Source organism: Pseudophryne corroboree, unplaced genomic scaffold (genome assembly GCF_028390025.1).
Source record: "Pseudophryne corroboree isolate aPseCor3 unplaced genomic scaffold, aPseCor3.hap2 scaffold_2039, whole genome shotgun sequence".
NCBI classification, from domain to species: Eukaryota; Metazoa; Chordata; class Amphibia; order Anura; family Myobatrachidae; genus Pseudophryne; species Pseudophryne corroboree.
In genome coordinates, this window is record NW_026968680.1 from 8,176 (window position 1) to 76,917 (window position 68,742).

A 68,742-nucleotide genomic window follows, 5' to 3' on the forward strand; every position below is an offset into this window, starting at 1 on the left:
CATTGGAAAATTCAGGGCTATGCCGTGTAGATGATGGCCTAACAGGAGGCTTTAAAATTTTCTTTCTAGTGTCCTTCGTTTGGGAGAAAAATGCAAAGGTACAAGACAGCTTTTCCTTGCCAATATCTCTCTTTTGCAAAGAGCTGCGCATTGGAAAATTCAGGGCTATGCTGTGTAGATGATGGCCTAACAGGAGGCTTTAAAATTTTCTTTCTAGTGTCCTTCGTTTGGGAGAAAAATGCAAAGGTACAAGACAGCTTTTCCTTGCCAATATCTCTCTTTTGCAAAGAGCTGCGCATTGGAAAATTCAGGGCTATGCCGTGTAGATGATGGCCTAACAGGAGGCTTTAAAATTTTCTTTCTAGTGTCCTTCGTTTGGGAGAAAAATGCAAAGGTACAAGACAGATTTTCCTTGCCAATATCTCTCTTTTGCAAAGAGCTGCGCATTGGAAAATTCAGGGCTATGCCGTGTAGATGATGGCCTAACAGGAGGCTTTAAAATTTTCTTTCTAGTGTCCTTCGTTTGGGAGAAAAATGCAAAGGTACAAGACAGCTTTTCCTTGCCAATATCTCTCTTTTGCAAAGAGCTGCGCATTGGAAAATTCAGGGCTATGCCGTGTAGATGATGGCCTAATAGGAGGCTTTAAAATTTTCTTTCTAGTGTCCTTCGTTTGGGAGAAAAATGCAAAGGTACAAGACAGCTTTTCCTTGGCAATATCTCTCTTTTGCAAAGAGCTGCGCATTGGAAAATTCAGGGCTATGCCGTGTAGATGATGGCCTAACAGGAGGCTTTAAAATTTTCTTTCTAGTGTCCTTCGTTTGGGAGAAAAATGCAAAGGTACAAGACAGCTTTTCCTTGCCAATATCTCTCTTTTGCAAAGAGCTGCGCATTGGAAAATTCAGGGCTATGCTGTGTAGATGATGGCCTAACAGGAGGCTTTAAAATTTTCTTTCTAGTGTCCTTCGTTTGGGAGAAAAATGCAAAGGTACAAGACAGCTTTTCCTTGCCAATATCTCTCTTTTGCAAAGAGCTGCGCATTGGAAAATTCAGGGCTATGCCGTGTAGATGATGGCCTAACAGGAGGCTTTAAAATTTTCTTTCTAGTGTCCTTCGTTTGGGAGAAAAATGCAAAGGTACAAGACAGGTTTTCCTTGCCAATATCTCTCTTTTGCAAAGAGCTGCGCATTGGAAAATTCAGGGCTATGCCGTGTAGATGATGGCCTAACAGGAGGCTTTAAAATTTTCTTTCTAGTGTCCTTTGTTTGGGAGAAAAATGCAAAGGTACAAGACAGCTTTTCCTTGCCAATATCTCTCTTTTGCAAAGAGCTGCGCATTGGAAAATTCAGGGCTATGCCGTGTAGATGATGGCCTAATAGGAGGCTTTAAAATTTTCTTTCTAGTGTCCTTCGTTTGGGAGAAAAATGCAAAGGTACAAGACAGCTTTTCCTTGGCAATATCTCTCTTTTGCAAAGAGCTGCGCATTGGAAAATTCAGGGCTATGCCGTGTAGATGATGGCCTAACAGGAGGCTTTAAAATTTTCTTTCTAGTGTCCTTCGTTTGGGAGAAAAATGCAAAGGTACAAGACAGCTTTTCCTTGCCAATATCTCTCTTTTGCAAAGAGCTGCGCATTGGAAAATTCAGGGCTATGCCGTGTAGATGATGGCCTAACAGGAGGCTTTAAAATTTTCTTTCTAGTGTCCTTCGTTTGGGAGAAAAATGCAAAGGTACAAGACAGCTTTTCCTTGCCAATATCTCTCTTTTGCAAAGAGCTGCGCATTGGAAAATTCAGGGCTATGCCGTGTAGATGATGGCCTAACAGGAGGCTTTAAAATTTTCTTTCTAGTGTCCGTCGTTTGGGAGAAAAATGCAAAGGTACAAGACAGGTTTTCCTTGCCAATATCTCTCTTTTGCAAAGAGCTGCGCATTGGAAAATTCAGGGCTATGCCATGAAGATGATGGCCTAACAGGAGGCTTTAAAATTTTCTTTCTAGTGTCCTTCGTTTGGGAGAAAAATGCAAAGGTACAAGACAGCTTTTCCTTGCCAATATCTCTCTTTTGCAAAGAGCTGCGCATTGGAAAATTCAGGGCTATGCCGTGTAGATGATGGCCTAATAGGAGGCTTTAAAATTTTCTTTCTAGTGTCCTTCGTTTGGGAGAAAAATGCAAAGGTACAAGACAGCTTTTCCTTGGCAATATCTCTCTTTTGCAAAGAGCTGCGCATTGGAAAATTCAGGGCTATGCTGTGTAGATGATGGCCTAACAGGAGGCTTTAAAATTTTCTTTCTAGTGTCCTTCGTTTGGGAGAAAAATGCAAAGGTACAAGACAGCTTTTCCTTGCCAATATCTCTCTTTTGCAAAGAGCTGCGCATTGGAAAATTCAGAGCTATGCCGTGTAGATGATGGCCTAACAGGAGGCTTTAAAATTTTCTTTCAAGTGTCCTTCGTTTGCGAGAAAAATGCAAAGGTACAAGACAGCTTTTCCTTGCCAATATCTCTCTTTTGCAAAGAGCTACGCATTGGAAAATTCAGGGCTATACCGTGTAGATATAGCACTAACAGGAGGCTTTAAAATTTTCATTCTAGTGTCCTTCGTTTGGGAGAAAAATCCAATGGTACAAGACAGCTTTTCCTTGCCAATATCTCTCTTTTGCAAAGAGCTGCGCATTGGAAAATTCAGGGCTATGCCGTGTAGATGATGGCCTAACAGGAGGCTTTAAAATTTTCATTCTAGTGTCCTGCTGCTTTCTCATGTGGAAGTCTGTTTAATGTGAAAACAAGGTGATATCTAATTAGCACACAGGTAAGGAATTAAGAAAATCTTTATTTAAGGGTGAAGATGTTTCTCACAAAATCGTTGCCCCAATGCATCATTGAAATTCAAGCTGGAAAGATGATTTTAATATATTACTTGTACATTTTGTATTGCTCTTCTGGTGACAATGTAGTTTGTTTTTGTCAATTACCCTTTTAATAATAGGGTAAAGAAAATTAAGTGGATTTTTTAAAGAAAACTATACTATCAATATACTATTAAAACAAATTAAAATGGTAAAAGTTATTGTACTTTAAGTAAAAATAAAAGAGCAAAAATATCAATCCCAGTTTTGATTACTTAAATTAACAAAAAAAAATGCATATAGCAAAGGATAGTTTCAATCTGCCTACCTCTGGGTTATGGGCCCAGCATGCTTCCATTGCAGTACTCTGCAGCACATGTAAGTGGAAGAGATCCTGAAGCACTCACTCATCATGGGAAAGTACCAATGTGTTTCTTCGTTGGTTGATGGAAGAAACATTTTACAAAAACTCTCCAGATTATTGACTTTTTAAAGTTTTTCTAGGAAACGTTCTAGATGTATGCTTATTAGCCTTTGTCAGTATGTAGTTTTTGCGAAGTGTCTCTGTGGCGCAATCGGTTAGTGTGTCCGGCTACTAACCAAAAGGTTGGTGGTTCAATCCCACCCAGGGACGTAATTGACCTTGTTATCAGATTTTGGTGATCTTTAAGTGGACAAGTCAAAATTTCAAGCCCCCTGTTATGGTGTAGGGTACCTGGCCTTCTCTGATGTAATCAGAGTTAGATTTGATTCAGTGATTTTATAAAAACAGATAGGAAGCACAATTTAGCAGTGGGTTGCAGAGAAAAAGAAATATGCTGCCAAAAAAAATCCAATTGAGTGATTAAACAGCTCTTCATTTTCTGGCTTTATTTTTATGCTAACAAATTTGTTCTCTGAAAAGTGTCCACAAAGCCAAGTCTCTGATTAACACCTTTGTAGGGATGGTTTTTCACCTATTACTAAATTAAACTTGCTTCATTGGAAAGGCAGCAAGATGCATCCTCATTTCAATTTCTACTGAAATAATACAGGTTGACACCAGGAAACATTAACGCCACTGCATCCTTGCTGCTTTCTCATGTGGAAGTCTGTTTAATGTGAAAACAAGGTGATATCTAATTAGCACACAGGTAAGGAATTAAGAAAATCTTTATTTAAGGGTGAAGATGTTTCTCACAAAATCGTTGCCCCAATGCATCATTGAAATTCAAGCTGGAAAGATGATTTTAATATATCACTTGTACATTTTGTATTGCTCTTCTGGTGACAATGTAGTTTGTTTTTGTCAATTACCCTTTTAATAATAGGGTAAAGAAAATTAAGTGGATTTTTTAAAGAAAACTATACTGTCAATATACTATTAAAACAAATTAAAATGGTAAAAGTTATTGTACTTTAAGTAAAAATAAAAGAGCAAAAATATCAATCCCAGTTTTGATTACTTAAATTAACAAAAAAAAATGCATATAGCAAAGGATAGTTTCAATCTGCCTACCTCTGGGTTATGGGCCCAGCATGCTTCCATTGAAGTACTCTGCTGCACATGTAAGTGCAAGAGATCCTGAAGCACTCACTCATCATGGGAAAGTACCAATGTGTTTCTTCATTGGTTGATGGAAGAAACATCTTACAAAAACTCTCCAGATTATTGACTTTTTAAAGATTTTCTAGGAAACGTTCTAGATGTATGCTTATTAGACTTTGTCAGTATGTACTTTTTGCAAAGTGGCTCTGTGGCGCAATCGGTTAGTGTGTCCGGCTACTAACCAAAAGGTTGGTGGTTCAATCCCAACCAGGGACGTAATTGACCTTTTTATCAGATTTTGGTGATCTTTAAGTAGACAAGTCAAAATGTCAAACCCCTTGTTATGGTGTAGGGTACCTGGCCTTCTCTGATGTAATCAGAGTAAGATTTGATTCAGTGATTTTATAAAAACAGCTAGGAAGCACAATTTAGCAGTGGGTTGCAGAGAAAAAGAAATATGCTGCCAAAAAAAATCCAATTGAGTGATTAAACAGCTCTTCATTTTCTGTCTTTATTTTTATGCTAACAAATTTGTTCTTTGAAAAGTGTCCACAAAGCCAAGTCTCTGATTAACAGCTTTGTAGGGATGGTTTTTCACCTATTACTAATTTAAACTTGCTTCATTGGAAAGGCAGCAAGATGCATCCTCATTTCAATGTCTACTGAAATAATACAGGTTGACACCAGGAAACATTAACGCCACTGTATCCTTGCTGCTTTCTCATGTGGAAGTCTGTTTAATGTGAAAACAAGGTGATATCTAATTAGCACACAGGTAAGGAATTAAGAAAATCTTTATTTAAGGGTGAAGATGTTTCTCACAAAATCGTTGCCCCAATGCATCATTGAAATTCAAGCTGGAAAGATGATTTTAATATATCACTTGTACATTTTGTATTGCTCTTCTGGTGACAATGTAGTTTGTTTTTGTCAATTACCATTTTAATAATAGGGTAAAGAAAATTAAGTGGATTTTTGAAAGAAAACAATACTGTCAATATACTATTAAAACAAATTAAAATGGTAAAAGTTATTGTACTTTAAGTAAAAATAAAAGAGCCAAAATATCAATCCCAGTTTTGGATTACTTTAATTAACAAAAAAAAAATGCATATAGCAAAGGATAGTTTCAATCTGCCTACCGCTGGGTTATGGGCCCAGCATGCTTCCATTGCTGTACTCTGCTGCACATGTAAGTGCAAGAGATCCTGAAGCACTCACTCATCATGGGAAAGTACCAATGTGTTTCTTCGTTGGTTGATGGAAGAAACATCTTACAAAAACTCTCCAGATTATTGACTTTTTAAAGTTTTTCAAGGAAACGTTTTAGATGAATGCTTATTAGCCTTTGTCAGTATGGACTTTTGCAAAGTGTCTCTGTGGCGCAATCAGTTAGTGTGCACGGCTATTAACCAAAAGGTTGGTGGTTCAATCCCACCCAGGGGCGTAATTGACCTTGTTATCAGATTTTGGTGATCTTTAAGTAGACAAGTCAAAATTTCAAACCCCCTGTTCTGGTGTAGGGTACCTGGCCTTCTCTGATGTAATCAGAGTTAGATTTGATTCAGTGATTTTATAAAAACAGCTAGGAAGCACAATTTAGCAGTGGGTTGCAGAGAAAAAGAAATATGCTGGCAAAAAAAATCCAATTGAGTGATTAAACAGCTCTTAATTTTCTGGCTTTATTTTTATGCTAACAAATTTGTTCTCTGAAAAGTGTCCACAAAGCCAAGTCTCTGATTAACACCTTTGTAAGGATGGTTTTTAACCTATTACTAAATTAAACTTGCTTCATTGGAAAGGCAGCAAGATGCATCCTCATTTCAATGTCTACTGAAATAATACAGGTTGACACCAGGAAACATTAACGCCACTGCATCCTTGCTGCTTTCTCATGTGGAAGTCTGTTTAATGTGAAAACAAGGTGATATCTAATTAGCACACAGGTAAGGAATTAAAAAAATCTTTATTTAAGGGTGAAAATGTTTCTCACAAAATCGTTGCCCCAATGCATCATTGAAATTCAAGCTGGAAAGATGATTTTAATATATCACTTGTACATTTTGTATTGCTCTTCTGGTGACAATGTAGTTTGTTTTTGTCAATTACCATTTTAATAATAGGGTAAAGAAAATTAAGTGGATTTTTGAAAGAAAACAATACTGTCAATATACTATTAAAACAAATTAAAATGGTAAAAGTTATTGTACTGTAAGTAAAAATAAAAGAGCCAACATATCAATCCCAGTTTTGGATTACTTTAATTAACAAAAAAAAAAAAGCATATAGCAGAGGATAGTTTCAATCTGCCTACCTCTGGGTTATGTGCCCAGCATGCTTCCATTGCTGTACTCTGCTGCACATGTAAGTGCAATAGATCCTGAAGCACTCACTCATCATGGGAAAGTACCAATGTGTTTCTTCGTTGGTTGATGGAAGAAACATCTTACAAAAACTCTCCAGATTATTGACTTTTTAAAGTTTTTCTAGGAAACGTTCTAGATAAATGCTTATTAGCCTTTGTCAGTATGTACTTTTTGCAAAGTGTCTCTGTGGCGCAATCGGTTAGTGTGTTCGGCTATTAACCAAAAGGTTGGTGGTTCAATCCCACCCAGGGACGTAATTGACCTTGTGATCAGATTTTCCAGCGTGTTTTGTTTGCGCCTTTGCAAATGTCTTACATCGACAAACTTATTTAGTACTATTTTGCAAATAGGGTTACATTGTTGCAACATTGTGTTCCCTAATTGCTTGATTTTTTAAATGCAACAATTGATAAAGACACCTGATAACTGCTCTGTGGAGTCTTATTTTGCGTCTACTTCTTATCTACATTTAATTCCCTACCTCTAATCAAGGCATTTTTAAATGCTGGGGTCTGCCAGGACGTGAGGCCTACCTAGACTTTAGATCTGAATTTGAATGTACTTGTGAACTAACTTAATTTCCTACTTCTAAATTCATTCCTAAATTCACTACTTACATGAATCCTGTAGTTGGGCATTTTGGGACTTCGATTGTGGGCATTGTTTTGTGTCCAGACCAGCAGCAGGTGGTGTGCATTTGCTGGAAAGGCATCGAAGACCTCCGATATGCTGCATCTCCTGATGTGTGTCTACCTCAAGTGTCTGTCAGCAAATGCCTGCTAGATACCCCATTCCAAGCTGATTGTGACATCACGGAACATGCATCATAGAACAGGCATGCTAGAACATGGGTCTTCAACCTGCGACCCTCCAGCTGCTGTGGAACTACACATCCCAGCATGCCCTGCCTCAGTTTTAGCATACCTTAATAGCAAAACTGTGGCAGGGCATGCTGGGATGTGTAGTTTCACAGCAGCTGGAGGGCCACAGGATGAAGACCCATGTGCTAGAGCCAAGCCGCAGGTACATTGAATGCTAGCAAGCTGAATGTTTAAATCCTTTTTGTTCCGCAGCATTCCAATGCGGAAGATTCCATGGAACCAGAGATTATTCCATTGAGAAGGACATGCTGCCTGGATGACTGCACTGTGCAAATTAAGTCACGGAGCCAGTTGGCTTGTGGGTGGCTCTGGTGACTGGGTGGTTGGGTGGGCGGTGTGTCGGAGGTGGAGCACATGCAAATGAATGTGTATCATCCAGCTAGTGAGAGTGAAAACTCATGCAGGAGTGTGCCTGCTTGTCAGTGGGTTATGCACCTTGCCAGACGTCAAATCTACATGGAGCAGCTGGAGGGGACAAGAGCAGGTTTGCAAAATATAGATAAAAGAGCATATATGCTGGCGCATTCTCCATGATTGTGTCAGCTTATGTTTTGGTGCACTGCACTTTCCTCCACTAAGTTTTAGCTATTTTGGTTAAACGCAAGTGTAGTTGCTTCTCGCCCTTTTGGCTGTGATCTTGTATCGTGGTTGAAGAGTCTGCTGGAGGGATTGTTTTCTTCATTGGTGAGAGACTGAAGATATTCCAGGATGGAAGGCTTGGGAACACTATCCGTTTTTAAGTTGTGGAAGAGTTGAAAGACCGGATTGGACTACATTCTATAGTAAAGGATATCTTTGTATTTATTAATCCTCCCTTTATATGTGTCTGTCTTTCAATAAAGCTTCGGGCTTGTGATTCCCTCACCCTCTTACACTCCACACCCATAGCCTTATTAACTGTTGTATTATTGTATTCCATTGAGAAGGACATGCTGCCTGGATGACTACACTGTGCAAATTAAATCACGGAGCCAGTTGGCTTGTGGGTGGCTCTGGTCACTGGGTGGTTGGGTGGGTGGTGTGTCGGAGGTGGAGCACATGCAAATGATTGTGTATCATCCAGCTAGTGAGAGAGAAAACTCATGCAGGAGTGTGCCTGCTTGTCAGTGGGTTATGCACCTTTCCAGACGTCAAATCTACATGGAGCAGCTGGAGAGTACAAGAGCAGGTTTGCAAAATATAGACAGAAGAGCTCTCCAGCCTAGTTTGCTGTCTGTTTCCACTTCTCTTTTCTTGAGCCGCTCCCTTCTATGCCCTTGCGCACTATCCTGACTTCTCCCATCTGCTTACTTTGTGCCTTCCAACGCACAATGCGAACTACAGGTAGTGCTGCAGGGCCCACACCCTTTTACTTGCCATACAGAGCAGCTCTGGAGCTGTTACAGTGCCCAGCTTCTGCAAGAAATCAGCTTGAATGCTTCAGGGGCTGGGGCATAGCCAACATGAGCCCCACACCGAAGGAGGGTGGAGGTGTTTAATGCGAACTAGGGGTCATCCAAGCGCCACAAAAGGCCGCCATGCCCTGCATGCCCCTTTTCTCTTTTCATATGCAGACGAGGGTTGAAGCCAACTTTGACCCACTGCTTGGATGACATCACCATATGCAAATCCATCTGCTGCAGGCCTTCCCCCAGGAATGCTTGCACTAGTTGTTGCATTTGGTTTGTTGTTTGGGGGTGCTTCAGTATTAGGCAGCCTTCTGCCCTCCCATGTTCATCTGAAAATATGTGTTCTCCCTGCAGTTGTTGTCCCCAGATGAGAGTTCCCTTGTGCTGCCTCAGTTGAATCTTCTTTACTTGACAGAGATGTGCCTGAGCAGCGGCCCTCCCTAGCCCTATCCCAAATCATACTTATTTTGCATAGGAGATATCATGGTAATGAAGACTGTTATCCCAGGGTGAGGTTCATTCATTGCATTCTGGGTATGCTGACCCCTGTGATTTCCCCAAATGTGGGAAACTCGACTTCATTATTTGTGGTAGTGGGGGACTGTGTTTGTGCTTTCCTCTGGTCAGCTCTGGTAAAAGTCAGATTTATTTGTCTCAGATCTTCCTCTAGCCTTGTTCTTCTTTCGAGAGTTCCCTTGTGCTGACTCAGTTGGATCTCCTTCACTTGACAGGGAAGTGCCCGAGCAGCGACCCTCCCCAGCTCTAGCCCAACTCCTACTTACCTGCCAGGTGAGATACTATGATCATGAAGGTGCTTCTCCCAGGGCAAGGTTCACCCATTGCACTCTGGGTGTGCTGCTCTTGTGATTTCCCCAAATGTGGGAAACTTGACTGCATAATTTGTGTTTCCCCTGGTCGGCTCTCGTATAATTCAGATCTCTTTGTCTCAGGTCTCTCTCCAGCCTAGTTTGCTGTCTGTTTCCACTTCTCTTTTCTTGAGCCGCTCCCTTCTATGCCCTTGTGCACTATCCCAGGATAATTATTGTAGCTGGTCTGCGGGTAACAGCTCTCATATCCACTTCTAGAAAAAATGCAACAATGTAATTTGAGTGACAAACTGCAGAGATGAACCCTTTCTGTGACTGCTGCACAGGGATCACACAAACTCTATTCATAGGGCTGACTTCACTTAGGGGAGATGTTCTCGCCCCGCAAAGAAGTGCGAGTATATACCGCACTTACGGTACCATTGGATTTACAGATATTTTCTTGCAATACACTATGGGGGTCATTCTGAGTTGATTGCTCGCTAGCAGTTTTTAGCAGCCTTAAAACGGTGGAGTTAACATATCTCACGTGGAAGGTGGTCATGTTATTAGCCTTGGCTTCGGCTAGGCGAGTGTCGGAATTAGCGGCTTTGTCACATAAAAGCCCATATTTGGTGTTCCATGTGGATAGAGCGGAATTGCGGACCCATCCTCAATTCCTACCAAAAGTGGTCTCATCTTTTCATATGAACCAACCTATTGTGGTGCCTTTGGCTACGCGTGACTTGGAGGATTCCGAGTTACTTGATGTGGTCAGGGCTTTGAAAATTTACGTGGCCAGGACGGCTAGAGTCAGGAAAACTGAAGCGCTGTTTGTCCTGTATGCAACCAACAAGATTGGTGCCCCTGCTTCAAAGCAGGCTATTGCTCGCTGGATTTGTAACACGATTCAGCAAGCGCATTCTATGGCTGGATTGCAGTTACCGAAATCGGTCTAGGCCCATTCCACGAGGAAAGTGGGCTCTTCTTGGGCGGCTGCCCGAGGGGTCTCGGCACTACAGCTGTGTCGAGCTGCTACTTGGTCAGGTTCAAACACCTTTTCAAAATACTATAAGTTTGATACCCTGGCTGAGGAGGAACTCATGTTTGCTCAATCGGTGCTGCAGAGTCATCCGCACTCTCCCGCCCGTTTTGGAGCTTTGGTATAATCCCCATGCTCCTTACGGAGTCCCCAGCATCCTCTAGGACGTTAGAGAAAATAAGATTTTAAACCTACCGGTAAATCTTTTTCTCGTAGTCCGTAGAGGATGCTGGGCGCCCGTCCCAACTGCGGACTACTTCTGCAATACTTGTATATAGTTATTGCTTCAATAAGGGTTATGTTATACAGGTTGAGTCTCCGTTATCCAAAATGCTTGGGACCAGAGGTATTTTGGATATGGGATTTTTCCGTATTTTGGAATAATTGCATACCATAATGAGATATCATGGTGATGGGACCTAAATCTAAGCACAGAATGCATTTATGTTTCATATACACCTTATACACACAGCCTGAAGGTAATTTTAGCCAATATTTTTTATAACTTTGTGCATTAAACAAAGTGTGTCTACATTCACACAATTCATTTATGTTTCATATACACCTTATACACACAGCCTGAAGGTCATTTAATACAAATTTTTAATAACTTTGTGTATTAAACAAAGTTTGTGTACATTGAGCCATCAAAAAACAAAGGTTTCACTATCTCAGTCTCACTCAAAAAAGTCCGTATTTCGGAATATTCCGTATTTCGGAATATTTGGATATGGGATACTCAACCTGTAGTTGCATCGGTCCTGCACTGATGCTACAGTATGTTGTTTTTTCGTACTTATAACTGGGTAGTTTATCACAAGTTATACGGTGTGATTGGTGTGGCTGGTATGAATCTTGCCCTGGATTAACAAAATCCTTTCCTCATACTGTCAGTCTCCTCTGGGCACAGTTTCTCTAACTGTGGCATAGAGGCGCATAGAGGGAGGAGCCAGTGCACACCCAGAACTAAAGTCTTTCTTAAAGTGCCCATGTCTCCTGCGGAGCCCGTCTATCCCCATGGTCCTTACGGAGTCCCCAGCACCCTCTACGGACTACGAGAAAAAGATTTACCGGTAGGTTTAAAATCTTATTTTCTACTTTATTCTTTTCTATCCTAGTTTATTACGACCAACTCTCATCCAAGGAGTTTGATATTCTACTACCTGCATGCAATTTAAATTGCTTAAATTGTTTATATGGTTGATTTGTCCTTCAGAACCCATAATCTGCAACTTAGATGTACTTGTGTCATTGAAAATCTTATAATAAAAATGTTTATATATTGAAAAAAAAAGTTATAAGACATATGCATTCAATATTTGAAGAAACAAAATAAAATAAAGCTATGTATTGGGTTTCACTAACAAGCACATTGGAAGACTTGACTACTGTTAAAAGACATGCATTACATGGTATAGAGCCACAAACCACAATGTAGTAAAATAAAAACAAACTTACATGTGTATCAAACCTATGTGAGGCTTACATTGATAGTGCAAGATCAACACTCTATCAACTGTGCAAACTAGACTGCACATAAATGCAATAAAATTTATCTGAGATTTTAGTAAATAAGGCCCGTTGCTGTCCGGGTCACACAGCCGTCACGCCCCGCCCCCATACGGTCCGGTCATGTCTGCGTTGTCCTGACTGTGCCCCCAAAATGGCGGCACAACGCCGCTGGCCCGACTCCTCCTGTCCAGTGACCGCCTCTGCCTGTCAATCAGGCAGAGGCGCTCACAGGGCAGAGATGCTGATCGCATCTCTGGCATGTGCCGGTGCACTGTGGCACCAGCACACACGCACTTCAGACCTGATCTCCTGTTGTGTGAATATGCACAGCAGGGATCAGGTCTTAATTAGGCCCTATATACAGCTGTCAGTGAAGCAGTGATGTGCTGATGTCAGTGAAGCAGTGATGTGCTGCTGTCAGCGAGGCAGTGATGTGCTGCTGTCAGCGAGGCAGGGATGTGCTGCTATAAGTGAGGCAGGGATGTGCTGCCGTCAATGAGGCAGGGATGTGCTGCCGTCAATGTTGCAGGGATGTGTTGCTGTCAACGTTGCAGGGATGTGCTGCTGTCAGTGAAGCAGGAATGTGCTGCTGCAGTGAGGCAGAGATATGCTGCCCACTATCTCCCTATCACCCCTGCCTGAGTCACACACTTTCCCTGTCACCCCTGCCTCAGTTACCCACTATCTCCCAGTCACCGCTGCCTCAGTCAACCACTATACCTGCGACCCCTGCCTCAGTCACCCACTATCCCTGTCATCCCTGCCTCAGTCACCCACTGTCACCCTATCACCCCTGCTTCAGTCACCCACTATCCCTGTCAACCCTGCCTCAGTCTCTTACTGTCCCTGTCACCCCTGCCACAGTCATCCAATATCTCCCTATCATCCCTGCCTTATTCATTTATTATCCCTGTCACCCACTTTCTTCCCATACTTACCCAACCCCTTCCTATCACCCCTCCCTCAGTAACCCACTATCTCCATGTCACCCCTGCCTCAGTCAACCACTATCACTGTCACCCCTGCATCAGTCACCCACTATCTCCCAGTCACCCCGGCTTCAGTCACCCACTATCTCCCACTCATACATGCTTCAGTCACCCACTATCTCCCAGTCATCCCTGCCTCAGTCACCTACTGACACCAGTGCAGATATTTCTGCTGCAGCCTCTCCACTCTCCAGCGTGAACGTCCTGACGACTGAGGAAATCCGCTTCCCAGTTGAGGACTCCGGGAATGAACACTGCCGATATTGCTGGCAGATGACGTTCTACCCAACTGAGGATTTTTGATACTTCCAGCTTTGCCATGCAGTTTCGAGTGCCGACTTGTTGATTTGTGTACACTACCGTGGTGGCGTTGTCCGATTGTACTTGAACAGGCCTGTTCTGTACTGGAGGCAGGGCCAGTATCAATGAATTGAACACTGCCCACAATTCCAGAATGTTTATCGGGAGGAGAGATTCCTCCCTGGTCCACCGATGGTGAAGGGTCGTCATCACGGCCATGACCTTGGTGAATTTCTGAGGTGCCGTGGCCAAACCAGAAGGCAGGACCTGAAATCCAAAAACTAACCAGGCACAACACTGCTTAGCTTCCAACATCAGATGAGATTGGACATATCCAGTGTGATGCGGCTGTAGATGATTTTTGCTGTTTCTAACTTCTACATCAATGAATAAGTTTCAAAATAGAATGCATCAAGAGAACGGTGTTGGTAGTATAAAACTACCTACAGCACCTGGTATTCCCAGGTGGTCTCACATCCAAGAACAAACCAGGCCTAAGATCAGGTGATATTGGGCATATACAGTGTGGTGTGGCTGTAGATGAGCTTAGTGGTTTCTGTTAGAGTTCTTCTACTTCTAACTACTAGTACATAAATGAATAAGCGGCCGATTTATTAAACCCGGTGAAATTATAATTTGCATGGTGATAAAGTACCAGCCAATCAGCTCCTAATTGCCATGTCACAGGCTGGGTTTGAAAAATGACAGTTAGGAGCTGACTGGCTGGTACTTTATCACCTTGCACTTTATCAGTTCACCAGGCTTAATAGATCTGCCCCAATGTTTCAAAATGGAATGCATCAAGAGAACGGTGTTGGTATTGTAAAAATACACACAGCTCCTGGTATTTCCTGGTGGTCTCCCATCCAAGTACTAAAACCAGGACCAATACTGCTCAGCTTCCATGATCAGGAGAGATTGGGCAAATCCAGTGTGCTGTGGCTGTAGATTAGCTGGTGGTTTCTGTTAGAGCTTTTCTACTTCTAACTTCTGGTACATAAAAGAATACGTGTAAAAATTAAATGTACCAAGAAAAGGGTGTTGGTAGTTTAAAAACACCTAAAGAATCTGATAATACATGGATGGGAGACTGCTTGGTAGTAACAAAGTCCAATACTGCTTTGCTTCAAAGATCAAATGAGATTGGGCATATCCAGTGTGGTGTGGCTTTAGATAAGCTTTGTGGTTTCTGTTAGAGCTCTTCTACTTCTAACTACTGGTACATGGGCCCTCATTCCGAGTTGATCGCTCGGTAATTTTCATCGCATCGCAGTGAAATTCCGCTTAGTACGCATGCGCAATATTCGCACTGCGACTGCGCCAAGTAATTTAACAATGAAGATAGTATTTTTACTCACGGCTTTTTCTTCGCTCCGGCGATCGTAGTGTGATTGACAGGAAATGGGTGTTACTGGGCGGAAACACGGCGTTTTATGGGCGTGTGGATCAAAACGCTACCATTTCCGGAAAAAACGCAGGAGTGGCCGGAGAAACGGGGGAGTGTCTGGGCGAACGCTGGGTGTGTTTGTGACGTCAAACCAGGAACGACAAGCACTGAACTGATCGCAGATGCCGAGTAAGTCTGAAGCTACTCTGAAACTGCTAAGTAGTTTGTAATCGCAATATTGCGAATACATCGTTCGCAATTTTAAGAAGCTAAGATTCACTCCCAGTAGGCGGCGGCTTAGCGTGTGTAACTCTGCTAAAATCGCCTTGCGAGCGATCAACTCGGAATGAGGGCCATTAATGAATATGTATAAGGTTGTAGTTTATCCAATATGCCTTTACTACCTTACCTTACCTCCCCCCCCCCTCCCCTCCCCTCCTTATTGCTTCCTTTGTTCTCTCCTCCTCGTGTGTGCGTTATTTGTTTTCTCATACGTCCTAGAGGATGCTGGGATCACATTAAGAACCATGGGGTATAGACGGGATCCGCAGGAGACATGGGCACTTTAAGACTTTCAAAGGGTGTGAACTGTCTCCTCCCTCTATGCCCCTCCTCCAGACTCCAGTTTTAGAATTGTGCCCAGTGAGACTGGATGCACTACAGGGGAGCTCTACTGAGTTTCTCTGAAAAGACTTATGTTAGTTTTTCTTATTTTCAGGGAGGCTGCTGGCAACAGTCTCCCTGCTTCGTGGGACTTAGGGGAGAGAAGTATGACCAACTTCTAGTGAGTTCAATGGCTCTACTTCTGGCTGACAGGACACCATTAGCTCCTGAGGGTGCTGATCGCTGGGTACGCCTAGATGCCCACTCCCGTAGCCTGCCGTCACCCCCTTACAGAGCCAGAAGTCAGAAGACAGGCGAGTAGCAGAAGAACAGATGGCATTCTGAGGTACCACGCAGCGAGCGGAATGCTGTGCGCCATGCTCCCACACAAACACAGGCACTGCAGGGTGCAGGGCGTGGGGGGGGGGGGGCACCCTGGGCAGCATAAATTCCTCACAAAAGGCTGGCAAAAGTGGACATTAGTACCTGAGCACTGTCCTTACCCCACCAGCGTAATTAATTATTTGTTTCTGAGCGGGACAGAAGCGTGCCATTACAGCGGCGGGGCTTCTTCCTCACCTCACCAGCACATCTATAGAGCGTTACAAGTCTATCACTATAGAGTTTATTATTTCCCAGACTGTGTACTTTTGACGCTGGGTTGTGAGCTGAAAAATCCCATTTGTCCCTCTGACAGATTTACTGTAGGTCTATCCCCCATAAGCCGATGTGTCTGTGGGTACTTGGTACATGTGTGTCAACATGTCGGTGGCTGAATGTTTTTCCCAAGAGGAAACTATATTAGGAATGCAGACATATGATGGTGGCCCTGTTGGCACCACCAATAACTGACTGGGTGAAAGTTTCAGTAATATCAGAGTGAGGTTGGATAAATCTGTGTCCCAGACACAGACGTAGAGAAAAGATGTGATGTTCATGGCTATGCTTCTTTTCCCTCAGGCCCAGCAAAAATGTTATTTTGCCCAGTTACTACACACTGATACTGACTCGGATACTGATTCCTATGTCGACCATAATATTTCCTGATTAGATCCAATATTGGCAAGGAGCATTCAGTACATGATTGTGGATATTAAGGACATATTAACATCACCGAGGACCCTGCTGTTCCTGACAAAGGGGTCTATATGTATGTATATATAGATATATAATGAAAGCTGATGTAACGTTCCTCCATCTCTGTTTGAGAAAGTCTGGGCCAGCTCGACAAGATGGTTTCAAATCCCCAAAAGGTTTCCGGTTGTTTATTCATTTCCTGCCGCGGACAGAATAAAGTGGGAGTCACCCCCTGTTCTGCACGGGGCCCTGTCACAAATCCAGCGGATCGTATGCAGGAAGCTACATTATTTCTAGTTATGTAACCACGGGTACATTACTTAGACCTGCCATTACATGCGCATGGGTGAGTAGTAGTATTCAAGAATTGGTCGAATACCTTGTCATCCGATATAGATATCCTGGAGACATGGGATGCTCCTTACGTTGGATCATATCAAGGACACTGCAGCATACTTACGACTGCAAGGGATATAGGACTCTTGAGTTCACGGGCCAATTTCATGGCAGTCTCGGATAGGAGGGCATTGTGGATTCACCAAGGGAATGCTGATGCTGACTCCAAGAAGAAAGGGAGTCTCTTCCCTATGAAGGTGAAGCCTTGTTTGGCGACGGCCTAGTTAATTTGATCTCGGCAGCTCCCGCAGGTAAGTCAACCTTCTTGCCCTATGTTCCCTCTCAACGGATGAAGACGCATCATTATCTAACGCAGTCATTTTGGCCCAATAGATATGCAAGAAGTTAAGATTCTCCTTTCTTTGCAGGTAGAGGAAGGAGAAGAGGGAAGAGGTCTGTAGCCTCTTCAAGATCGCAGGAGCAGAGATCGTCCTCTGCTTCTGCCAAATCCACTGCATGACGCTGGGGCTCTCTTGCAGGAGCCCGCACCAGTGGGGGCACGTCTAAAACACTTCAGTCAGTTCTGGATTAATTTGGACCTGGACTCGTGGGTTTTACAAATAGTGTCCCAAGGGTACAAACTGGGGATTCAAGACGTTCCCCCTCACCGATTGTTCAAATCGGCCTTAGTCAGCAGGGAGAAGGCTTTTATTCAAGCCTCTTCGCGGTCCCGAAGCCGGACGGCTCAGTCAGACCAATCTTAAATCTGAAATCCCTCAATTTCTACCTAAAGAAATTCAATTTCAAGATGGAATCTCTCAGGGTAGGGATCTCCAGTCCGGAGGAAGGAGATTTCATGGTTTTGGTAAACATAAGGATGCCTACTTACATGTTCCCGTTTAGCCACTGCATCAAGCTACCTGAGGTTTGCAATTCAGGATTGTCATTACCAATTTCAGACGTTGCCGTTTGGTCTGTCCACGGCTCCGAGGATTTTCACCAGGGTGATGGCGGAAATGATGGTTCTCCTTCGCAAGCAAGGAGTCACATTTATCCCGTACTTGGATGATCTCTTGATAAAGGCGAGATCCAGGGACCAGTTGTTGCAAAACATTGCACTCTCCCTGACAGTTCTTCAACAACATGGTTGGCTCCTAAACTTGCCAAAATTGCAGTTGGTCCCAATGACGCGGTTGTTGTTTTTGGGAGTGATACTGGACACAGAAGAGGTTTTCTTCCAGTGGAAAGGCTATGGAGATCCAGAGTCTGGTCAAACAAATTCTGAAACCAGCAAGAGTGTTAATCCATCAATGCATTCGGTTGCTGGGGAAGATGGTTGCGGCCTACGAGGCCATTCAGTTTGGCAGGTTCCATGCTAGAGTGTTCCAGTGGGACCTGTTGGACAAGTGGTCCGGATCCCACCTACACATGCACCGGAGGATAATCCTGTCTTCCAAGACCAGAATATCACTCCATTGGCGGCTGCACAGTTCTCACCTCCTAGAGGGGCGATGGTTCGGGATCCTGGACTGGATCCTAGGGACCACGGATGCAACCCTCCGAGGCTGGGGAGCAGTCACAAAGGGGGAAAACATCCAAGGAAGAATGTCAAGTCGGGAAAGTTGTCTTCACATAAATGTTCTGGAGTTAAGGGCCATTTAACAACTGCAGACACAGTACGCACTGGGACGGGTGCCCAGCATCTTCTACGGACTAAGAGAAAAGGATTTACCGGTAGGTATTAAAATCCTATTTTCTCTAACGTCCTAGAGGATGCTGGGGACTCCGTAAGGACCATGGGGATAGACGGGCTCCGCAGGAGACATGGGCACTTTAAGAAAGACTTTAGTTCTGGGTGTGCAGTGGCTCCTCCCTCTATGCCCCTTCTCCATACCTCAGTTTGATACTGTGCCCAGTGGAAACTGGGTGCTTTTCAGGAGCTCTCCTGAGCTTTCTGACAGAAAGTATTTTGTTAGGTTTTTAATTTTCAGGGAGCACTGCTGGCAACAGACTCCCTGCATCAAGGGACTGAGGGGAGAGAAGCAGCCCTACTCTCTGAGTTGCAAGGTCCTGCTTCTTAGGCTACTGGACACCATTAGCTCCAGAGGGATTGGTACGCAGGATCTCACCCTCGCCGTCCGTCCCAGAGCCGCGCTGCCGTCCCCCTCGCAGAGCCGGAAGATAGAAGCCGGGTGAGTATGAGAAGAAAAGAAAGACTTCAGCGGCGGCAGAAGATTTCATGATCTTCACTGAAGTAACGCACAGCACTGCAGCTGTGCGCCATTGCTCCCATACACCTCATATACTCTGGTCACTGTAAGGGTGCAGGGCGCAGGGGGGGCGCCCTGGGCAGCAATATAAACCTCTTTTTGCCAAAAATATAACACATATACAGCTGGGCACTGTATATATGTATGAGCCCCCGACAATTTTACAGTTTAAGCGGGACAGAAGGCCGCCGCCGAGGGGGCGGGGCTTCTCCCTCAGTACTCACCAGCGCCATTTTTTCTCCACAGTACCGCTGAGGAAGCTCCCCAGACTCTCCCCTGCTGAAACCACGGTAGACAAGAGGGTTGAAAAGAGGGGGGGGGGGCACATAATTCGGCGCAAATTACATACAGCAGCACTACTGAGCAAACATTAAGTTACTGTGTTATTCCTGGGTTATATAGCGCTGGGGTGTGTGCTCATGTGCTGGCATACTCTCTCTCTCTGTCTCTCCAAAGGGCCTTGTGGGGAAACTGTCTTCAGAAAAAGCATTCCCTGTGTGTGTGGTGTGTCGGTACACGTGTGTCGACATGTCTGAGGAAGAAGGCTATATTAGAGAGGAGCGGGAGCAAATTAATGTGGTGTCTCCGCCGACAGCTGATTGGATGGATATGTGGAATGTTTTAAATGCTAGTGTAAACTAGTGATGAGCGGGTTCGGTTTCTCGGAATCCGAACCCGCCAAACTTCAGCTTTTTTTACACGGGGCCGAGCAGGCTCGGATCCTCCCGCCTTGCTCGGTTAACCCGAGCGCGCCCGAACGTCATCATCCCGCTGTCGGATTCTCGCGAGCCTCGGAATCTATCGCAAGACTCGGATTCTATATAAGGAGCCGCACGTCGCCGCCATTTTCACACGTGCATTGAGATTGATAGGGAGAGGACGTGGCTGGCGTCCTCTCCGTTTATAGAGAAGAGAGTAGAGAGTTAGAGACACTATTTAGTATTTACTAATTTTGGGGAGCATATTAGGACTGGAGTACTACTACTTGCTGATAGTGTGACCAGTGACCATTGACCACCAGTTTAATTAATCCGTTCTCTGCCTGAAAAAAAACGATACACAGTGTGACACAGTCACATACCATATCTGTGCTCAGCCTCAGTGTGCTGCATCATCATATGTAATACAGGTTAAGTATCCCTTATCCAAAATGCTTGGGACCAGAGGTATTTTGGATATCGGATTTTTCCGTATTTTGGAATAATTAGATACCATAATGAGATATCATGGTGATGGGACCTAAATCTAAGCACAGAATGCATTTATGTATCATATACACCTTATACAAACAGCCTGAAGGTAATTTTAGCCAATATTTTTTATAACTTTGTGCATTAAACAAAGTTTGTGTACATACACACAATTCATTTATGTTTCATATACACCTTATATACACAGCCTGAAGGTCATTTAATACAATATTATTAATAACTTTGTGTATTAAACAAAGTTTGTGTACATTGAGCCATCAAAAAACAAAGATTTCACTATCTCAGTCTCACTCAAAAAAGTCCGTATTTCGGAATAATCCGTATTTCGGAATATATGGATATGGGATACTCAACCTGTACTGTATATCTGACTGTGCTGAGTGCTCACTGCTCACACAGCTTAATTGTGGGGGAGACTGGGGAGCAGTTAGAGCAGGAGTACATAAATAATATATTTTAAGTACAGTGCACACTTTTGCTGCCAGAGTGCCACACTGCCAGTGTGACTGACCAGTGACCACACTGACCACCAGTATATTGTGATTGCCTGCTTAGGACGGAGTACTACTTGCTGATAGTGTGACCAGTGACCAGTGACCACCACCAGTTTAATTAATCCGTTCTCTGCCTGAAAAAAAACGATACACAGTGTGACACAGTCACATACCATATCTGTGCTCAGCCCAGTGTGCTGCATCATATGTAATACTGTATATCATTATCTGACTGTGCTGAGTGCTCACTGCTCACACAGCTTAATTGTGGGGGAGACTGGCGAGAAGTTATAGCAGGAGTACATATTTTAAGTACAGTGCACACTTTTGCTGCCAGAGTGCCACTGCCAGTGTGACTGACCAGTGACCACTGACCACCAGTATATTGTGATTGTCTGCTGACCACCAGTATATTGTGATTGTCTGCCTGAAAAAGTTAAACACTCGTCGTGTGGTGTTTTTATAAACGCATTCTGCAGACAGTGTCCAGCAGGTCCGTCATTACATAATATATACCTGTCCGGCTGCAGTACTAGTGTGATATATATATATATATTTTAATTTTATCTCATTATCATCCAGTCTATATTAGCAGCAGACACAGTACGGTAGTCCACGGCTGTAGCTACCTCTGTGTCGGCAGTCGCTCGTCCATCCATAATTGTATACCACCTACCCGTGGTTTTTTTTTTTCTATCTTCTTGATACTAGTAGCTTACTTTAGGAGTCTGCAGTGCTGACAGACAGTGTCCAGCAGGTCCGTCATTACATAATATATACCTGTCCGGCTGCAGTACTAGTGTGATATATATATATATATATATTTTAATTTTATCTCATTATCATCCAGTCTATATTAGCAGCAGACACAGTACGGTAGTCCACGGCTGTAGCTACCTCTGTGTCGGCAGTCGCTCGTCCATCCATAATTGTATACCACCTACCCGTGGTTTTTTTTTTCCTATCTTCTTGATACTAGTAGCTTACTTTAGGAGTCTGCAGTGCTGACAGACAGTGTCCAGCAGGTCCGTCATTACATAATATATACCTGTCCGGCTGCAGTACTAGTCTGATATATATATATATTTTAATTTTATCTCATTATCATCCAGTCTATATTAGCAGCAGACACAGTACGGTAGTCCACGGCTGTAGCTACCTCTGTGTCGGCAGTCGCTCGTCATCCATAAGTATACTAGTATCCATCCATCTCCATTGTTTACCTGAGGTGCCTTTTAGTTGTGCCTATTAAAATATGGAGAACAAAAATGTTGAGGTTCCAAAAATAGGGAAAGATCAAGATCGACTTCCACCTCGTGCTGAAGCTGCTGCCACTAGTCATGGCCGAGACGATGAAATTCCATCGACGTCGTCTGCCAAGGCCGATGCCCAATGTCATAGTACAGAGCATGTAAAATCCAAAACACCAAATATCAGTAAAAAAAGGACTCAAAAATCTAAAATAAAATTGTCGGAGGAGAAGCGTAAACTTGCCAATATGCCATTTACCACACGGAGTGGCAAGGAACGGCTGAGGCCCTGGCCTATGTTCATGGCTAGTGGTTCAGCTTCACATGAGGATGGAAGCACTCAGCCTCTCGCTAGAAAAATTAAAAGACTCAAGCTGGCAAAAGCACAGCAAAGAACTGTGCGTTCTTCGAAATCCCAAATCCACAAGGAGAGTCCAATTGTGTCGGTTGCGATGCCTGACCTTCCCAACACTGGACGTGAAGAGCATGTGCCTTCCACCATTTGCACGCCCCCTGCAAGTGCTGGAAGGAGCACCCGCAGTCCAGTTCCTGATAGTCAGATTGAAGATGTCAGTGTTGAAGTACACCAGGATGAGGAGGATATGGGTGTTGCTGGCGCTGGGGAGGAAATTGACAAGGAGGATTCTGAAGGTGAGGTGGTTTGTTTAAGTCAGGCACCAGGGGAGACACCTGTTGTCCGTGGGAGGAATATGGCCATTGACATGCCTTGTGAAAATACCAAAAAAATCAGCTCTTCGGTGTGGAAGTATTTCAACAGAAATGCGGACAACATTTGTCAAGCCGTGTGTTGCCTTTGTCAAGTTGTAATAAGTAGGGGTAAGGACGTTAACCACCTCGGAACATCCTCCCTTATACGTCACCTGCAGCGCATTCATAATAAGTCAGTGACAAGTTCAAAAACTTTGGGCGACAGCGGAAGCAGTCCACTGACCAGTAAATCCCTTCCTCTTGTAACCAAGCTCACGCAAACCACCCCACCAACTCCCTCAGTGTCAATTTCCTCCTTCCCCAGGAATGCCAATAGTCCTGCAGGCCATGTCACTGGCAATTCTGATGAGTCCTCTCCTGCCTGGGATTCCTCCGATGCATCCTTGCGTGTAACGCCTACTGCTGCTGGCGCTGCTGTTGTTGCTGCTGGGAGTCGATGGTCATCCCAGAGGGGAAGTCGTAAGACCACTTTTACTACTTCCACCAAGCAATTGACTGTCCAACAGTCCTTTGCGAGGAAGATGAAATATCACAGCAGTCATCCTGCTGCAAAGCGGATAACTGAGGCCTTGGCATCCTGGGTGGTGAGAAACGTGGTTCCGGTATCCATCATTACTGCAGAGCCAACTAGAGACTTGTTGGAGGTACTGTGTCCCCGGTACCAAATACCATCTAGGTTCCATTTCTCTAGGCAGGCGATACCGAAAATGTACACAGACCTCAGAAAAAGAGTCACCAGTGTCCTAAAAAATGCAGCTGTACCCAATGTCCACTTAACCACGGACATGTGGACAAGTGGAGCAGGGCAGGGTCAGGACTATATGACTGTGACAGCCCACTGGGTAGATGTATGGACTCCCGCCGCAAGAACAGCAGCGGCGGCACCAGTAGCAGCATCTCGCAAACGCCAACTCTTTCCTAGGCAGGCTACGCTTTGTATCACCGGTTTCCAGAATACGCACACAGCTGAAAACCTCTTACGGCAACTGAGGAAGATCATCGCGGAATGGCTTACCCCAATTGGACTCTCCTGTGGATTTGTGGCATCGGACAATGCCAGCAATATTGTGTGTGCATTAAATCTGGGCAAATTCCAGCACGTCCCATGTTTTGCACATACCTTGAATTTGGTGGTGCAGAATTATTTAAAAAACGACAGGGGCGTGCAAGAGATGCTGTCGGTGGCCAGAAGAATTGCGGGACACTTTCGGCGTACAGGCACCACGTACAGAAGACTGGAGCACCACCAAAAACGCCTGAACCTGCCCTGCCATCATCTGAAGCAAGAAGTGGTAACGAGGTGGAATTCAACCCTCTATATGCTTCAGAGGTTGGAGGAGCAGCAAAAGGCCATTCAAGCCTATACAATTGAGCACGATATAGGAGGTGGAATGCACCTGTCTCAAGCGCAGTGGAGAATGATTTCAACGTTGTGCAAGGTTCTGCTGCCCTTTGAACTTGCCACACGTGAAGTAAGTTCAGACACTGCCAGCCTGAGTCAGGTCATTCCCCTCATCAGGCTTTTGCAGAAGAAGCTGGAGACATTGAAGGAGGAGCTAAGACAGAGCGATTCCACTAGGCATGTGGGACTTATGGATGGAGCCCTTAATTCGCTTAACAAGGATTCACGGGTGGTCAATCTGTTGAAATCAGAGCACTACATTTTGGCCACCGTGCTCGATCCTAGATTTAAAACCTACCTTGGATCTCTCTTTCCGGCAGACACAAGTCTGCTGGGGTTCAAAGACCTGCTGGTGAGAAAATTGTCAAGTCAAGCGGAATGCGACCTGTCAACATCTCCTCCTTCACATTCTCCCGCAACTGGGGGTGCGAGGAAAAGGCTCAGAATTCCGAGCCCACCTGCTGGCGGTGATGCAGGGCAGTCTGGAGCGACTGCTGATGCTGACATCTGGTCCGAACTGAAGGACCTGCCAACGATTACGGACATGTCGTCTACTGGCACTGCATATGATTCTCTCCCCATTGAAAGAATGGTGGAGGATTATATGAGTGACCGCATCCAAGTAGGCACGTCAGACAGTCCGTACTTATACTGGCAAGAAAAAGAGGCAATTTGGAGGCCCTTGCACAAACTGGCTTTATTCTACCTGTCACGATCCGGGTATCTGGACGCCATTACTTACCCTTCAGATGCCTCCTAAGGCGGGCTCAGCGTTCCAGGACCAGATTCCGCTGTTCCTGAGTTTCCACATGCAGAGTGTCAGAGTGGTGTTTTCATCAGCCGCGGCCTCCGCTGTGCCCGCGTGGTTAAATGTGCATCTATCAGCCTGGCGTCTCCTGTCTCCGGTGGCCGGCGCCGCCATTACTGTTTCCCAGACCACATGGATTACAAACCAAACTTCCCTCCAAGTGTCTGCATGGGCGCAGCCATCTTGGATTCTGTCATCTGATCATTTCCTCCAATCTGCTGTTTGTATTGTTGATTTGCATAATTGCCTAGCCAACCCCTTCCTTGCTGCAGGTATAAGTAAGCTGTGCCTGAGCAAGGAAGACGTCAGTGCTTTGGTTGTCAAACCTAGTTCCTGTTTGTCTCTCTTCTATGATTGTCTTCCAGGTTCCAGCTCCTGTCTCAAGACTTCCACCATAGAGACCCGCACCAGCATTCCACCTGCGGTGTAGCCTGACTCTCCAATCCATTGTGGATTCATCTGTTTCCAGCTACAACACTACCTGCTTCCAGCCTCAGCTTCCAGCAGAATACAGCTTCCCTTAAAGGGCCGGTGTCCTTTCTACACTTTACCACTCTCCACCGGAATTATTATTTCTCCGCTCTCAAGTTCTACATTTCAGTTCACATTTCATCGCTCCCAAAGTTCATTTATTATTTAACTGGTTCCAGCCAGTATCCACTCCGTGCTAACAACAGTCTGGTTCCAGCCAGTATCCACAGCAGCTGTTTTACCTTCAGCAACCCAGCTCTTCCTGGAACACCAGCTGGTACAATCCTGGGTTATCTCCATTGCTACAGCCGGGCCTGGTAAGGACTTTCCATCTAGAAGATCATAAGAACTATCTCACACTACCAGTGCCCTGTGGCTCCTGCCATGCTGTAGTACTCAGGAACTGTATTTATTCTTTGCTGACTTTTACGTTTTCCTTTATTGCTGCTGTGATGCGGAGTTGTCATAATAAACATCATTGACTTTTATCTAAGTTGTCGTGGTCACGCCTTCGGGCAGTTATTATGTTACTTACATGTCCAGGGGTCTGATACAACCTCCCAGGTTCCGGTACATCTCAGCCCCTACAACTGAGGCTGCCTCCCGTCAGCTCAGGCCCTCAGTTGTGACAGTAAGCACTGACCTAATGAATCCAGCCGGAGACCAGGATCAAGCGGCCAGGCCGATGCAAGAACTGGCAGCCCGACTAGAACATCAGGAGGCTGCACAGGGCCACATCATCCGCTGTCTCCAGGATCTCTCTACTCGGCTGGATGGGATTCAGACCACTCTCCGTGGATCAGGCGCGTCTGGTGCGTCAACCACAGTGACTCCAGCTATAACCCCACCCACCTTACCCATTCCTGCTCCACGTCTTCATCTTCCAACGCCAGCAAAATTTGACGGATCTCCAAGATTCTGCAGGGGATTTCTCAACCAGTGTGAGATTCAGTTTGAGCTACAACCTGGCAATTTCCCCAGTGACCGTACAAAAATTGCCTACATTATTTCTCTTCTCAGTGGCTCAGCCCTCGATTGGGCATCACCGTTATGGGAGAGGTCCGACACCCTGCTATCTTCTTACACTGCATTCGTGTCAACATTCAGGCGCATCTTCGACGAGCCAGGCCGGGTAACTTCAGCTTCGTCTGAGATTCTCCGTTTACGCCAGGGATCACGTACTGTAGGACAATATCTTATACAGTTCCAGATCCTGGCATCCGAACTGGCATGGAACGACGAGGCCCTGTATGCTGCATTCTGGCATGGTTTATCCGAGCGTATTAAAGATGAGTTAGCTACCAGAGACTTACCCTCCAAGTTAGATGAGTTAATCTCACTTTGTACGAAAGTTGACTTACGTTTCAGAGAGAGAGCAACTGAGCGTGGAAGATCATCTGCTCCAAAATCTTCTGCTCCTCCTCCTCGCCAACTGTCACCAACTAAAGATGAACCCATGCAAATTGGCCGTTCCCGTTTAACTCCTGCTGAGCGCCGAAGACGTCTCTCCGAGTTTCTCTGTTTGTACTGTGCAGCTCCGTCTCACACCATTAATGCCTGTCCCAAACGTCCGGGAAACTCCAAATCCTAGCTCGCCAAGGAGAGGGCCGGCTAGGAGTAATGATCTCCTCTCCATCTCCTCAAGATTGTAACCTCCCAGTCTCGCTTCAAGTTGCTCAACGTTATCAGAACGTCATTGCCCTCCTGGATTCCGGAGCAGCTGGGAACTTTATTACCGAAGCCTATGTTAAACGGTGGTCCCTACCCACCGAGAGACTTCCTTCGTCCTTTTCCTTAACTGCTGTGGATGGCAGTAAAATTTTTGATACAGTTATTTCTCTAAGGACTCTACCAGTTCGTCTGAGAGTGGGAGTTCTTCATTCCGAACTTATTTCACTTTTAGTGATTCCAAGAGCCACACATCCTGTGGTCCTGGGCCTTCCATGGCTCCGTCTTCACAATCCTACAATTGATTGGACGACTACGCAAATCCTGGCATGGGGTTCCTCCTGTACTAAGACATGTTTGTTTAAAGTGTTGCCTGTCTGTTCCTCTTCCCCCAGGTCGTCTGATGTTCCACCTCCTCCATATCAAGATTTCACGGATGTGTTCAGTAAAGCTTCTGCTGATATCCTTCCCCCTCATAGAGAATGGGACTGCCCGATTGATCTCGTTCCAGGGAAGGTTCCACCTCGAGGCCGAACTTATCCGTTGTCTCTCCCCGAGACGCATTCTATGGAGGAATACATAAAAGAGAACCTAGCAAAGGGGTTCATTCGACCTTCTTCTTCTCCAGCCGGCGCAGGCTTCTTTTTTGTAAAGAAGAAAGATGGTGGTCTGCGGCCGTGCATCGACTACAGAGGTTTGAACGACATTACCATCAAGAACCGCTATCCTTTACCCCTGATTACTGAGCTCTTTGACAGAGTTAGCGGAGCTACCATCTTTACAAAGCTGGACCTGAGAGGTGCATACAATCTCATCCGGATCCGTGAGGGTGACGAGTGGAAGACCGCATTTAACACCCGTGACGGACATTATGAGTACCTCGTCATGCCCTTCGGATTGAGCAATGCTCCAGCTGTCTTCCAGCATTTCGTCAATGAGATCTTCAGAGACATTCTATACCGTCATGTCGTGGTCTATCTAGATGATATCCTCATTTTTGCCAACAATTTAGAGGAACATCGTTTCTGGGTAAAGGAGGTTCTGTCCCGTCTCCGTGTCAATCATCTCTACTGCAAATTAGAGAAATGCGTCTTTGAAGTCAAGTCCATTCCGTTTCTAGGGTACATTGTGTCCGGTTCCGGACTAGAGATGGATCCTGAGAAACTACAAGCAATCCAGAATTGGCCAGTACCCTTAACCCTCAAAGGGGTCCAGAGGTTCTTAGGGTTCGCCAATTATTACCGAAAGTTTATACGAGACTTTTCCACCATTGTGGCGCCTATTACTGCTTTCACCAAGAAGGGTGCTAACCCGTCCAAGTGGTCTGAAGAAGCCATGCAAGCTTTTCATCTTTTAAAACAGAGGTTCATCTCTGCACCTGTCCTGAAACAGCCTGACGTCGACTCTCCTTTCATCTTAGAGGTGGATGCCTCCTCCGTTGGAGTAGGAGCGGTGTTATCTCAGAGGGCTAAAGATGGTCATTTACATCCTTGCAGTTTCTTCTCACGGAAGTTCTCCCCAGCGGAGCGCAACTATGCCATTGGCGACCAGGAGTTGCTAGCCATCAAGCTCGCTCTAGAGGAGTGGAGATATCTGTTGGAGGGAGCTTCTCATTCAATCACCATCCTTACAGACCACAAGAACCTTCTATATCTAAAAGGCGCACAATGTCTCAACCCTCGTCAGGCCAGATGGGCACTTTTCTTTTCCAGGTTCGACTTTAAACTCCAGTTCTGTCCGGGCTCTCAGAATCGCAAGGCCGATGCCCTTTCCCGCTCATGGGAGCAAGAAAATGAGTCAGAGTCTTCAGACAAGCATCCTATTATAAATCCGTTGGCATTCTCCACGGTAGGGATGGACTCTACGCCCCCATCAGGGAAAAGTTTTGTGAAGCCGACACTAAGGAAGAAGCTCATGCATTGGGCCCATGCTTCCCGTTTTGCCGGACATACAGGTATCCAAAAAACCCTGGAGTTTATCTCTAGGTCCTATTGGTGGCCAACTCTGAAAAAGGACGTTTTGGAGTTTATTGCATCTTGCCCAAAGTGTGCTCAACATAAAGTATCCCGCCAGTCGCCTGCGGGGCAACTGGTTCCACTATCTGTTCCCCGTCGACCATGGACCCATTTGTCGATGGATTTTATTACAGATTTGCCCATGTGCAACAAGTTCAATACCATCTGGGTGGTAGTTGACCGGTTCACCAAGATGGCACACTTCATTCCTCTCACCGGTCTTCCGTCAGCTTCCAAGTTGGCTCAAGTATTCATACAAGAGATCTTCCGACTCCACGGTCTTCCAGAAGAAATTATCTCAGATCGAGGAGTTCAATTCACAGCCAAATTCTGGCGAAGTTTATGTCAAGTCCTCCAAGTCAAGTTAAAGTTTTCCACGGCTTACCATCCTCAGACCAATGGTCAAACTGAGAGGGTGAATCAGGACTTGGAGGCCTTCCTCCGCATCTATGTGTCCTCCTCTCAAGATGACTGGGTTCAATTACTTCCCTGGGCCGAGTTCTGTCATAACAACCAGTATCATTCTTCATCTTCTTCAACACCATTCTTCACCAACTTTGGATTCCACCCTAAAGTCCCTGAGTTCCAACCGCTTCCAGCAACTTCTGTTCCCGCAGTGGATATCACCTTGCATCAGTTTGCCAATATCTGGAAGAGCGTACGATCAGCTCTGCTCAAGGCATCGTTCAGGTACAAGAAGTTTGCGGATAAGAAGCGTCGAGCAGTTCCTGCTCTCAAGGTGGGTGATCGGGTATGGTTATCCACGAAGAATTTGAGGTTAAGAGTTCCCAGTATGAAGTTTGCACCTCGCTACATCGGTCCTTTTAAAATTGATCAAGTCATCAATCCTGTTGCTTACAGACTCCAGTTACCTCCCTTCTTAAAAATACCCAGGACATTCCATGTTTCCCTGTTGAAACCGCTAATCTTGAATCGGTTTCATTCCTCACTTCCACCAACTCCGAAAGTCCAAACTCAACGAGGCGTTGAGTATGAAGTGGCCAAGATCCTGGACTCACGTCACCGTTACGGTCAACTTCAGTATCTCATTGACTGGAAGGGCTATGGTCCTGAAGAACGCTCTTGGACCAATGCCTCTGACGTCCATGCTCCTGCCTTGGTCCGAAATTTCCACGCAAAGTTTCCTTTAAAGCCTAAGAAGTGTCCTGGGGCCACTCCTAAAGGGGGGGGTGCTGTCACGATCCGGGTATCTGGACGCCATTACTTACCCTTCAGATGCCTCCTAAGGCGGGCTCAGCGTTCCAGGACCAGATTCCGCTGTTCCTGAGTTTCCACATGCAGAGTGTCAGAGTGGTGTTTTCATCAGCCGCGGCCTCCGCTGTGCCCGCGTGGTTAAATGTGCATCTATCAGCCTGGCGTCTCCTGTCTCCGGTGGCCGGCGCCGCCATTACTGTTTCCCAGACCACATGGATTACAAACCAAACTTCCCTCCAAGTGTCTGCATGGGCGCAGCCATCTTGGATTCTGTCATCTGATCATTTCCACCAATCTGCTGTTTGTATTGTTGATTTGCATAATTGCCTAGCCAACCCCTTCCTTGCTGCAGGTATAAGTAAGCTGTGCCTGAGCAAGGAAGACGTCAGTGCTTTGGTTGTCAAACCTAGTTCCTGTTTGTCTCTCTTCTATGATTGTCTTCCAGGTTCCAGCTCCTGTCTCAAGACTTCCACCATAGAGACCCGCACCAGCATTCCACCTGCGGTGTAGCCTGACTCTCCAATCCATTGTGGATTCATCTGTTTCCAGCTACAACACTACCTGCTTCCAGCCTCAGCTTCCAGCAGAATACAGCTTCCCTTAAAGGGCCGGTGTCCTTTCTACACTTTACCACTCTCCACCGGAATTATTATTTCTCCGCTCTCAAGTTCTACATTTCAGTTCACATTTCATCGCTCCCAAAGTTCATTTATTATTTAACTGGTTCCAGCCAGTATCCACTCCGTGCTAACAACAGTCTGGTTCCAGCCAGTATCCACAGCAGCTGTTTTACCTTCAGCAACCCAGCTCTTCCTGGAACACCAGCTGGTACAATCCTGGGTTATCTCCATTGCTACAGCCGGGCCTGGTAAGGACTTTCCATCTAGAAGATCATAAGAACTATCTCACACTACCAGTGCCCTGTGGCTCCTGCCATGCTGTAGTACTCAGGAACTGTATTTATTCTTTGCTGACTTTTACGTTTTCCTTTATTGCTGCTGTGATGCGGAGTTGTCATAATAAACATCATTGACTTTTATCTAAGTTGTCGTGGTCACGCCTTCGGGCAGTTATTATGTTACTTACATGTCCAGGGGTCTGATACAACCTCCCAGGTTCCGGTACATCTCAGCCCCTACAACTGAGGCTGCCTCCCGTCAGCTCAGGCCCTCAGTTGTGACACTACCTAAGTTGCCCTCCCACAAGTGTGTACTCCGAAAGAGTGTTTAGTGCCGCCGCTCACCTTGTCAGCAATCGGCGTACGAGGTTACTTCCAGAAAATGTGGAGAAGATGATGTTCATTAAAATGAATTATAATCAATTCCTCCGTGGAGACATTGACCAGCAGCAATTGCCTCCACAAAGTACACAGGGAGCTGAGATGGTGGATTCCAGTGGGGACGAATTGATAATCTGTGAGGAGGGGGATGTACACGGTGATATATCGGAGGATGATGATGAGGTGGACATCTTGCCTCTGTAGAGCCAGTTTGTGCAAGGAGAGATTAATTGCTTCTTTTTTGGTGGGGGTCCAAACCAACCCGTCATTTCAGTCACAGTCGTGTGGCAGACCCTGTCACTGAAATGATGGGTTGGTTAAAGTGTGCATGTCCTGTTTATACAACATAAGGGTGGGTGGGAGGGCCCCAAGGACAATTCCATCTTGCACCTCTTTTTTCTTTAATTTTTCTTTGCGTCATGTGCTGTTTGGGGAGTATTGTTTTGAAGGGCCATCATGCGTGACACTGCAGTGCCACTCCTAGATGGGCCAGGTTTTTGTGTTGGTCACTAGGGTCGCTTAGCTTACTCACACAGCTACCTCATTGCGCCTCTTTTTTTTCTTCTTTGCGTCATGTGCTGTTTGGGGAGTGTTTTTTGAAGGGCCATCCTGCGTGACACTGCAGTGCCACTCCTAGATGGGCCAGGTGTTTGTGTCGGCCACTAGGGTCGCTTAGCTTACTCACACAGCTACCTCATTGCGCCTCTTTTTTTCTTTGCGTCATGTGCTGTTTGGGGAGTAGTTTTTTGAAGGGCCAGCCTGCGTGACACTGCAGTGCCACTCCTAGATGGGCCAGGTGTTTGTGTCGGCCACTAGGGTCGCTTAGCTTACTCACACAGCTACCTCATTGCGCCTCTTTTTTTCTTTGCGTCATGTGCTGTTTGGGGGGTGTTTTTTGGAAGGGCCATCCTGCGTGACACTGCAGTGCCACTCCTAGATGGGCCAGGTGTTTGTGTCGGCCACTTGGGTCGTTGAGCTTAGTCACACAGCTACCTCATTGCGCCTCTTTTTTTCTTTGCATCATGTGCTGTTTGGGGAGTGTTTTTTAGAAGGGCCATCCTGCGTGACACTGCAGTGCCACTCCTAGATGGGCCAGGTGTTTGTGTCGGCCACTTGGGTCGCTGAGCTTAGTCACACAGCTACCTCATTGCGCCTCTTTTTTTCTTTGCGTCATGTGCTGTTTGGGGAGTGTTTTTTGGAAGGGCCATCCTGCGTGACACTGCAGTGCCACTCCTAGATGGGCCAGGCGTTTGTGTCGGCCACTTGGGTCGTTGAGCTTAGTCACACAGCTACCTCATTGCGCCTCTTTTTTTCTTTGCGTCATGTGCTGTTTGGGGAGTGTTTTTTGGAAGGGCCATCCTGCGTGACACTGCAGTGCCACTCCTAGATGGGCCAGGTGTTTGTGTCGGCCACTTGGGTCGCTTAGCTTTGTCATCCAGCGACCTCGGTGCAAATTTTAGGACTAAAAATAATATTGTGAGGTGTGAGGTGTTCAGAATAGACTGAAAATGAGTGGAAATTATGGTTTTTGAGGTTAATAAGACTTTGGGATCAAAATGACCCCCAAATTCTATGATTTAAGCTGTTTTTTAGGGTTTTTTGAAAAAAACACCGAATCCAAAACACACCCGAATCCGACAAAAAAAATTCGGTGAGGTTTTGCCAAAACGTGTTCGAACCCAAAACACGGCCGCGGAACCGAACCCAAAACCAAAACACAAAATCCGAAAAATTTCAAGTGCACATCCCTAGTGTAAACTCATTGCACAAAAGATTAGACAAGGCTGAAGCTTCGGGACAGTCAGGGTCTCAACCCATGCCTGATCCTATGTCGCAGGGACTGTCAGGGTCTCATAAGCGCCCACTATCCCAGATTGTTGACACAGATACTGACACGGATTCTGACTCCAGTGTCGATTACGATGATGCAAAGTTACAGCCAAAATTGGCAAAATCCATTCGATATATGATTATGGCAATGAAAGATGTTTTGCACATCACAGAGGAACCCCCTGTCCCTGACAAGAGGGTACATATGTACAAGGGAAAGAAGCCTGAGGTAACCATTCCCCCCTCACACGAGCTGAACGAGTTATGTGAAAAAGCTTGGGAATCTCCAGATAAAAGACTGCAGATTTCCAAAAGGATTCTTATGGCGTATCCTTTCCCATCAATGGATAGGTTAAGATGGGAATCCTCCCCTAGGGTGGACAAAGCATTAACACGCTTATCCAAGAAGGTAGCCCTCCCGTCCCAGGATACGGCTACCCTCAAAGAGTCTGCTGACCGCAAACAGGAGATAACCCTGAAGTCCATTTATACACATTTGGGTACCTTACTCAGACCGGCAATTGCGTCGGCCTGGGTGTGTAGTGCTGTAGCAGCATGGACGGATACCTTATCTGAGGGGATTGATACCCTAGATAAGGATACTATTTTATTGACCCTGGGGCATATAAGAGATGCTGTCCTATATATGTGTGTATGCAAAGTACAGGTGGTGCTGCAGGGCTCACACCCTTTTACTTGTCTTGTAGAGCAACTCTGGAGCTGTTACTGGATCCATCTGCTGCAGGCCTTCCCCCAGGAATGCTTGCACTAGTTGTTGCATTTGGTTTGTTGTTTGGGGGTGCTTCAGTATTAGGCAGCCTTCTGCCCTCCCACATTCATCTGAAAATGTGTTCTCCCTGCAGTTGTTGTCCCCAGATGAGAGTTCCCTTGTGCTTCCTCAGTTGAATCTCCTTTACTTGACAGAGATGTGCCTGAGCAGCGGCCCTCCCCAGCCCTATCCCAAATCATACTTATTTTGCATAGGAGATACCATGGTCATGAAGATTGTTCTCCCAGGGTGAGGTTCATTCATTGCATTCTGGGTATGCTGACCCCTGTGATTTCCCCAAATGTGGGAAACTCGACTGCATTATTTGTGGTAGTGGGGGACTGTGTTTGTGCTTTCCTCTGGTCAGCTCTGGTAAAAGTCAGATTTCTTTGTCTCAGATCTTCCTCTAGCCTTGTTCTTCTTTCAAGAGTTCCCTTGCGCTGCCTCAGTTGGATCTCCTTCACTTGACATGGGGGTGCCCGAGCAGCGACCCTCCCCAGCTCTAGCCCAACTCCTACTTACCTGCCAGGTGAGATACTATGATCATGAAGGTGCTTCTCCCAGGGCAAGGCTCACCCATTGCACTCTGGGTGTGCTGCTCCTGCGATTTCCCCAAATGTGGGAAACATGACTGCATAATTTTTGTTTCCCTTGGTCGGCTCTTGTATAATTCAGATCTCTTTGTCTCAGGTCTCTCTCCAGCCTAGTTTGCTGTCTGTTTCCACTTCTCTTTTCTTGAGCCGCTCCCTTCTATGCCCTTGCGCACTATCCTGACTTCTCCCGTCTGCTTACTTTGTGCCTTCCAATGCACAATGCAAACTACAGGTAGTGCTGCAGGGCCCACACCCTTTTACTTGCCTTACAAAGCAGCTCTGGAGCTGTTACAGTGCCCAGCTGCTGCAAGAAATCAGCTTGAATGCTTAAGGGGCTGGGGCATAGCCAACATGAGCCCCACACCGAAGGAGGGTGGGGGTGTTTAATGCGAACTAAGGGTCATCCAAGCGCCGCAAAAGGCCGCCATGCCCTGCATACCCCTTTTCTCTTTTCATATGCAGATGAGGGTTCCAGCCAACTTTGGCCCACTGCTTGGATGACATCACTGTATGCAAATGCGTCTTCTGCAGACCTTCCCCCAGGAATGCTTGTACTAGTTGTTGCATTTGGTTTGTTGTTTGGGGGTGCTTCAGTATTAGGCAGCCTTCTGCCCTCCCATGTTCATCTGAAAATATGTGTTCTCCCTGCAGTTGTTGTCCCCAGATGAGAGTTCCCTTGTGCTGCCTCAGTTGAATCTCCTTTACTTGACAGAGATGTGCCTGAGCAGCGGCCCTCCCCAGCCCTATACCAAATCATACTTATTTTGCATAGGAGATACCATGGTCATGAAGATTGTTCTCCCAGGGTGAGGTTCATTCATTGCATTCTGGGTATGCTGACCCCTGTGATTTCCCCAAATGTGGGAAACTCGACTGCATTATTTGTGGTAGTGGGGGACTGTGTTTGTGCTTTCCTCTGGTCAGCTCTGGTAAAAGTCAGATTTCTTTGTCTCAGATATTCCTCTAGCCTTGTTCTTCTTTTGAGAGTTCTCTTGTGCTGTCTCAGTTGGATCTCCTTCACTTGACAGGGGGGTGCCCGAGCAGCGACCCTCCCCAGCTCTAGCCCAACTCCTTCTTACTTGCCAGGTTAAATACTATGATCATGAAGGTGCTTCTCCCAGGGCAAGGCTCACCCATTGCTCTCTGGGTGTGTTGCTCCTGCGATTTCCCCAAATGTGGGACACTTGACTGCATAATTTGTGTTTCCCCTGGTCGGCTCTCGTATAAATCAGATCTCTTTGTCTCAGGTCTCTCTCCAGCCTAGTTTGCTGTCTGTTTCCACTTCTCTTTTCTTGAGCCGCTCCCTTCTATGCCCTTGCGCACTATCCTGACTTCTCCCGTCTGCTTACTTTGTGCATTCCAACGCACAATGCGAACTACAGGTAGTGCTGCAGGGCCCACACCCTTTTACTTGCCTTACAGAGCAGCTCTGGAGCTGTTACAGTGCCCAGCTGCTGCAAGAAATCAGCTTGAATGCTTAAGGGGCTGGGGCATAGCCAACATGAGCCCCACACCGAAGGAGGGTGGAGGTGTTTAATGCGAACTAGGGGTCATCCAAGCGCCGCAAAAGGCCGCCATGCCCTGCACGCCCCTTTTCTCTTTTCATATGCAGACGAGGGTTGAAGCCAACTTTGACCCACTGCTTGGATGACATAACCATATGCAAATCCATCTGCTGCAGGCCTTCCCCCAGGAATGCTTGCACTAGTTGTTGCATTTGGTTTGTTGTTTGGGGGTGCTTCAGTATTAGGCAGCCTTCTGCCCTCCCATGTTCATCTGAAAATATGTGTTCTCCCTGCAGTTGTTTTCCCCAGATGAGAGTTCCCTTGTGCTGCCTCAGTTGAATCTCCTTTACTTGACAGAGATGTGCCTGAGCAGCGGCCCTCCCCAGCCCTATCCCAAATCATACTTATTTTGCATAGGAGATACCATGGTCATGAAGATTGTTCTCCCAGGGTGAGGTTCATTCATTGCATTCTATGTATGCTGACCCCTGTGATTTCCCCAAATGTGGGAAACTCGACTGCATTATTTGTGGTAGTGGGGGACTGTGTTTGTGCTTTCCTCTGGTCAGCTCTGGTAAAAGTCAGATTTCTTTGTCTCAGATCTTCCTCTAGCCTTGTTCTTCTTTCGAGAGTTCCCATGCGCTGCCTCAGTTGGATCTCCTTCACTTGACAGGGGGGTGCCCGAGCAGCGACCCTCCCCAGCTCTAGCCCAACTCCTACTTACCTGCCAGGTGAGATACTATGATCATGAAGGTGCTTCTCCCAGGGCAAGGCTCACCCATTGCACTCTGGGTGTGCTGCTCCTGCGATTTCCCCAAATGTGGGAAACTTGACTGCATAATTTTTGTTTCCCTTGGTCGGCTCTCGTATAATTCAGATCTCTTTGTCTCAGGTCTCTCTCCAGCCTAGTTTGCTGTCTGTTTCCACTTCTCTTTTCTTGAGCCGCTCCCTTCTATGCCCTTGCGCACTATCCTGACTTCTCCCGTCTGCTTACTTTGTGCCTTCCAATGCACAATGCAAACTACAGGTAGTGCTGCAGGGCCCACACCCTTTTACTTGCCTTACAAAGCAGCTCTGGAGCTGTTACAGTGCCCAGCTGCTGCAAGAAATCAGCTTGAATGCTTAAGGGGCTGGGGCATAGCCAACATGAGCCCCACACCGAAGGAGGGTGGGGGTGTTTAATGCGAACTAAGGGTCATCCAAGCGCCGCAAAAGGCCGCCATGCCCTGCATACCCCTTTTCTCTTTTCATATGCAGATGAGGGTTCCAGCCAACTTTGGCCCACTGCTTGGATGACATCACTGTATGCAAATGCGTCTTCTGCAGACCTTCCCCCAGGAATGCTTGTACTAGTTGTTGCATTTGGTTTGTTGTTTGGGGGTGCTTCAGTATTAGGCAGCCTTCTGCCCTCCCATGTTCATCTGAAAATATGTGTTCTCCCTGCAGTTGTTGTCCCCAGATGAGAGTTCCCTTGTGCTGCCTCAGTTGAATCTCCTTTACTTGACAGAGATGTGCCTGAGCAGCGGCCCTCCCCAGCCCTATCCCAAATCATACTTATTTTGCATAGGAGATACCATGGTCATGAAGATTGTTCTCCCAGGGTGAGGTTCATTCATTGCATTCTGGGTATGCTGACCCCTGTGATTTCCCCAAATGTGGGAAACTCGACTGCATTATTTGTGGTAGTGGGGGACTGTGTTTGTGCTTTCCTCTGGTCAGCTCTGGTAAAAGTCAGATTTCTTTGTCTCAGATATTCCTCTAGCCTTGTTCTTCTTTTGAGAGTTCTCTTGTGCTGTCTCAGTTGGATCTCCTTCACTTGACAGGGGGGTGCCCGAGCAGCGACCCTCCCCAGCTCTAGCCCAACTCCTTCTTACCTGCCAGGTTAAATACTATGATCATGAAGGTGCTTCTCCCAGGGCAAGGCTCACCCATTGCACTTTGGGTGTGTTGCTCCTGCGATTTCCCCAAATGTGGGACACTTGACTGCATAATTTGTGTTTCCCCTGGTCGGCTCTCATATAATTCAGATCTCTTTGTCTCAGGTCTCTCTCCAGCCTAGTTTGCTGCCTGTTTCCACTTCTCTTTTCTTGAGCCACTCCCTTCTATGCCCTTGCGCACTATCCTGACTTCTCCCGTCTGCTTACTTTGTGCATTCCAACGCACAATGCGAACTACAGGTAGGGCTGCAGGGCCCACACCCTTTTACTTGCCTTACAGAGCAGCTCTGGAGCTGTTACAGTGCCCAGCTGCTGCAAGAAATCAGCTTGAATGCTTAAGGGGCTGGGGCATAGCCAACATGAGCCCCACACCGAAGGAGGGTGGAGGTGTTTAATGCGAACTAGGGGTCATCCAAGCGCCGCAAAAGGCCGCCATGCCCTGCACGCCCCTTTTCTCTTTTCATATGCAGACGAGGGTTGAAGCCAACTTTGACCCACTGCTTGGATGACATCACCATATGCAAATCCATCTGCTGCAGGCCCACCCCCAGGAATGCTTGCACTAGTTGTTGCATTTGGTTTGTTGTTTGGGGGTGCTTCAGTATTAGGCAGCCTTCTGCCCTCCCATGTTCATCTGAAAATATGTGTTCTCCCTGCAGTTGTTGTCCCCAGATGAGAGTTCCCTTGTGCTGCCTCAGTTGAATCTCCTTTACTTGACAGAGATGTGCCTGAGCAGCGGCCCTCCCCAGCCCTTTCCCAAATCATACTTATTTTGCATAATAGATACCATGGTCATGAAGATTGTTCTCCCAGGGTGAGGTTCATTCATTGCATTCTGGGTATGCTGACCCCTGTGATTTCCCCAAATGTGGGAAACTCGACTGCATTATTTGTGGTAGTGGGGGACTGTGTTTGTGCTTTCCTCTGGTCAGCTCTGGTAAAAGTCAGATTTCTTTGTCTCAGATCTTCCTCTAGCCTTGTTCTTCTTTCGAGAGTTCCCTTGCGCTGCCTCAGTTGGATCTCCTTCACTTGACAGGGGGGTGCCCGAGCAGCGACCCTCCCCAGCTCTAGCCCAACTCCTACTTACCTGCCAGGTGAGATACTATGATCATGAAGGTGCTTCTCCCAGGGCAAGGCTCACCCATTGCACTCTGGGTGTGCTGCTCCTGCGATTTCCCCAAATGTGGGAAACTTGACTGCATAATTTTTGTTTCCCTTGGTCGGCTCTCGTATAATTCAGATCTCTTTGTCTCAGGTCTCTCTCCAGCCTAGTAGCTGCTCGGGCACCCCCCTGTCAAGTGAAGGAGATCCAACTGAGGCAGCGCAAGGGAACTCTCGAAAGAAGAACAAGGCTAGAGGAAGATCTGAGACAAAGAAATCTGACTTTTACCAGAGCTGACCAGAGGAAACTAGGAAATTAAGTAAGTAAGTGCCCTTGCGCACTATCCTGACTTCTCCCGTCTGCTTACTTTGGGGTATATTTACTAAGCTCCCGATTTTGACCGAGATGCCGTTTTTTCATCAAAGTGTCATCTCGGTCAATCTCGGTCATTTACTAAACACTAATCACGGCAGTGATGAGGGCATTCGTAATTTTTTGCTAGTTCAGGTAAAAAATTACGAATGAATACACCATCGGTCAAATTACGCCTGTTTAGATACGAATCTCGGTCATTTACTAAGCAAAAAAACACAAAACACTGCCGTGAAAAATTACAATTCGCAAAAAAGTCCTAAAAAAAACCAGACCTGCTTTTTTTATTCGTGATTTGAGATGCATGCAGGGATCCATGAGATCCGTGCATGTATATCAATGGGAAGGGGTGGGAAAGTTTTTTTTGTTGTTAAAAAAAATTGCGTGGGGTCCCCCCTCCTAAGCATAACCAGCCTCGGGCTCTTTGAGCCGATCCTGGTTGCAGAAATATGGGGAAAAAAATGACAGGGGTTCCCCCATATTTAAGCAACCAGCATCGGGCTCTGCGCCTGGTCCTGGTCCCAAAAATACGGGGGACAAAAAGAGTAGGGGTCCCCCGTATTTTTAAAACCAGCACCGGGCTCCACTAGCTGGACAGATAATGCCACAGCCGGGGGTCACTTTTATACAGCGCCCTGCGGCCGTGGCATCAAAAATCCAACTAGTCACCCCTGGCCGGGGTACCCTGGGGGAGTGGGGACCCCTTCAATCAAGGGGTCCCCCCCCCAGCCACCCAAGGGCCAGGGGTGAAGCCCGAGGCTGTCCCCCCCCATCCAATGGGCTGCGGATGGGAGGGCTGATAGCCTTTGTTGTAAAATAAAAGATATTGTTTTTAGTAGCAGTACTACAAGTCCCAGCAAGCCTCCCCCGCATGCTTGTACTTGGAGAACCACAAGTACCAGCATGCGGCGGAAAAACGGGCCCGCTGGTACCTGTAGTACTACCACTAAAAAAATACCCAAAAAAACACAAGACACACACACCGTGAAAGTATAATTTTATTACATACATACACGCATACATACATACTTACCTTATGTTCCCACGCAGGTCGGTCCTCTTCTCCAGTAGAATCCAAGGGGTACCTGTTGAAGAAATTCTACTCACCAGATCCAGTGGTCCAGGCTCCTCGGCAAATCCAGGGATAATCCACGTACTTGAATAAAACAAAAAAACGGTTGCCCGACCACGAACTGAAAGGTGACCCATGTTTGCACATGGGTCACCTTCCCACGAATGCCAGAAACCCACTTTGCCTTCTGGCTAAGTGGGTTTCTTCAGCCAATCAGGGAGTGCGACGTTGTAGCACTCTCCTGATCAGCTGTGTGCTGCTGTCCTCACTGACAGGCAGCACGCGGCAGTGTTACAATGTAGCGCCTATGCGCTACATTGTAACCAATGATGGGAACTTTCTGCTCAGCGGTGACGTCACTTTAGGTCAACCGCAGGGCAGAAAGTTCCCATCATTGGTTACAATGTAGCGCATAGGCGCTACATTGTAACACTGCCGTGTGCCGCCTGTCAGTGAAGACAGGAGCACACAGCTGATCAGGAGAGTGCTACAACGTGGCACTCCCTGATTGGCTGAAGAAACCCACTTAGCCAGAAGGCAAAGTGGGTTTCTGGCATTCGTGGGAAGGTGACCCATGTGCAAACATGGGTCACCTTTCAGTTCGTGGTCGGGCAACCGTTTTTTTGTTTTATTCAAGTACGTGGATTATCCCTGGATTTGCTGAGGAGCCTGGACCCCTGGATCTCGTGAGTATAATTTATTCAACAGGTACCCCTTGGATTCTACTGGAGAAGAGGACCGACCTGCGTGGGAACATAAGGTAAGTATGTATGTATGTATGTGTGTATGTATGTATGTAATAAAATTATACTTTCACGGTGTGTGTGTCTTGTGTTTTTTTGGGTATTTTTTTAGTGGTAGTACTACAGGTACCAGCGGGCCCGTTTTTCCGCCGCATGCTGGTACTTGTGGTTCTCCAAGTACCAGCATGCGGGGGAGGCTTGCTGGGACTTGTAGTACTGCTACTAAAAACAATATCTTTTATTTTACAACAAAGGCTATCAGCCCTCCCATCCGCAGCCCATTGGATGGGGGGGGACAGCCTCGGGCTTCACCCCTGGCCCTTGGGTGGCTGGGGGGGGGGGGACCCCTTGATTGAAGGGGTTCCCACTCCCCCAGGGTACCCCGGCCAGGGGTGACTAGTTGGATTTTTGATGCCACGGCCGCAGGGCGCTGTATAAAAGTGACCCCCGGCTGTGGCATTATCTGTCCAGCTAGTGGAGCCCGGTGCTGGTTTTAAAAATACGGGGGACCCCTACTCTTTTTGTCCCCCGTATTTTTGGGACCAGGACCAGGCGCAGAGCCCGATGCTGGTTGCTTAAATATGGGGGAACCCCTGTCATTTTTTTCCACATATTTCTGCAACCAGGATCGGCTCAAAGAGCCCGAGGCTGGTTATGCTTAGGAGGGGGGACCCCACGCATTTTTTTTTAAAAAATTACATTGTTTACTTTAAAAAAAAAAAAAAAAAAAACCCCAGCACGGATCACACAAATCCGGCCGAGATTGATTGTAAAAAAAAACGGCAGTGTTTTGCTAATCACTGCCGTTAAATTAGGTAAAAAAACACGAATGACATCGACATCGGAAGAAAAGAAAAACACGAATACGACAGCTTAGTAAATTAGTCGTAATCAATTCAAAAAGTTGCAGTTTTACACTGCCGATGTCATTCGTGATTGAACTTTGACCTATTTTCGGAAATTACGAATCTTAGTAAATATACCCCTTTGTGCCTTCCAATGCACAATGCAAACTACAGGTAATGCTGCAGGGCCCACACCCTATTACTTGCCTTACAAAGCAGCTCTGGAGCTGTTACAGTGCCCAGCTGCTGCAAGAAATCAGCTTGAATGCTTAAGGGGCTGGGGCATAGCCAACATGAGCCCCACACCGAAGGAGGGTGGAGGTGTTTAATACGAACTAGGGGTCATCCAAGCGCCGCAAAAGGCCGCCATGCCCTGCACGCCCCTTTTCTCTTTTCATATGCAGACGAGGGTTGAAGCCAACTTTGACCCACTGCTTGGATGACATAACCATATGCAAATCAATCTGCTGCAGGCCTTCCCCCAGGAATGCTTGCACTAGTTGTTGCATTTGGTTTGTTGTTTGGGGGTGCTTCAGTATTAGGCAGCCTTCTGCCCTCCCATGTTCATCTGAAAATATGTGTTCTCCCTGCAGTTGTTGTCCCCAGATGAGAGTTCCCTTGTGCTGCCTCAGTTGAATCTCCTTTACTTGACAGAGATGTGCCTGAGCAGCGGCCCTCCCCAGCCCTATCCCAAATCATACTTATTTTGCATAGGAGATACCATGGTCATGAAGATTGTTCTCCCAGGGTGAGGTTCATTCATTGCATTCTGGGTATGCTGACCCCTGTGATTTCCCCAAATGTGGGAAACTCGACTGCATTATTTGTGGTAGTGGGGAACTGTGTTTGTGCTTTCCTCTGGTCAGCTCTGGTAAAAGTCAGATTTCTTTGTCTCATTTCTTCCTCTAGCCTTATTCTTCTTTCGAGAGTTCCTTTGTGCTGCCTCAGTTGGATCTCCTTCACTTGACAGGGGGGTGCTTGAGCAGCGACCCTCCCCAGCTCTAGCCCAACTCCTACTTACCTGCCAGGTGAGTTACTATGATTATGAATGTGCTTCTCCCAGGGCAAGGCTCACCCATTGCACTCTGGGTGTGCTGCTCCTGCGATTTCCCCAAATGTGAGACACTTGACTGCATAATTTGTGTTTCCCCTGGTCGGCTCTCGTATAATTCAGATCTCTTTTTCTCAGGTCTCTCTCCAGCCTAGTTTGCTGTCTGTTTCCACTTCTCTTTTCTTGAGCCGCTCCCTTCTATGCCCTTGCGCACTATCCTGACTTCTCCCGTCTGCTTACTTTGTGCCTTCCAACGCACAATGCGAACTACAGGTAGTGCTGCAGGGCCCACACCCTTTTACTTGCCTTACAGAGCAGCTCTGGAGCTGTTACAGTGCCAAGCTGCTGTAAGAAATCAGCTTGAATGCTTCAGGGGCAGGGGCATTGCCAACATGAGCCCCACACCGAAGGAGGGTGGGGGTGTTTAATGCGAACTAAGGGTCATCCAAGCGCCGCAAAAGGCTGCCATGCCCTGCATACCCCTTTTCTCTTTTCATATGCAGATGAGGGTTCCAGCCAACTTTGGCCCACTGCTTGGATGACATCACTTTATGCAAATGCGTCTTCTGCAAACCTTCCCCCAGGAATGCTTGTACTAGTTGTTGCATTTGGTTTGTTGTTTGGGGGTGCTTCAGTATTAGGCAGCCTTCTGCCCTCCCATGTTCATCTGAAAATATGTGTTCTCCCAGCAGTTGTTGTCCCCAGATGAGAGTTCCCTTGTGCTGCCTCAGTTGAATCTCCTTTACTTGACAGAGATGTGCCTGAGCAGCGGCCCTCCCCAGCCCTATCCCAAATCATACTTATTTTGCATAGGAGATACCATGGTCATGAAGATTGTTCTCCCAGGGTGAGGTTCATTCATTGCATTCTAGGTATGCTGACCCCTGTGATTTCCCCAAATGTGGGAAACTCGACTGCATTATTTGTGGTAGTGGGGAACTGTGTTTGTGCTTTCCTCTGGTCAGCTCTGGTAAAAGTCAGATTTCTTTGTCTCATTTCTTCCTCTAGCCTTATTCTTCTTTCGAGAGTTCCCTTGTGCTGCCTCAGTTGGATCTCCTTCACTTGACAGGGGGGTGCTTGAGCAGTGACCCTCCCCAGCTCTAGCCCAACTCCTACTTACCTGCCAGGTGAGATACTATGATTATGAAGGTGCTTCTCCCAGGGCAAGGCTCACCCATTGCTCTCTGGGTGTGCTGCTCCTGCGATTTCCCCAAATGTGGGACACTTGACTGCATAATTTGTGTTTCCCCTGGTCATCTCTCATATAATTCAGATCTCTTTGTCTCAGGTCTCTCTCCAGCCTAGTTTGCTGTCTGTTTCCACTTCTCTTTTCTTGAGCCGCTCCCTTCTATGCCCTTGCGCACTATCCTGACTTCTCCTGTCTGCTTACTTTGTGCCTTCCAACACACAATGCGAACTACAGGTAGTGCTGCAGGGCCCACACCCTTTTACTTGCCTTACAGAGCAGCTCTGGAGCTGTTACAGTGCCCAGCTGCTGCAAGAAATCAGCTTGAATGCGTCAGGGGCTGGGGCATAGCCAACATGAGCCCCACACCGAAGGAGGGTGGAGGTGTTTAATGCGAACTAGGGGTCATCCAAGCGCCGCAAAAGGCCGCCATGCCCTGCATACCCCTTTTCTCTTTTCATATGCAGATGAGGGTTCCAGCCAACTTTGGCCCACTGCTTGGATGACATCACTGTATGCAAATCCGTCTTCTGCAGACCTTCCCCCAGGAATGCTTGTACTAGTTGTTGCATTTGGTTTGTTGTTTTGGGGTGCTTCAGTATTAGGCAGCCTTCTGCCCTCCCATGTTCATTTGAAAATATGTGTTCTCCCTGCAGTTGTTGTCCCCAGATGAGAGTTCCCTTGTGCTGCCTCAGTTGAATCTCCTTTACTTGACAGAGATATGCCTGAGCAGCGGCCCTCCCCTGCCCTATCCCAAATCATACTTATTTTGCATAGGAGATACCATGGTCATGAAGATTGTTCTCCCAGGGTGAGGTTCATTCATTGCATTCTGGGTATGCTGACCCCTGTGATTTCCCCAAATGTGGGAAACTCGACTGCATTATTTGTGGTAGTGGGGGACTGTGTTTGTGCTTTCCTCTGGTCAGCTCTGGTAAAAGTCAGATTTATTTGTCTCAGATCTTCCTCTAGCCTTGTTCTTCTTTCGAGAGTTCCCTTGTGCTGCCTCAGTTGGATCTCCTTCACTTGACAGGGGGGTGCCCGAGCAGCGACCCTCCCCAGCTCTAGCCCAACTCCTACTTACCTGCCAGGTGAGATACTATGATCAGGAAGGTGCTTCTCCCAGGGCAAGGCTCACCCATTGCACTCTGGGTGTGCTGCTCCTGCGATTTCCCCAAATGTGGGACACTTGACTGCATAATTTGTGTTTCCACTGGTCGGCTTTCATATAATTCAGATCTCTTTGTCTCAGGTCTCTCTCCAGCCTAGTTTGCTGTCTGTTTCCACTTCTTTTTTTTTGAGCCCCTCCCTTCTATACCCTTGTGCACTATCCTGACTTCTCCTCCTGTCTGCTTACTTTGTGCCTTCCAACACACAATGCGAACTACAGGTAGTGCTGCAGGGCCCACACCCTTTTACTTGCCTTACAGAGCAGCTCTGGAGCTGTTACAGTGCCAAGCTGCTGCAAGAAATCAGCTTGAATGCTTCAGGGGCTGGGGCATTGCCAACATGAGCCCCACACCGAAGGAGGGTGGGGGTGTTTAATGTGAACTAGGGGTCATCCAAGCGCCGCAAAAGGCCGCCATGCCCTGCACGCCCCTTTTCTCTTTTCATATGCAGACGAGGGTTGAAGCCAACTTTGACCCACTACTTGGATGACATAACCATATGCAAATCCATCTGCTGCAGGCCTTCCCCCAGGAATGCTTGCACTAGTTGTTGCATTTGGTTTGTTGTTTGGGGGTGCTTCAGTATTAGGCAGCCTTTTGCCCTCCCATGTTCATCTGAAAATATGTGTTCTCCCTGCAGTTGTTGTCCCCAGATGTGAGTTCCCTTGTGCTGCCTCAGTTGAATCTCCTTTACTTGACAGAGATGTGCCTGAGCAGCGGCCCTCCCCAGCCCTATCCCAAATCATACTTATTTTGCATAGGAGATACCATGGTCATGAAGATTGTTCTCCCAGGGTGAGGTTCTATTCAAAATCGCAGTTGGTCCCAATGACGCGGTTGTTGTTTTTGGGAGTCATACTGGACACAGAAGAGGCTTTCTTCCAGTGGAAAGGCTATGGAGATCCAGAGTCTGGTCAAACAAATTCTAAAACCAGCAAGAGTGTTAATCCATCAATGCATTCTGTTGCTGGGAAAGATGGTTGCGGCCTACGAGGCCATTCAGTTTGGCAGGTTCCATGCCAGAGTGTTCCAGTGGGACCTGTTGGACAAGTGGTCCGGATCCCACCTACACATGCACCGGAGGATAATCCTGTCTTCCAAGACCAGAATCTCACTCCATTGGTGGCTGCACAGTTCTCACCTCCTAGAGGGGCGATGGTTCGGGATCCAGGACTGGATCCTAGGGACAACGGATGCAACCCTCCGAGGCTGGGGAGCAGTCACACAGGGGGAAAACATCCAAGGAAGATGGTCAAGTCAGGAAAGTTGTCTCCACATAAATATTCTGGAGTTAAGGGCCATTTAATAACTGCAGACACAGTACGCACTGGGACGGGTGCCCAGCATCCTCTACGGACTAAGAGAAAAGGATTTACCGGTAGGTATTAAAATCCTATTTTCTCTAACGTCCTAGAGGATGCTGGGGACTCCATAAGGACCATGGGGATAGACGGGCTCCGCAGGAGACATGGGTACTTTAAGAAAGACTTTAGTTCTTGGTGTACACTGGCTCCTCCCTCTATGCCCCTCCTCCAGACCTCAGTTTGATACTGTGCCCAGTGGAGACTGGGTGCTTTTCAGGAGCTCTCCTAAGCTTTCTGACAGAAAGTATTTTGTTAGGTTTTTAATTTTCAGGGAGCACTGCTGGCAACAGATTCCCTCATCGAGGGACTGAGGGGAGAGAAGCAGCCCTACTCTGAGTTGCAAGGTCCTGCTTCTTAGGCTACTGGACACCATTAGCTCCAGAGGGATTGGTACGCAGGATCTCACCATCGCCGTCCGTCCCAGAGCCGCGCCTCCGTCCCCCTTGCAGAGCCGGAGGATAGAAGCCGGGTGAGTATGAGAAGAAAAGAAGACTTCAGAGGTGGCAGAAGACTTCATGATCTTCACTGTAGTAACGCACAGCACTGCAGCTGTGCGCCATTGCTCCCATACAGCTCACACACTCCAGTCACTGCAGGGTGCAGGGCGCAGGGGGGGGGGCACCTGGGCAGCAATATAAACCTCTTTTTGGCAAAAATATAACACATATACAGCTGGGCACTATATATATGTATGAGCCCCCTCCAATTTTACAGTTTAAGCGGGACAGAAGCCCGCCGCCGAGGGTGCGGGGCTTCTCCCTCAGCACTCACCAGCGCCATTTTTTCTTCACAGCACCGCTGAGAGGAAGCTCCCCGGACTCTCCCCTGCTTATACCATAGTAGACAAGAGAGTTGAAAAGAGGGGGGGGGGGCACATAATTCGGCGCAAATTACATACAGCAGTACTACTGGGCAAACATTAAGTTACTGTGTATTCCTGGGTTATATAGCGCTGGGGTGTGTGCTGGCATACTCTCTCTCTGTCTCTCCAAAGGGCCTTGTGGGGAAACTGTCTTCAGAAAAAGCATTCCCTGTGTGTGTGGTGTGTCGGTACACGTGTGTCGACATGTCTAAGGAAGAAGGCTATATTAGAGAGGAGCAGGAGCAAATGAATGTGGTGTCTCCACCGACAGCTGATTGGATGGATATGTGGAATGTTTTAAATGCTAGTGTAAACTCATTGCACAAAAGATTACACAAGGCTGAAGCTTTGGGACAGTCAGGGTCTCAACCCATGCCTGATCCTATGTTGCAGGGACTGTCAGGGTCTCATAAGCGCCCACTATCCCAGATTGTTGACACAGATACCGACACGGATTCTGACTCCAGTGTCGATTACGATGATGCAAAGTTACAGCCAAAATTGGCAAAATCCATTCGATATATGATTATGGCAATAAAAGATGTTTTGCACATCAGAGAGGAATCCCCTGTCCCTGACAAGAGGGTACATATGTACAAGGGAAAAAAGCCTGAGGTAACCTTTGAGGGGGTCACACGAGCTGAACGAGTTATGTGAAAAAGCTTGGGAATCTCCAGATAAAAGACTGCAGATTTCCAAAAGGATTCTTATGGCGTATCCTTTCCCATCAATGGATAGGTTACGGTGGGAATCCTCCCCTAGGGTGGACAAAGCATTAACACGCTTATCCAAGAAGGTAGCCCTCCCGTCCCAGTATACGGCTACCCTCAAAGAGTCTGCTGACCGCAAACAGGAGATTACCCTGAAGTCCATTTATACACATTCAGGTACCTTACTCAGACCGGCAATTGCGTCGGCCTGGGTGTGTAGTGCTGTAGCGGCATGGACGGATACCTTATCTGAGGGGATGGATACCCTAGATAAGGATACTATTTTATTGACCCTGGGGCATATAAGAGATGCTGTCCTATATATGTGTGTATGCAAACTACAGGTGGTGCTGCAGGGCTCACACCCTTTTACTTGTCTTGTAGAGCAACTCTGGAGCTGTTACTGGGTCCAGCTGCTGCAAGAAATCAGCTTGAATGCTTCAGGGGCTGGGGCATGGCCAACATGAGCCCACACTGATGGGGGGTGGGGGTGTATAAAGCGATTTAGGCGTCATCCAAGCGCAACCCCACAAAGGCCGCCATGCCCTGCGTGACCCTTTTCTCTTTTCATATGCAGACGAGGGTTGCAGCCAACTATGCCCACTGCTTGGATGACATCACCATATTCAAATCCATCTGCTGCAGGCCTTACCCCAGGAATGCTTGCACTAGTTGCTGCATTTGGTTTGTTGTTTGGGGGTGCTTCAGTATTAGGCAGCCTTCTGCCCTCCCACATTCGTCTGAAAATGTGTTCTCCCTGCAGTTGTTGTCCCCAGATGAGAGTTCCCTTGTGCTGCCTCAGTTGAATCTCCTTAACTTGACAGGGGTGTGCCCGAGCAGCCGCCCTCCACAGCCCTATCCCAACACATACTTATCTTGCATATGAGGTCTCTTGATCATGAAGATAGTTCTCACAGGGTGAGATTCATCCATTACATTTTAAAGTAGGAAGGTACAAATTACATATTCAAATTACATATATGTGCTGGATTCAAATGTTTTCCCCCCTTCCTTTCTCAATTGTGCCCATCAGCAGCTATTCTAATGTTGCTGCCAATGGGTGTGACACATTAATTTCTTCTGTGGGGTACACTGGACTCCACAAGGATTCACATTGGGGTGTAGAGTAGGATCTTGATCTGAGGCACCAACAGGCTCAAAGCTTTTGACTGTTCCCAAGATGCTCAGCGCCCCCTCCTCTATAACCTCGCTTCCATGAACAGGGAGCTCAGTTTGTAGTTGGTGCCTTCAGTAGCAGGCCACTTAACAGGGGGATGCCTCAGGCAGCCTATTCTTAGCTATTAATTTTGGCAAGAAAAGAAGAACTTTTTTTATAAGAATCTACAAGGGCTGCAGCAGGCTAGGTCTAATAGACTTCTTTACTGCAGCTCCATCACTCCCAATGGCACAGTATACTCCCGTGCCCCGGTTGCTGGGTCACTGCAGCGGAGGCTCCGGTTTCTTCCTAAGGTCAGTCACACACACACCGCCCTCCGGGATCACGAGGCCGCTGATGGGGGCGGGCCGTGTGCGCACTGGCGTGGACACTGATTACTGGGCAGCCGCTCCACTAGCCACCAGGGACAGTTAAGGTTGGGGTTTTTTCTCCATTATTAACCCCATTTTGTACTACCCGCAGTGCATTGCGATAGGTAATGGGGCCTGATTCAGGTTGGATCGCAATCCAACTGCAAAAACTGCTAAGAGCATACGCATCCGCCTGCATTTTCTGCGGCACCCCGCAGATAATGCGATCGCCTCTGTCTGTGAATCGGTGAAGGGGGGGGGAGGGGGGTCAACAACACTCCATTTCCAAGTCGGAGATGGAGCGGTGCGGGGGCACGGTTTCAAAATGGGGTCGGCAACGGAGAAACAGGAGGTGTGGTCAGAGCAGCTGCATGACATCACATGTGCCGGACTCTGCCAGTGGAGCCCCAGCGTCATGAGGTAGATTTTGTAGAGGCCGGGGAGGACTTCTGTTCCTGGGAACTAGCTGTGTTGTGCAGCTTTATTCCTCTGCCACTACCTCTGGCAAGAAAGGACGCACCTCGCACTTTCTTGTTTCTTTGTGACCGAAAGGACTGCATTTGATAATGCAGAGCTTTCTTATGCTTTGATGGAACATAAGGTAAAAAATTTGATTTTCCAACTGTAGCTGTGCGTGTTAATGCTTTGTCCATCCTAGGGGAGGATTTCCATCGTAACCTATCCGTTGATGGGAAAGGATACGCCATAAGAATCCTTTTGGAAATCTGCAGTCTTTTATCTGGAGATTCCCAAGCTTTTTCACATAACTCGTTCAGCTCGTGTGACCCCCTCAAAGGTTACCACAGGCTTCTTTCCCTTGTACATATGTACCCTCTTGTCAGGGACAGGGGGTTCCTCTGTGATGTGCAAAACATCTTTTATTGCCATAATCATATATCGAATGGATTTTGCCAATTTTGGCTGTAACTTTGCATCATCGTAATCGACACTGGAGTCAGAATCCATGTCGGTATCTGTGTCAACAATCTGGGATAGTGGGTGCTTATGAGACCCTGACAGTCCCTGCAACATAGGATCAGGCATGGGTTGAGACCCTGACTGTCCCAAAGCTTCAGCCTTGTCTAATCTTTTGTACAAAGAGTTTACACTAGCATTTAAAGCATTCCACATATCCATCCAATCAGGTGTCAGCGGAGACACCACATTCATTTGCTCCCGCTCCTCTCTAATATAGCCTTCTTCCTCAGACATGTCGACACACGTGTACCGACACACCACACACACAGGGAATGCTTTTTCTGAAGACAGTTTCCCCACAAGGCCCTTTGGAGAGACAGAGAGAGAGTATGCCAGCACACACCCCAGCGCTATATAACCCAGGAATAACACAATAACTTAATGTTTGTCCAGTAGCGCTGCTGTATGTAATTTGCGCCGAATTTTGTGCCCCCCCCCCTCTTTTCAACCCTCTTCTCTACCGTGGTATAAGCAGGGGAGAGTCCGGGGAGCTTCCTCTCAGCAGTGCTGTGGAGAAAAAATGGCTCTGGTGAATGCTGAGGGAGAAGCCCCGCCCCCTCGGCGGCGGGCTTCTGTCCCGCTTAAACTGTAAAATTGGCGGGGGCTCATACATATATACAGTGCCCAGCTGTATATATGTTATATTTTTGCCAAAAAGAGGTTTATATTGCTGCCCAGGGTGCCCCCCCTGCACCCTGCACCCTTACAGTGACCGGAGTATGTGAGGTGTATGGGAGCAATGGCGCACAGCTGCAGTGCTGTGCGTTACCTCAGTGAAGATCATGAACTCTGCGGAGCCAGTCTATCCCCATGGACCTTACGGAGTCCCCAGCATCCTCTAGGACGTTAGAGAAACTAGGATTTTAATACCTACCGGTAAATCCTTTTCTCTTAGTCTGTAGAGGATGCTGGGCACCCGTCCCAGTGTGTACTGTGTCTGCAGTTATTAAATGGCCCTTAACTCCAGAACATTTATGTGGAGACAACTTTCCTGACTTGACCATCTTCCTTGGACGTTTTCCCCCTGTGTGACTGCTCCCCAGCCTCGGAGGGTTGCATCTGTGGTCCGTAGGATCCAGTGCTGGATCCCGAACCATCGCCCCTCTAGGAGGTGAGAACTGTGCAGCCACCAATGGAGTGAGATTCTGGTCTTGGAAGACAGGATTATCCTCCGGTGCATGTGTAGGTGGGATCCGGACCACTTGTCCAACAGGTCCCACTGGAACACTCTGGCATGGAACCTGCCAAACTGAATGGCCTCGTAGGCCACAACCATCTTCCCCAGCAACCGAATGCATTGATGGATTAACACTCTTGCTGGTTTCAGAATTTGTTTGACCAGACTCTGGATCTCCATAGCCTTTCCCCTGGAAGAAAACCTCTTCTGTGTCCAGTATGACTCCCAAAAACAACTACCGCGTCATTGGGACCAACTGCGATTTTGGCAAGTTTAGGAGCCAACCATGTTGTTGAAGAACTGTCAGGGAGAGTGCAATGTTTTGCACCAACTGGTCCCTGGATCTCACCTTTATCAGGAGATCATCCAAGTACGGGATAATTGTGACTCCTTGCTTGCGAAGGAGAACCATCATTTCCGCCATCACCCTGGTGAAAATCCTCGGAGCCGTGGACAGACCAAACGGCAATGTCTGAAATTGGTAATGACAATCCTGAATTGCAAACCTTAGGTAGCTTGATGCAGTGGCTAAATGGGAACATGTAAGTAGGCATCCTTTATGTCTACCAAAACCATGAAATCTCTTTCCTCCGGACTGGAGATCACTACCCTGAGAGATTCCATCTTGAAATTGAATTTCTTTAGGAAGAAATTGAGGGATTTCAGAATTTAGATTGGTCTGACTGAGCCGTCCGGCTTCGGGACCACGAAGAGGCTTGAATAAAAACCTTCTCCCTGCTGACTAAGGCCAATTTGAACAATCGGTGAGGGGGAACGTCTTGAAACCCCAGTTTGTACCCTTGGGACACTATTTGTAAAACCAACGAGTCCAGGTCCGAATGAATCCAGAACTGACTGAAGAGTTTTAGACGTGCCCCCACTGGTGTGGGCTCCTGCAAGAAAGCCCCAGCGTCATGCAGTGGATTTGGCAGAAGCAGAGGACAATCTCTGCTCCTGCGATCTTGAAGAGGCTACAGACCTCTTCCTTCTCCTTCCTCTACCTGCAAAGAAAGGGGAATCTTAACTTCTTGCATATCTATTGGGCCAAAATGACTGCGGTAGATAATGATGCGTCTTCATCCGTTGAGAGGGAACATAGGGCAAGAAGGTTGGCTTACCTGCGGGAGCTGCCGAGATCAAATTAACTAGGCCGTCGCCAAACAAGGCTTCACCTTCATAGGGAAGAGACTCCCTTTCTTCTTGGAGTCAGCATCAGCATTCCCTTGGTGAATCCACAATGCCCTCCTATCCGAGACTGCCATGAAATTGGCCCGTGAACTCAAGAGTCCTATATCCCTTGCAGTCGTAAGTATGCTGCAGTGTCAACAGGCCAACTAAACCCTCCCCCCTCCTTTTACCCCATCACTTTGTCCAGTCCCTGTTGTCCATACTGTATTGCCATTATTATGCATGTTGCTGTGCTGGCCCTTTTCTGAATGTCCCTGCCACCGCCACCAAAGAGCTGGATAGCCCAGTATGAAAACCACGTGCCGGCTTCACTGACGGTCCGAGTCAAAGGCTCCATTTTTTTTTTAAAGATCCCTCTGCCAAGTTAAGGGGGGCTTAAGGGGGCCCCAGAGATATCAGTGTACTGGGGCCCAAGATTTCTGTTGCTGGCCCTGACCCTCAGGGGCGTATCTACCCCTTGGCCAGGATGTCACTTGCCAGGAGCACCATCCAGGTTTCAGTTGGGGGATTAGAGTTCATACAGTAATTAAATGTTTTCATATTGAGAACTACATCTCCCAGCATATACAGTGTGCTGGGGATGCTAACAAGCTTTATTTAAAAGTTTAAAAAAACATTGCTTTTATAATTGCAATGGTTAAAAAGGGAGAGCTATAAATCAATTTATCAGTGAATGATCGCAGTTTGAGCCGTTACATTTTACTGAACCACCTATCCCTCCACACTCACTACCTGTCCTCAGGATACATTTACCATCCCGGCAGATGGTATACCGGCGGTCATTTGAGCGATGTTGGAATCCTTACACCACTTGGGAGACTGGTGCCGGCACACAGACAGCCAACATCCCGAAGGTGAGTATTGGAGGGAGGGTTAGGAGTCGGACCAGGGGAGGTGGTGTAAGGGAAGGCACCTGGAGGGGGGGGGGTAGCCCTAGCTGCCACCCCCTGAGGGTTAGCCCTATCCGACACCCCCCCAGAGGGTTAGTATTAGGATTGGGGATCATGTGACCTCTGGAATCCCGAGCGCCGGATGCCATACCCAACCCCCTTTACTTTTTCAGGCATTTCTATCTCTCCTCTCTCTATGGTGTTCCAATTGCCCACTTTCCCTTGTGCTTTACTCTCTCTCTCTCTCTCTCTCTCTCTCTCCTTTGTTTAGAGCATCAGTTTCTGTAGTCCACTTATACCCTTATTTTTTCCAGTGTTTCACTAACTCTCTGATGTAATGAGGATGTATGGTCTAGAGGGATCAGTAATGCATTGTACTGTATAGAGGCGTCAGGGATGTAGCGTAGGGAATAGAGGCGTCAGGGATGTAGCGTAGGGAATAGAGGCGTCAGGGATGTGGCGTAGGGAATAGAGGCGTCAGGGATGTGGCGTAGGGAATAGAGGCGTCATGGATGTGGCGTAGGGAATAGAGGCGTCCGGGATGTAGCGTAGGAAATAGAGGCGTCAGGGATGTGGCGTAGGGAATAGAGGCGTCAGGGATGTGGCGTAGGGAATAGAGGCATCAGGGATGTGGCGTAGGGAATAGAGGCATCAGGGATGTGGCGTAGGGAATAGAGGTGTCAGGGATGTAGCGTAGGGAATATAGGCATCAGGGATGTACTAGCAGGTATATAGAGGTCAGTGTACTGTAAAGAGGGGTCAGTAATGCAGTGATGGTTATAGAAAGGTCAGTGATGTAGTGTAGGGTATAGAGGGGTCAGTTATGTAGTGTGGGGTAAAGAGGGGTCAGTAAAGATACTAAGCTGAAGTACTTCGAACACTTCTTGAATTAAGACACAACCTGCAAGAAAAAGTATGCAATATGGGTGAAAAGGCAAATGTCAGAGGTCTGATACAAGTGACCAGCTCCATACCTTGCACCACATAGCGTTATGTTAAACTGGGATATGTTCTTTTTTGGTGTGTGTGTGTGTGTGTGTGTGTGTGGGTGCCAAAGGCTGCCTGCCTTATTGCTTCTCCCCCATCCGGCTCCCAAGCACCTCTGCTGCCCAGTGATCCAGGAGCCTGCTGCTAGGAAGAAGTGGCCGAGCTTCAGCAAGCGAGTCTGGAAACTGGCGGAGGAAGTCATGATAACCAGATAATGGGGAGTGGAGAGCCAGTTCCAAGGTAATACTTTATACAGCTGGTTGAGATCCTGGTCGGTGGATATGGATTCCAAGAAAACCCTGGAGGTGCTTCCTTTCAAGGGAGACACTCTCTTTGGAGAAGACCTCAATAAGATTGTAGCTGATCTGGCTACTGCTAAAACAACTTGCCTACCTAGTATGACTCCTACCACGCAGAAGGCTAAAAGTACTTTTCCTTGGCCCTTTCATCCTCCAGGTAAAGCGTACCCATGGTCAGGCATACCCAAAGCAAGCTCATGCTTCCAGACCTGCCAAGCCCAGACTGAAGCAAGCCTGGGCTGCCCGTCAGCCTGCTTCCAAAACGGACAAGCCTGCCGCATGACGGGGCGGGCCTCCCTCTGGGGGATCCCAGGGTAGGGGCCCGACTTCTAAGTTTGGCATAGAAAGGTATAATTCTAAGATAGAGAATTCTATTTGGAGCTCACCTTGTACTTTGTGAAGAAATAATCAGCATTGTGGCTGAGCAGATACATGTAGTGTGTGGCTGCAAACTGCATGGATCTGCTGCGTTGCAATGCTGATACTTTTTTTTTCAAAGTACCAATAGCTTCATATAATGTTCACAATTTTTATGCAGGATCAAATAGCTCAATGGGTAGGGTGTTTGATTAGAATTCAACAGGTTATAGGTTTGAATCCTTGGTATTGTAGTTTGAGATGTGTTATTTAATAAAGCATGTTATTCTGACTGCCGGCATCCTATCACCTGGGATATCATACTAAATAAATGGAGTTGATCAATTTTTTTTTTTTTATTAAACTAGGGACAATTTCCAGATACTTTTATTTATAACTGAGATTGCCCCCTGGAACTTCACATCAGTTGACAACTATGCATGAGTGGGCAGTGCTTGCCCTGGATCTGCCCACCCATTTGTGTGCCATCATAAAAGAAAGCATAACTGACAGTTATCCTGGGCGTACACTACACAATTATCTGTCAGGCTATCTATCCAGTCTGGATGGATGGAATAAAAATCTGGTAATGTATAGGAGCAAATGTCAATTAACCATTTGCTCCCAAACACTAGAAAAGTGGTCAAAAATGGTCATTACACAAATTGGTTAAACCCAAAATTTAACCAATTTGTTTAGGGGACCATTTTTGTCCATTTTCTAGTGTTTGAGAGTAAATCGTTGATGGTCATTTGCTCACATAGATAACCGGATTTCTATTCCAATCAGCCAGTGTTGGAGAGATGGTCTGCCAGATTACATAATGCATACCAGAGCCATAACTAGACTTTTTAGTGCCCTGTGACAGAGAATTATATGGCCCCCCCCCCCACTATTTTTGCAATATGGACAAAAGGCGCATGCCTCGTGGGTAAGGGGCATAACAAGATTGGTCTCAGAGAAAGCACATGAGATATGAAGATATATCTAGTATACTTGACACTCAATGGTTTGTGGTATTGCCGGGGGGCCCTCCTTAAATGCATATACAGTCACACATGGCTTGCTTGTGCAAATGGCATATCAGCAGTCAGCACTAACTGGTGACATGCCATTTGTACAAGTAAGCCATGTGTGACTAATATATAAACACACTTTATTAAATAACACCTCAAACTACCATACCCAGGATTCAAACCTATAACCTGTTGAATTCTAATCAAACACCCTACCCATTGAGCTACTTGATCCTGCATAAAAATTGTGAACATTATATGAAGCTATTGGTACTTTGCAAAAAAAAATTATTAGCATTGCAACTCAGCAGATCAATGCAGTGTGCAGCCACACACTCCATATATCTGCTCAGCCACAATGCTGATTATTTCTTCACAAAGTACAAGGTGAGCTCCAAATAGAATTCTCTAGCTTAGATTATACCTTTCTATGCAAGGGTAAATAGCTCAATTGTTTGACTGCAATGCCACAGGAAATGGTTTGGATCCAAGACAGTGTGACTGAATAATAAAGAAACCTTAAGATGAGTTCATGAATGTTGTATAAGTATTAGTGAGAGAAGGGGTCAGGAGCATGCTAGGCTGCAAAAAATAAGGTAGGCTGCAAGTGAAAGTAATGATCTCCTATATATTTTCCCAGAGCTGTCACTCTGTGTGGCTAACTCTGGGGGAAGTCACAGCAATGGGCGGAGACGGCATCTGCAGGACGATACACCAGTGCCAGCAGCAGACCGTAACAAAGTGACAGATTTGGGAGAATATATAGGAGGTAGGGAGGTGGCCATGGTACATGGCTGACCAAGGGACACTAGCTCATGTACCCCTTTACCACTGAGGCTAGCCACCAAGGATGGACCTGTCACCAGTGCACATGCAATAACCTCTTCTGCTGCCCTCTTTGCAACTCAGATTGCCCAGTGCTCCCCTTCGCTAACAGTCCACAAAGTTTCCCCATCTCACGATCTGCCTCCTCACCGCCACTTTCATCTCTACAGCACACGCGCATATCATACAAGATCCCATCATGCGTACGTAGGTCTGAAATGCCAGAGGGAGGTTGGGGGGAGATTGGCATGCGCCAGCAACACCACACAGCTCACTGTGACCACAGTGGAGAGGCGCTGCAACAGGACAATACACCAACCTCGGAGCAAGGAACTGCGTCGGTCAGGAGGAGAACTATTTCAATAGCATAAAAAGGTTAGTGCGTCCCACCCTATGGACACCAGACTCATCAAGTCACTGTTGCCAGAGTCTCATACAATGACTCTGAACCTCTAAGCACACTATTTGACTGTCCACACCCTGCTGTGCCTATTACCCATCTCCTCCACCACCCTCAACACTGACCCACACATCATTCACCCACAAAGATACAATAAAGGTAGTTTGGATAAATTAGCTAAATGAAATGGATTTAACCAATTTATCTAAATGACCATTTTTGGATGTTTTCCAGTGTTTGTGAGCAAATGGTCAATTGTCATTTGCTGCCACATATTAGCATAATTTTGTTTCAACTAGAAAAAAAAAATTGGACAGATAATCTAAGTGTGGATCCAGTTTAAAGGTCCGTATTCACGGCCCGATTTTGGGGAGAGATGTGTGCTGAGCGAACTGCTCAGCACACATCTCTCCCCCCGCTCAGCACAGCGTGATGTGTGCTGAGCGTACGGGGGGTGGGGGGGCGCTCATTTCACCCCCTGTGTAGGGCATTCTGTGTGTATCCAGCTTAACAGGTGTGAGCATCATACAACTACTGACTTGCGAGTAACTATACAGCAGCTCCATACCTTGTGACTTGAAGAAACACCAGTTAACCCCGGGAATGCTGCAGTCAAAGCAACAATTCCTCTTCTTACATTCCGCTGCACTTATTGTGGGGTAGCCGCAATCCCTTCTGCTGTACGGTTCCACATTACATTGTTTCTTGTCACTTCCTGTTGATGCAGTAAGGAAACATCCAGGAATTACAGCAGCTTAGTTTTTTTTTTTTTTTTAACTGGTGCAATTTAGCTAGATCACAGGGCAATTTAGCTCCTTTGGTCCTTTTTTAGGACCAGTTAATCAGACAGTTGAGCAAACTGAAAAACAGCTAACAGGAAATTTCCACTTAAATGGTATTTTCTAATCTTATCTGACCATGACTAAGAATAAAGGATACACAAGATAAACTCTTATAGCTATGGACCTTATCCATGTTTAAGCTCCATCAAATCTGTAATCAATAGCACTACATGCTCCCACTCTACCACTGTACTGTATACTCTACCTGTGTTTTTAAGGTAAAAACACCATTTAACCCCAGTGACACTTGAATTAAAGCAGCAGCCTCTATAATAGCATTCTTTAGCATTAATCCCAGGAAATCTGCAATCTTCACGCTCTTTGATAGCCACGCTACATTGCTGTTTACTTGGATGGAGCAGAGAGCACAACATCAGGACATAGGAAATATTACAATGCATGATAAGAAAGGTGTGAGCTCTACAGCAAGGCCTCTAACCCTTTGCCAGTGCCAAATACATAGGGCTTAACTCAGATCTGATCACAGCAGCAAATTTATTAGCTAAAACCATGTACACTGCAGGGGGGGGGGTGTATAATATGTGCAGAGAGAGTTAGATTTTGGTGCGGTGTGTTCAAACTGAAATCTACATTGCAGTGTAAAAACAAAACAGCCAGTATTTACCCTGCACACAAACAATATAACCCACCTAAATCTCTCTGCAAATGTTATATCTGCCCCCCCCCCCCCCCATCCCTGCAGTGCACATGGTTTTGCCCACTAGCTAACAAATTTGCTGCATCTGGGAATTACAGCATCTTAATATTTCTTTTTACAGAGGGTTCAGCAAATTAAATTATTTAGTGAAATACTGTAATCATAACAGTTACAGGGATATTGTAGGTAGATTTATTGTCAGTGGATAAATGTAAAAATTAAACCCTTAGGCATAGTTCCCAAATGCTGTCATTGCAATCCAGATTTTAAGGATATCATGCTTGAGCACGGGTGACTTAATTAGAACTTCGGTCAATGTGAATTAACCATTGGACTCAACCATGGTTATCCTTAAAACCCAGGGGTCTATTTAAGATCGATCTTAATCGATGTTGGGCTTCCAGGTTGAAAAAAAAACCACACATTTACTAACATTTTAAAATTTATAAAAAAAATCATCTGTTCGTAAATGCAGTGCACATGGTTTTGCCCAACTGCTAACAAAAATCCTGCTGCGATCAACTCAGAATTACCCCCCATGGCCCTCATTCCGAGTTGTTCGCTCGCAAGCTGCTTTTAGCAGCATTGCACACGCTAAGCCGCCGCCTACTGGGAGTGAATCTTAGCATCTTAAAATTGCGAACGAAAGATTTGCAATATTGCGATAAGACATCTCTGTGCAGTTTCTGAGTAGCTCGAGACTTACTCTGCCAGTGCGATCAGTTCAGTGCTTGTCGTTCCTGGTTTGACGTCACAAACACACCCAGCGTTCGCCCAGACACTCCTCCGTTTCTCCAGCCATTACCGCGTTTTTCCCAGAAACGGTAGCATTTTTTCCCACACGCCCCTAAAACGGTCTGTTTCCGCCCAGAAACACCCACTCCTGTCAATCACAATACGATCACCAGAACGATGAAAAAACCGTGAGTAATATTCCTAACTTGCATAGCAAATTTACTTGGCGCAGTCGCAGTGCGAACATTGCGCATGCGCATTAAGCTGAAAATCGCTGCGATGCGAAGAAAATTACAGAGCGAACAACTCGGAATGACCACCTATGTGCACTGCAGGGAAGGCAGATTTAACATGTGCAGAGAGAGTTAGATTTGGGTGTGGTGTGTTCAATCTGCAATCTAATTTGCAGTGTAAAAATAAAGCAGTCAGTATTTACCCTGCACAGAAACAAAATAACTCACCCAAATCTAACTCTTTCTGCACATGTTATATCTGCCTCCCCTGCAGTACACATGGTTTTGCCCAACTGCTAACAAAATTCCTGCTGCGATCTACTTGGAATTACCCCCATCGAATTACCCCCATTTTCACACTGCTCGTGTATATAAGACATAGGGCCTAATTCAGTTTGGATCGTAATACGCGTTCCAACCGCAAAAACTATGAAGAGGATTGGGGCATATACGCAGGGTCCATCCTGTGCGTGTGCCTACATATTCTCCGGGTGCCCCGCAGAAAATGCGAATGCCTCTGCCTGTCAATCAGTAGAGGGCGTACCTTCGCAGGTATATCGCGATCATGAGCCATGTCTCCCATTTTTGTCATTATAGGTGCTCTGTGAGCTGCTGGCCATGCCCCAGCCCCTCTGTCTCCCGTGAATAGACATTGAGGCTTATTCAGACCAGATCGCTTCAATTTATTTTCACCCAGCGGGCAATCAGGTCTGCACTGCACATGCGTATGCGCCACAATGCGTAAGTGCGACGGTCCGGAGATCACAAGAAGATTGACAAGAAGAGGGTGTTTGTGTGGGTTGCAACTGAATGTTTCTAGGGAGTGTCCGGAAAAACACTGGAGGGACCCGGCGTTTTGTGGGAGGATTTGTGACGTCACCTCAATGGCTGAGTAAGTGCTGAGCTGTGCAGCTCTTGTTCACATGTGATCACACACCTGCACAGCAAATTTTCCCTTCCGCTGTAGGCGGCAACTACCTGATTACAGGGATGCAAAAAACACACCCTAGCGATCAGGTCTGAATTACCCACAATGTGCATATTTGCAGAGCAACAAGCTACAGGGAGCCTTCCACCCCCCCCCCCTTCCCCATGACTATGGGACACTCAGATACTATGTTACTATCAACATCTACAAATATATAAGGGGACAATACTCAGAGCTTGCGCGGGACCTGTTTTTGGTTAGATCAACACAGAGGACTCGTGGACACTCGCTCAGGTTAGAGGAGAGGAGATTCCGCACAATACGGCGTAAAGGCTTTTTCACGGTAAGGACAATACGTGTTTGGAATTCCCTGCCCGAGGGAGTTGTAATGGCGGAATCTGTCAACACCTTTAAGAATGGGTTAGATAAATTCCTATTGGATAAGGATATCCAGGGGTATGGTGCATAGTCATGCATTATAGTTACTATTTAGTCAAATCATCATGCAGAGGACACCACAAATAGGTTGAACTCGATGGACAATTGTCTTTTTTCAACCTCAGATACTATGTTACTGCGGCCCCCACAGGGGGGGGGGTTGTTTGGGTTAGCTGGACATTCCCCAAAAAAGTGACTGTCCTGCAAAAATTGGTATAGTTGGGAGGTATGTTCAAATACATTTATTGTTTTGCATGCAGGGTAAATACTGGCTTCTTTGACATTTAGCCACAAATGCTGCACAGCTGAATTACAGTATTACACTGCAATTAACAGTTATGCTAGGACATTCCCCCTCCCAAATCTACCTCTCTCTGCATGTTACATCTGTCCCACAGTGGCGTGCGGTGAGGTCAGTGGCTAGTGAGGCACTACAGCCATAATTTCCGCCGAATCCTGCCGATGACCCTTAGCCAATGCCCGCTACTGCCTCTGAGCCGATACCCGCTGCCACCGCCAATGGCTTACAAACTCTCCCACAATCAACTGACCCAGCCCTCCACCACTAATTTCTATCTCAGTCCGATGCCGCCAATGCCAGCTGCCTGCCTGCTCATTGTTCTTGTTATATATTATACATTTTGAAAGAAAAAAAAATGAGTGTTTGGGACTGGGAAGGGTGAGGGAGGAGGACATGAATGCAATTTTGTTGTCCAGGGCTTCCATTAACTTAAAGGAGAAGGGTCTGAATGGGTTAAAAAAATGCGTGAGGTCCCCCCTCCTTAGTATAACCAGCCTCGGGCTCTTTGAGCTGGTCCTGGTTATTTAAATACTGGGGGAAAAATTGGACAGGGGTTCCCCGTATTTAGACAACCAGCACCGGGCTCTTAGAACGGTCCAGGTTCCAAAAATATGTGGGACAAAAGATGTAGGGGTCCCCCATATTTTTAAAACCAGCACCGGGCTCCACTAGCCAGAGAGATAATGCCACAGACGGGGGACACTTTTATGTAGGTCCCTGCGGCCCTGGCATTACCCCTCCAACTAGTCACCCCTGGCCGGGGTTCCCTGGAGGAGTGGGGACCCCTTAAATCAAGAGGTTCCTCCCCTCGAGGCACCCAAGGGCCAGAGGTGAAGCCCGAGGCTGTCCCCAGCCCCCCTGGGTGGTGGGTGCCGGGCTGATAGCCATGTGTGTAAAAAAAGAATATTGTTTTTTTTGTTGTGGAACTACAAGGCCCAGCAAGCCTCCCCCGCTTGCTGGTACTTGGAGAACCTCAAGTACCAGCAGGCGGGGAAATAACGGGCTTGCTGGTACCTGTAGTTCTACAACAACAACAAATACCCAAATAAAAACACAAACACACACAGCGTGACAGTAAAATTATTGAGACAGGCTGTAGCATGTGGGTGCATGTAACCCTATAAAAGTGATGGATTGGGTGACTATTACAATACCCACTGTTGCTGTCTGAAAAATTATGGATTTATAGATTGCTCTGCCGAGACATGTTTGTTTTCTAAAATGCACCACAGGTATGGATGGATAGTATACTTGACGACACAGAGGTAGGTAGAGCAGTGGCCTACTGTACCGTACTGCTATATATTATATTATTTATTATTATTATTATCCTTTATTTATATGGCGCCACAAGGGTTCCGCAGTGCCCAATTACAGAGTACATAAACAAATAATCAAACAGGAAAACAGCAATTTACAGTTGACGACAATATAGGACAAGTACAGGGTAAATAAACATAGCTACATCAGCAGATGACACTGGAATAAGTATCAGGTGGCAGAAGACTGCTGGATTTGGTGCAGCTGAAGATTATTAAAGTAAGAAAAGAGTAAGCACATGAGGGAAGAGGGCCCTGCTCGTGAGAGCTTACATTCTAAAAGGGAGGGGTAGACAGACAGGGGTGAGACAGATGGGGTACATAGAGAGCGTGGAACAGAGGTTTAGGATGAGATTTGGCTGGGTTTGGTGAAGAAGTGGGTCTTGAGAGCCCGTTTGAAGTTTTGTAGAGAGGTGGAGAGTCTGAGGGGGAGAGGTAGGGAATTCCAGAGAAGTGGTGCAGCACGTGAAAAATCTTGGAGGTAGGAGTGGGAGGAAGTAATCCGTAGGTAGGAGTCGGTGTGCATTAGCAGAGCGAAGAGGACGGGTGGGAGTGTAAAGCGAGATAAGATCAGAGATGTAGATGGGAGAGGAGTGGTGAGGGCTTTGTAAGCAAGTGTGAGAAGCTTGAAATGGATTCTGAAAGGGAAGGGGAGCCAGTGAAGAACTAGTAAGAGAGGAGAGGTGGACGTAGTGCGTTTGGTGAGGAAAATGAGCTGGGAAGCAGCATTGAGGATAGATTGGAGTGGAGAGAGGTATTTGTCAGGAATGCCAGTCAGGAAGAGATTACAGCAGTCCAGTCTGGAGATGACCAGTGAGTGGATAAGAGTCTTAGTAGCATCCTGGGTCAGAAAGGGTCTGATCCTGGAAATATTTTTTAGATGAAAACGGCAGGTTTGTGAGAGGTGCTGAATGTGTGGTTTGAAGGAGAGAGAGGAGTCAAGGATTACTCCAAGACAGCGCACTTGGGGGGTAGAGGAGATAGTAGTGCCATCAATAGATAATGAGATTGTAGGAGGTGAGGTTCTGCGGGAGGGAGGGAAGATGATCAGCTCGGTCTTAGACATGTTAAGTTTAAGAAAGCGCTGGGACATCCAGGAAGAGATAGCAGAGAGACAGTTGGAGATACGAGTGAGGAGAGTAGGGGAGAGGTCTGGAGAGGAAAGATAGATTTGAGTGTCATCAGCATAGAGATGATATTGGAAACCAAAAGAACTAATGAGCTTACCTAGTGAGGACGTATAGAGAGAGAAGAGAAGAGGACCAAGGACAGAACCTTGGGGTACCCCTACAGTTAGTGGAAGTGAGGGGGAGGTGGAGTCATGAGAGGAGACAGAGAATGAACGGTCAGAAAGGTAGGACGACAACCAAGAGAGTGCTGTGTTACGCAGACCAATGGAGTGAAGGATTTGCAGTAGGAGAGGATGGTCCACAGTGTCAAAAGCAGCAGAGAGATCAAGTAGAATAAGTAGAGAGTAGTGTCCCTTAGATTTAGCAGCATGGAGGTCATTGCATACTTTTGTAAGGGCAGTTTCAGTGGAGTGGAGAGGACGGAAGCCAGACTGGAATGGGTCAAGCAGTGAGTGTGAGGAAAGAAAGGAAGTAAGGCGGTTGTAGACAATACGCTCAAGGAGTTTGGAGGCAAAAGGGAGGAGAGAGATGGGTCGGTAGTTGGAGAGAGTGTTTGGATCAAGGGTAGGTTTTTTTAAGAATAGGAGAGATGAGAGCGTGCTTGAAGGCAGAGGGGACAGTGCCTGATGAGAGGGAGAGATTGAGAAGGTGGGAAAGATGGGAAAAAGCAGAAGAAGAGAGGTGGCAAAGGAGGCGGGAGGGGATTGGGTCAAGTGGGGAGGTGGTGAGGGGACAGGAACGAATGAGGGCCATGACTTCCTCTCCAGATGCATGGGAGAAAGATGACAGAGTTGGTGCGAGGGATGGGGAGGGTTGGTAAGGGTTGGGAGAAGGCTGGTTACTGATAGTCTGGTGTGATGTGATGTCCTGACGTATGGAGTCAATTTTGGATGTGAAGTAAGTGGCAAAGTCAAGAGCAGAGAGTGAGGAAGGGAGACGAGGTGGAGGTGGGCAGAGGAGTGAGTTGAGAGTGGCAAAGAGGCGCCGGGGGTTGGAAGACTGGGAGGAGATGAGGTTCTTGAAGTATGACTGTTTAGCAAGAGAAAGGGCAGCACTGAAGGATGAGAGCATAAGTTTGAAATGGAGGAAGTCTGCCTTAGAGCGTGATTTCCTCCAGTGTCGCTCAGCCGTACGTGAGCATTTTTGCAGATATCTGGTGCATTTGGTGTGCCAGGGTTGAGGTGTTAATTTGTGAGGGTGAATAGTGGTTGGTGGAGCAACAGAGTCAAGAGCAGAAGTAAGGGAAGCATTGTATGTGGAAGTGGCTTGTTCAGGGCATGAGAGAGAGAGAATAGGAGAGAGAAGTGAGTCAAACAGGGAGGAAAGGAATGTGGTGTCAATAGCTTCAATGTTACGCTTAGTGATGGTAGCCTTAGGAGGTAGAGATGGGGAAGTCGAGAGAGATAGGTTGAAGGAGAGCAGGTGGTGGTCAGAGAGGGGAAATGGGGAGTTGGAAAAATCAGAAATATCACAGCGGTGAGTGAAGACCAGATCCAGTGAGCTCCCATTCACATGGGAGGGTGAGGAGGTCCACTGGGAGAGACCAAGTGAAGAGGTGAGGTTAAGGAGTTTAGAGGCAGGGGATTGTGTGGGGATGTCAATAGGGATGTTGAAATCGCCTAGGATAATGGTGGGAATGTCAGAAGAGAGGAAGTGAGGAAGCCAGGAAGCAAAGTTGTCGATTAATTTGGAAGCAGTGCCAGGGGGGCGGTAAATGACAGCTACTCTAAGATGGACTGGTTGGAAGAGGCATATGGCGTGGACCTCAAATGTAAAGAATATAAGGGATGGTTCTGGTGGTATGAGTTGGTAGGAGTAACTAGAAGGTAAAAGGACCCCAACACCACCCCCATGGCGACCCCCAGGTCGGGGTGTGTGTGTGAATGTAAGGCCCCCAGCAGAGAGAGCAGCAGCAGAAGTAGTGTCAGAGGGCGTAATCCAAGTTTCAGTAATGGCTAGTAGGTGTAGGGAGTTGGAAATGAAAAGGTCATGAGTGGGGACCAGTTTGTTATAAACAGATCTGGCATTCCAGAGGGCACAGGATAGGGGTTATGAGTTTGTGGGAGAGATGTGAATTAGATTTTCAGGGTTGCTGTAGCGATGAGGTGGGATTAACTTTGAGGGCAGGGATGATGAGAGAGTAGTGATGGTACGGGTGCCTGAGCTAGGAGGGGAAACTGCAGGAGGTGGGCAGGGAGGGAGGTCAGTGTGATTTGGATGGGGGTGTGGGGAGGTGACAGGGAAGGAAGAGAGGGAGCAGGGCTGAGTTGTGGGGTAGCAGGACCATGGGGCAGAGGTGAATGAAAGTGGGGTAACAGGAAAGGTGGGGGAAGGAAACAGAGGGATGGAGGGGAGACAGAGGAGGGGAGAGAGGAGGAGGTGGAGGAGACTAGGGGGGAAGGCTAAAGATACATTATTAGGTAGACACTGAGTGATGTGGGGAGTATAAGAAAACCTTGACATAGTGTTAAGTAGGTAAATAGGTTGAGGGAAAGTGGAAGTAGGAGAGGAGACTGTAAGGCAATCCGAGCAGAAGAATTGCAGAAATGCAGGTGAGAAAAGCAGTGTAGGCTCAAGGGGTGTAGATTTAGTATGAAATGAGTCAAAAGCGTAGATAAAGTGGGTGCAGAAAAGTATTTGGAGTGTAAGAAATGAAAGGATTGTGAGAGGTTTAAGAAGCAATGGTAATTATGTTAGATGTTTTAAGTGTTTGCAGGTAAAATTGCATTGGTGCAGCTGTGCTTAAAAAACAAAATTACAATAATACAGATACAGGCATTTGTAGGTGAAATGGATGGTTTATGAAATGTCCAAGTAAGGTAGTTCTGTGCTATGTAATCAGATGCAACAATCAGGAGGTGAGTGATCTGAGGAGTAAGTGACTCACATTTGTTATTAGTTCTTCAGTTTTCTTTGTTTTGTTAGATTGGTGTGCTTCTGTTTTCCTTCTTTTTCACTTCGATTGAACGCTGATTGAACACTGCTGTTATGTGTCAATTTTATCACGCTTTGATAAAAATGCACGCTTAGATCAATAAATGCACAGCCAAATGGCTTTGCACAGCCTACACCATTGGACTTAAGTAGAAGACTATTACAAGTGAAACCAATAATTGAAATCTGTAACCACACCCCACCCCCTCAAATGCCAGGCAATAAATTACCTTAAAAACAACAACCAGGCATTCCACAAAGATTAAACTGGGTCTATATCATTCAAAACTTTAAAAAAGTACTTCAAAATCACATACTATGCAATAATGTTTCAATTTGCATTACCCAGCAGAATTAGCTTTGCATATATAGATATAGTGCAGCAGAATATATTGGTGGTTGTAGTCAATTGTAATTACCTGTAGGTGACAAGAAGAGAAGAAACGTCAATTCACAATCGATATCAGCTGAAGATAAATTAATGCTGATTGAACACTGCTGTTATGTGTCAATTTTATCACGCTTTGATAAAAATGCACGCTTAGATCAATAAATGCACAGCCAAACGGCTTTGCACAGCCTACACCATTGGACTTAAGTAGAA

General features: G+C 46.7%; 15 non-coding genes and 3 pseudogenes across 15 annotated transcripts; all 18 read left to right on the plus strand.

The window, feature by feature from the left end:
* Window positions 1-9,460: 9,460 nt before the first annotated feature.
* On the plus strand, window positions 9,461-9,624 carry LOC135005530 (U1 spliceosomal RNA). Its single transcript, XR_010206093.1, has one exon. It is a non-coding gene; the product is annotated as a U1 spliceosomal RNA (small nuclear RNA).
* Window positions 9,625-9,776: 152 nt separating this feature from the next.
* LOC135005536 (U1 spliceosomal RNA) lies at window positions 9,777-9,939 on the plus strand. The gene has a single exon (XR_010206097.1). It is a non-coding gene; the product is annotated as a U1 spliceosomal RNA (small nuclear RNA).
* A 24,724-nt stretch (window positions 9,940-34,663) lies between these two features.
* On the plus strand, window positions 34,664-34,827 carry LOC135005541 (U1 spliceosomal RNA). Its single transcript, XR_010206100.1, has one exon. It is a non-coding gene; the product is annotated as a U1 spliceosomal RNA (small nuclear RNA).
* Window positions 34,828-34,979: 152 nt separating this feature from the next.
* LOC135005534 (U1 spliceosomal RNA) lies at window positions 34,980-35,131 on the plus strand (annotated as a pseudogene).
* A 682-nt stretch (window positions 35,132-35,813) lies between these two features.
* Window positions 35,814-35,977, plus strand: LOC135005542 (U1 spliceosomal RNA). Its single transcript, XR_010206101.1, has one exon. It is a non-coding gene; the product is annotated as a U1 spliceosomal RNA (small nuclear RNA).
* A 152-nt stretch (window positions 35,978-36,129) lies between these two features.
* LOC135005540 (U1 spliceosomal RNA) lies at window positions 36,130-36,292 on the plus strand. Its single transcript, XR_010206099.1, has one exon. It is a non-coding gene; the product is annotated as a U1 spliceosomal RNA (small nuclear RNA).
* A 671-nt stretch (window positions 36,293-36,963) lies between these two features.
* On the plus strand, window positions 36,964-37,127 carry LOC135005527 (U1 spliceosomal RNA). Its single transcript, XR_010206090.1, has one exon. It is a non-coding gene; the product is annotated as a U1 spliceosomal RNA (small nuclear RNA).
* A 152-nt stretch (window positions 37,128-37,279) lies between these two features.
* Window positions 37,280-37,442, plus strand: LOC135005531 (U1 spliceosomal RNA). Its single transcript, XR_010206094.1, has one exon. It is a non-coding gene; the product is annotated as a U1 spliceosomal RNA (small nuclear RNA).
* A 671-nt stretch (window positions 37,443-38,113) lies between these two features.
* Window positions 38,114-38,277, plus strand: LOC135005543 (U1 spliceosomal RNA). Its single transcript, XR_010206102.1, has one exon. It is a non-coding gene; the product is annotated as a U1 spliceosomal RNA (small nuclear RNA).
* Window positions 38,278-38,429: 152 nt separating this feature from the next.
* On the plus strand, window positions 38,430-38,571 carry LOC135005539 (U1 spliceosomal RNA; annotated as a pseudogene).
* A 692-nt stretch (window positions 38,572-39,263) lies between these two features.
* Window positions 39,264-39,427, plus strand: LOC135005529 (U1 spliceosomal RNA). The gene has a single exon (XR_010206092.1). It is a non-coding gene; the product is annotated as a U1 spliceosomal RNA (small nuclear RNA).
* A 152-nt stretch (window positions 39,428-39,579) lies between these two features.
* Window positions 39,580-39,742, plus strand: LOC135005532 (U1 spliceosomal RNA). Its single transcript, XR_010206095.1, has one exon. It is a non-coding gene; the product is annotated as a U1 spliceosomal RNA (small nuclear RNA).
* A 3,589-nt stretch (window positions 39,743-43,331) lies between these two features.
* On the plus strand, window positions 43,332-43,495 carry LOC135005526 (U1 spliceosomal RNA). Its single transcript, XR_010206089.1, has one exon. It is a non-coding gene; the product is annotated as a U1 spliceosomal RNA (small nuclear RNA).
* Window positions 43,496-43,647: 152 nt separating this feature from the next.
* LOC135005538 (U1 spliceosomal RNA) lies at window positions 43,648-43,810 on the plus strand. The gene has a single exon (XR_010206098.1). It is a non-coding gene; the product is annotated as a U1 spliceosomal RNA (small nuclear RNA).
* A 671-nt stretch (window positions 43,811-44,481) lies between these two features.
* On the plus strand, window positions 44,482-44,645 carry LOC135005528 (U1 spliceosomal RNA). The gene has a single exon (XR_010206091.1). It is a non-coding gene; the product is annotated as a U1 spliceosomal RNA (small nuclear RNA).
* A 152-nt stretch (window positions 44,646-44,797) lies between these two features.
* Window positions 44,798-44,939, plus strand: LOC135005537 (U1 spliceosomal RNA; annotated as a pseudogene).
* A 692-nt stretch (window positions 44,940-45,631) lies between these two features.
* On the plus strand, window positions 45,632-45,795 carry LOC135005525 (U1 spliceosomal RNA). Its single transcript, XR_010206088.1, has one exon. It is a non-coding gene; the product is annotated as a U1 spliceosomal RNA (small nuclear RNA).
* A 152-nt stretch (window positions 45,796-45,947) lies between these two features.
* On the plus strand, window positions 45,948-46,110 carry LOC135005533 (U1 spliceosomal RNA). Its single transcript, XR_010206096.1, has one exon. It is a non-coding gene; the product is annotated as a U1 spliceosomal RNA (small nuclear RNA).
* Window positions 46,111-68,742: the final 22,632 nt, after the last annotated feature.